This window comes from Manihot esculenta, chromosome 13 (assembly GCF_001659605.2).
Source record: "Manihot esculenta cultivar AM560-2 chromosome 13, M.esculenta_v8, whole genome shotgun sequence".
Lineage (NCBI taxonomy): Eukaryota > Viridiplantae > Streptophyta > Magnoliopsida > Malpighiales > Euphorbiaceae > Manihot > Manihot esculenta.
Genome location: NC_035173.2, coordinates 6005858 through 6077946, shown reverse-complemented (window position 1 = coordinate 6077946; position 72089 = coordinate 6005858). Strand labels below are relative to the sequence as shown.

The window sequence follows — 72089 nt, the reverse complement described above, 5'->3', positions numbered from 1 at the left end:
ATAAAAATTTATTATCATATAAAAATATAATATAAATAAAATTATTAAATTAATATAATATAAATACATTATTATAATATATTAATAATTAAAAAAAATAATAGCCTAGCACCAGACACGTGCCGGCCATTATTTGAAAAAAACATGTGAGGGACGGATTATCACAGTCAAACAACAAACCAGTAATTTTTTTTTTCAATTCAAATTAGTAATTTTTTTGTCCAATTCCAAATTGACAAAAATCCTAATATATGTATTGTGAAAAATTGAAAAAATGCCGCATTGTACCCCAAGTGATATAACTCTCAACATAATCAAAGTTTATTAATTTATATATGAACCACTATTTTGTCACATAAATTAATTATATTTTAGAGAAATTTTATATTTTACTTTTACTTTTTTAAAGTGTATTAATTTTTTGTGATGATTCATATTATAGAAAGTATTTAATATTAACGAAAAATAAAAATAATATAAACATAATGTTTTTAAAATATTTAAAAATTTAAATATTATAGACTTTATAAATTTATATGTAGTAATTATTTTATAAAAATTATTAAATTAATAAATAAATAACATATTTTAATGTATAAAGATAATAGTAGCTTTTTATAAATAATAGAATAAAATATTATTTTTAATTAATAATATTATTAATTTAATGTCATTTTTATTATATTAATTTATGTAAAAATATATTTATATTCAACACACCAATTTTTAGTAACTTAATATATTTTCTACGAAATGATTATCTTATAAAAAAAAGTAATACCACTCACAGTTTTAATCCGATAGTAAATATATTCGAAAGATTTCAGTTCTATTTTAGAAATATCTAATCTCAATTTTTTTTTAAAAAAAATATATATAAGTTTACATAAATTTAGTATAAAAATATTCAATTTCTGTAAAGTTTAATTTATTTTTATAACAAAATAAATTTACTTTATTTTACATAAATAACCATTAAAATTCCCTATAATTATTTATTTAGATTTTCAAAAATATATTAATGAAGTTATATTTTTATTTCATTTATTATACTGTTTAAATTAAATTAATTCAATTCAAATAATATTTTTCTATTAATTGTACTGTTTGTGATGGAAAATTTTTAATTTTTATTTTAAAAATTTTTATTTTAAAATGAATGGAAATCATACATAATTTTATTGGAATTAATTTAAAATTTTTCTCATAAAATTAATTATTTAAAATAAAATAAAATGTGTTTTTTTAATAATCACATAATTAAGTAATTAATTTTATTAAAAATTTAAAAAACTAAATAAATAATTTTCTGAAAAATAGTACTCGAAAATAACCAATAAAACATATCTCATTGTTCTATTAATTGGTCAAAGAATTAATGAAGAAAACAAAGTTTAAGAAGCGGCGAGTTAATCTAAAGTAGGGAAATGAAAGATACTGGCGATGAATTTAGCCGATAGGATTTTAGACACGATTTGATTTGGATGTTCCTTGAGCTTCTCTTCAGAGTATGAGGTAGGGAGCATGCACTCCCACCTCTCCGTGATTGCCGCTTAAATTTTATTTTTTATAATAATTTTATTTTTTTTAATTTTAATATTTTAATTTTTATAATTTTAATATTCATAATAATTTAGCATTTTAATTCAAATTAATTTTTTAATTTATATTGAATAATAATAAATTGAGTTAATGATAAAAAATTATTTTTTTAATTTTATAATAATTATATCATATATTTTTTATCATTTTAAAATTACTTTAACGGTAATTATCATTATTTATATTTATAAAAATTAATAAAATTATCCGTCACATTAATATTTATCAATATCTCATATTAATAAAATTTAAAATAAAAATAATAATAATTTAAAAATATAAAATATAATTAAAAAAATTTAAACATACGGAATTTTTTATTGATTATTTATTTTATTAATATTTTAAAAAAAATTAGAAATGAAAACTAAATTTATACTTGTAGATGAATTATATATTGTTTTGACAGTAGAAAATTAAATATTTAATCTATATATTATTTACGTTTTTAAATTTCATTTTAAATATTAATAAAATTTATAAAAACATGGTGGATTAATATTATTATATTAGTATTATACTTGAAAATTAAAAAAATTATTTTATTATTTTTAATATTTTCAAACTAAATTATATTAAATATTATTTTAAATTATTTTTTAATATTCCATTACTAATATGTTTAATAATATTATTTTCTTGATGATATTTTTAAAAATAATACTAAACAGTAAGTATATCAGATAAATTTTAAAAAAAATTAATTGATAATAATTTTAATCAAAATAAAATTAAGATAAATTATTATTATAAAATTATTGATAAATTTAAAAAATAATTAAATAATAATATAAATTATAATTTTTAAATATATTTAATATTTTATAAATTTTCAACTATATAAATAACCTTACGGTGTATTTGTTTCAATATTAAAAGTATAAAATTTAATTAGTAGAAAATAAAAATATAAAGTGAAATTATAATAAAATAAAGTCCATAATTTGTTTGACAATTAATTATAAATTTTGTTGACGTCGATACGATAAAATAGCATTGACGTGGCAAGATATGCCAATTTTATTAAAATGTCAGGATATAATTAAGACAATTTTAAAAGATTAAATTTTAATTGGTACAGAATGTAATTATAATAAAATTAAAATTATAAAATTTTAAAGAATCAAGTTTTAATTGATACAGAAAAATTATAGAGCGTAATTATAATAAAATCAAAACTATAGATTTTTTTCTTAACTCTAATAAATTTAAATTTTAGAAGAAATTATTTTATAAATAAAATAAAAAATAAAAAATTTTATTATTTATTATAAAATAAATAGATATTAAATTATATATTTAATTATATTTTAAAATTATACAGTAAATTACCATAATAATTTTTTAAAAAAATTATTTTTTTATTTATGTGGTATAATATAATTAATAGATTTCTCCCAATATTTTTAAAATTTAACATTTTAATCTCTAAAGTTTCATTTCATTCAAATTAGAGGTTCTTTCATAAAAAATGTCATGAAACAAATGACCGAAGCATTATTTTTAGAGTCTAATATTTTAATGTCTGAAATTTAATTCTATTAAATTCAAAGATCCTTCTATAAAAAATTAATCCATTTGTAATTCTATTGTAAGAATCAATAAATAGAAACTTTTCAAATTTAAGAAAAATTTAGATTTAAACTCAATTTTTATAAATAAAAAAATTTAATAATCAAATTTTAAAAATAGACATATACATTAAAAAAATATAATTTTGCCGCACAGTCTGCTGGCAAACATAGCTATAAGAATATGAAAAAACGTTGGGCCGTTGGAGTTTGGAAAACCATTATCATTTTGAATCATTGAAGTTTGGCTAGTGAATTTTATTTCAGTGATACATTTTATTTAAAATCAATCGGTGTTGGTTCAACATAGAAATGTTAACTGAAATTGATATCTCCCATCGATGATGGTCATACCTTCTGGTTGAATGTTTTAGTTCAATTTGTATTTTTTTTAATTTTTAATTTATTTTTTAAGAAAATTGAAAGAGTGACGAAGACTAAAAAGAACAAGAAGAAGGGATAACTACGAGATTCGGGCTATAGATTGTAAAGAGAGAAAATTGAATATGTGAAAGAAAATGAAGAATAAGCATGTGGGAGAAAGGGTATGGGGCAAGGATTGCTGAGAGAGCAAATGGAATAGATGAAAGAGAGAAATAAATTTTAGGGATTTGAGAATATATTTGAAATTAAATTTTATTTATTTTCTTTTTATTAGATTTGAATAATTGATTAACATAATATTTTAATTTAGATATAATAAATAGATTAAAGTTTCCAACTAAAAATAGGAGATATATCTATTAATTATGTTATATATTAAAAAATAATTTTATTTATTTTAAAAAAAATATTTTTAATAATTATTAAAATTGCTATATATGTATATTCATACTAGTTTTCATCATACGTGCAATCGCTGCATATGTGCACATTGTACACAAAGCTCTGACCACTAAGATACAGCGAGGAATATCATCGGACGGTGAAAAGCAGAGAAGCTCACCGGCATAAAATGAATTAAACTGTAGACGAAAAGAAAAGAGAAAGACCCTCCGCTAAATTTGGTTAAGACACACAGTCATCAGCCAAGCAAAACACACGCAGGGAGATCTGAGAAGCAAAGGAGGGAAAAAAGAAAAAGAAAAGGAAACCGTAATAAGCTATTTCACATTTCTATGAGTCCAGCACAAAACCACGAGTTTAAAGAATGGTGGAACAAACAGCGCCAGTTTCTAGACCAATCCGACGACGCTTTGCTCACCGTCGAGATCCGCAGCCCTTCCACTTCCGATACCACACTCGACAAAGGTCACACTCGAAGCGCCCGCCAGCTCTCCTGGCTTTGGCTTCTCAAATTCCAGCAACTCGCTAGCTCCCTCGCGTGGCTCACAAACGCACTCTTTTATCTCCTCCGCACCGCCAATCGTAGGATCTCTAGCTCCGACTCTCCTTCCGATACTCACTCCTCGCGCTTGTATAGAATCATTAGAGTGTTTTTGATTCTCGTCATTTTGTTGCTGTGCTTCGAGTTAGTTGCGTATTTTAAGGGATGGCATTTTAGCCCACCGACGGTGGAGTCTGCTGAGGCCGTGGTAGAGAGAGTGTATGCCACATGGTTGGAAATTAGAGCCAATTACTTGGCGCCGCCGCTGCAGAGCTTGACCAATGTGTGCATCGTTTTATTCTTCATACAGTCGGTGGACCGTTTGGTATTGGTGTTGGGGTGTTTTTGGATCAAGCTTAGAAAATTGAAGCCTGTAGCTGCGGAGTATGGAAATGTGGATGGGAAGAGTGTAGAGGATTATCCCATGGTGTTGGTGCAGATCCCTATGTGCAATGAGAGGGAGGTAAGCAGATGTAGGTTTCTAATCCCTTCATTTTTGGCTTAATTACAATTACTGGCTTTGTTTTTTAGTGCATTAAGGAGATTTTACAATTTGATCAAGTAGGGATTTAATTGGAACTTTTGTTTTGTGTCAATTAAGCTAACTGCTCAACCTATTGAACTGTTTACTTATCATGTCTTTTGTTGAAAATATTACTTAGAAATTTGCATTGTCCCCTGCCCTTGTGTACCGTTGCTCTTTGGATTAGTGTCGGCTAGTTGTGTACATTTAATGTAAATTAACAGAAGCATTGTCTTAGTACATGCCTGCTTTTGATCTAGTCCATTTTATACTCGTTTCTTAGCCTCTCTTGGTTGTTTCTCGGGGAAGTAGTGAATCTAGTGTGTCGTGATTTATGATAGTAATTGGAGTTAAGATCTTCAAATAGATTTGAGATAATGGGGAATAAATAAGATCATGGAATTTGATTAGCTATTTAAAGTTTAAAATTGTGGGAATTAGCTAGCTAGGCTTTTGTAATGAACTTCTACTGATTTTGATGTTAGTTCAAGTTGCTTCCTTTGCCCTTTTTTTTTTCTGTGGTGAGACCTTTTGTCCCACATATGAGTTGCTGAGACTTGAGTAACCTGATGACAATTTATGTTATTTAGGTCTATTTGTTTCACATACCGTATTTTTCTGGAAAGCATTTTTTAGCATTTGGGGTGCTTAAAAAATTGGTTAATACTAAATATTTTCCTGTTGAAATAAATAGTCATTTTCTTCAAATGGAAATGATATCTTTTGTGAAGAGAGAAAATTTGACAAACACATTAAGAGGAGAGGAAAAAACCTATAAGAGAGTCATATAAACACATCCATTTGTTTACCAACTATTCTTGGCTATGAATACAATTTTTCTTTCTTTTTTTTTTGTCTATTTTTACTCATATGCAAAAGTAAAAGAAAACATAAAGTTTTTGCACATTTAAATATTTTCCTTCTTATGTGTTGGAAGAAAAATTAAATTTTAATATATACCAAACTCTAGAAAATAATTTATAATTGATTTTCAGTGTTACCAAACAATAAGAATAAGCTATTTCTCAATAAAAGAAAAGATGATTGCTGAGAAAATATTTTACATTTTCAAGTTATATTCCTCCCACAAACGGAGCTTTAATATTGCTTTTCTTCTTAGCAGCTCCTTTCCAGCATCCTAATCTTGAACATGATATGATATCATTACAGTTCTACAAGCATTTTTGTGTATTTTGAATGTTAGAATGTATGTTATGGTGAGGCTCTGTGATGGGGGTTTTTTCATGTCCCTTGCATTGCTTTTAAATTTTGAAAGTAATTCTACATAAAGGATGGAATGGTTAGTAAATTAGCTTCACCATTGGAACATTGTTTTTCTGTTGCTTTTACATTATCATCTCACTTCTTGCAATTATTAACCCTCATTGGGTGCCATACAGGTTTACCAACAATCTATTGCAGCTGTTTGTATCCAGGACTGGCCAAAGGAGAGAATGCTTATACAGGTTTTAGATGATTCTGATGAGTTAGATGTTCAACTACTCATCAAGTCGGAAGTGCAGAAATGGCAACAAAGAGGTGTGCACATATTGTATAGACATCGTCTTATACGCACGGGCTACAAGGCAGGCAACCTCAAATCGGCAATGAGCTGTGATTATGTAAAAGGTTATGAATTTGTGGCAATCTTTGATGCAGATTTCCAGCCAGGACCTGATTTCTTGAAGAAAACTATTCCTTACTTCAAGGTATCATATCCATATCCACATGAAATTCTGTTTGTTTGAGCCTGTCTAGAATTGAAACTTGGATCCATGTATAGACTTGAAGGTATTATTTTGCATGAGTGCATACATATTGCGGCAAATAAGTAAGCTAATTGGTTTGTTGTGCACAAGATGGAGCATAGTTACCTAGATGGTGGTACACATCACAAGGGTGGAGCGTGGTATTGCTGTATGCCCCTGGTTATGTATTGGGTAATTTAGGTTTAGGCTTAGCCAGTTTTCTGTTTTAGGATGTGATAGGTCTTAGAATAATATCTTGGATTCATTGAGTGAAAATTGATGATTTTTTTTAGTGAAAATTGGTAAGTTAGATATTTTTTTCCCCATAATAATATCTTGGAAATCATACTGATGGTTTGGTGCCAGTTTATTTAGTTGTCTTTGAAATAGTTATGACCTTTTCTTACTAGTCTTTGAGCCGATAGCACAACATATAATCTAGAGAACACAAAATGTCACAGAGGACTTGAAATTTTAAAAAGCTTTTAGGGCCATAAGCTTCTAATCTCTTGATAATTAAATAGAAAGATTTCTTGTACATTTTAAAAAAAATTGTAAAAGTGCCTGTCACATATTCTGGAAGGAAGAAGAAAGAAATTGAAATGAACAGAGTGGAGAGAAAAGCTGTTGTTAGTTGAGTCTTTTGGAGGGAAAATGCATGGGTAGTTTGGATTGTTAGGAGATTCAGTTAGTAGCAGTTACACTAACTGTTGTATAAGTACCAGCTGGGAGAATTCTCCAGGCATTCTGAAAAATCAATACAAAGGTTCCTCCTCTGCAATTCTACTCCACTTTCTCATCTGATTCTATTCTCTTCTCATCCCTAATCTCTTCTTCATTCTATTCTCACCTCAGTCTCTCTTTCTCTCATCTCTCGATTCTTTCTCAGTTACTGTTTGACGGTGCCCACTAACAAACTTTAAATCTTCCAACCGGCAGTACTGCTTTTATTGCAGTGTCACCAACCAAACTCCCCAACTCCTTTTGTTTCAGTTCTTTGTATTCTTCTTCACTTCCTTTTATTTTTCAATGTTCTCAATTTTTTTTTCTTTGTTGTTTCTTCTTTTCCCTGTCTATCATGAAGACTAATATTCTTCATCCTTCTAAGGAGTAAGAACTTAATAAATGATCCCTATGAACAGCATTTACTGTTATTATATTAAAGAAAAGAGAAAACAGAGAAGAAAAAAAATAAAGAACAAATGAATAACTTCAGTTACAGTTCTACAAATTCTTAATTGTGTTTTCCTCATGTTTGCTGATTGTGTATTTCCTTAGAGAATGATCTGCTTTGATAAACAATTGTTACTACATGCATTCTGAAAAGAGATAATATGATTAATTATTCAAAGTATGGAAGATGGTATTTAGGTGGTTTACGGCCAGCAGATACACAATGTATCTAATCTGACCCTTTTGTATTTCAGTGTCAGTGACCTGCAATCACATGTATGCATGTTGCAAGTGCAGTTAATTGTGATATCATTTTTACAAAGGAAAATCCCTCCTTTTTGGCTTCATTGTTTTGCAACAAATTTATCAAGTGAAAGAAATGTGCCATTGAAAAATGTGAAGCAGCACAACATCATTAGCAGTATTTGCAAATAGATGAATGATAATGTTATGAAGCTTTGATTATTTATACGCCATTATTGTATACCACATTATTTTGGCCCCTCTACTTTCTTCTTAAATTTGATTTTGTGAGATAATATATAATTTGCAAGAGAATTTATGATAAGTTTGCTGGTGATTCATTTCTTTTCATAAGAGTGACAAAGATTCAAGTGCTTGTCTTGGACAGCTTACATTGCAAATTGAAGAAATGGGGTTGGTGAGAGATCCTTTTAGTGATTTCTTGTTTTGGTTTTGGGGAGGGGAGGGGGAGACAGAACTATCATTCACACAAAGTTGAGCGTGTCTCATGATTTTATTTATGAGAGAGTGATTTCTTGTTTCTGTGTAAGCCTATGATTGTATTTTGGATCCACTGTTTTTTTTCTTCCTTTTCTGATATCACATTATTCTTTTTTTCTTTTTCACTTCTGAAGGGGAATGATGACCTAGCATTGGTTCAAACAAGGTGGGCCTTTGTAAACAAGGATGAGAACTTGCTTACAAGACTGCAGAATGTAAACTTATCATTCCACTTTGAGGTTGAGCAACAAGTCAATGGTGTCTTTATAAACTTCTTTGGCTTTAATGGAACTGCTGGTGTATGGAGGACTAAAGCCCTTGAGGAATGTGGTGGATGGATGGAACGGACAACTGTTGAAGACATGGATATTGCCGTTCGTGCTCACCTTTGTGGATGGAAGTTTATATATCTGAATGATGTTAAGGTGTGTTCTGGCGTTCACCATTTGTATAGTTGCCAAGTATATTTGACAGGAAAAGTGGTACATACTAATTCAGTCTATTTTTTCAGTGCCTTTGTGAACTTCCAGAGTCCTACGAGGCATACAAAAAACAGCAGCATCGCTGGCATTCAGGTCCAATGCAGTTGTTCCGCTTGTGCTTCCTTGACATACTTCGCTCAAAGGTAATCAATGAAGTTTTACGCAGTTGCATAGTTTTATGAAATTTAATGATGGCAGTAGACAGTTTCCTTGATAAAGAAAAGTCTTTCCAAGAGGCCAAGCCCAATACCTAGTTCTTTTGACAATCATAAAGCATAAAAAAAAAATTTATCTGACCATTGGAAAAATTTATCTTCTGTTTCTGATGCTCAGATATATGGGGGAGAATTTGGGTCTATAACGAACAATTTACCACGATTATTTATTTATATCTTTTAGATTTTTAAGATTCAACCTGTGATTTAGCAAGCCATGAGAAGGTGGACCTTCTGAACATGGCTACATAACCTTAAATATTGCCTGTAAGAGTACCGAATCAAAACTATATTCTAGTGCCTGATTGGGCAATTAATTTACCACTGCTAATTGTGTCAGCTTTCTAGTGTGCATGACATTTGTTTTAGAACTTTTTCTTTTTCCTTAATTTTTCAGGTGAGCTTGGGCAAGAAAGCTAATTTGATATTTCTTTTCTTCCTATTACGGAAGCTTATCCTACCTTTTTATTCCTTTACTCTCTTCTGTATCATACTGCCACTTACCATGTTTCTGCCAGAAGCGCAGTTACCAGCCTGGGTTGTTTGTTATGTCCCTGGGATTATGTCTATCTTGAATATCCTTCCAGCACCACGATCATTCCCATTTATAGTCCCCTACCTTTTATTTGAAAACACCATGTCTGTAACCAAATTCAATGCCATGATATCAGGATTGTTTCGATTTGGAAGTTCTTATGAGTGGATAGTTACAAAGAAGTTGGGGAGATCATCAGAGGGGGACTTAATTGCCTTTGCTGAGAAAGAATCAGATCATCTAGTTGAAACTAGTAGTCTCTACAGGTCTTCGTCAGATACGGGTTTGAATGAGCTGAACAAGCTAGAAAACAAAAACACTGTGAAAAAGAGAAGGAATCGTTTGTACAGGAAGGAACTTGCGCTGGCATTAATACTGTTAACAGCCTCAGTGAGAAGCTTGTTGTCTGCTCATGGAATTCACTTTTACTTCCTGTTATTTCAAGGGATCAGTTTCCTAGTTGTTGGTCTTGATTTGATTGGGGAACAGGTTAGTTAAATACGAGATTCTAATATTCCAGTGTCCAGTTGAAAGTGATGTAGAAGTATTTGGCCTGCATGCAGCGTTCGCAAAAATTTGTAGATTAGAGCCCTCACCATAGGAACATGTTCATTTGGTTATATTGAGGCAAAATTTGATTCTTTCGTGCTATTTGTTCACTTATTGGGTGAAGGACCATTGTATCATTGTAATAGTGGTTAGAGTTCCAATTTGTCTGGGATGTCGGCGGCGAGAGAACTGTCCGAAATTGGTGCTGAACATTTGATTGATTTTGGTAGTAGCTCCGATTTATAGCTTAAAGAAAGTGTATACGTAACTGTCAAATGAGGCATGCACTATTAGATCATTAAATATGTCATTCTCATTCTTTAAGCTTTGCTCTTGCTATTCCTGTTTAGGTCTTGTTTGGACAGGGGTAATTCAGTTAGGGAACTTGAAATTTATAAGTGTAAAAATTATTTTTGTTCAGTTTACATTTCTTAACTTTTTGAGAAGTTGAGCGTTTTTCTTCCCGGAGCCTAGTTAAGTTCTTGGAAAGTCACTTTTCATGAATTAATACATATGAACCAAATAAGATTTTATAGGTAAATACAGTTTAGTGTCTAAATTTCAGGTGAAGTTAAATGTTCCATCACTTGTCAGTCTATGCATGCATGTGTTTGTTTAGAGCCACTGTAAGGAGAAACTACTTTATACATAGCTAGTTCATGTGGGATGCAATACAATGACCATAAATTGTTATATCATGTCATGTTAATTATTACTGCATTAGCTATTTGAGAGAGAAGGACTCGAGTTTGCCACATGGAAAATTCATTCATGAAAGTTTCAACACTAACGATGGGCACCTATGGCATGACTCCCACAATTGAATTGAATGAATACCTTTTATCATCCCTTCAATTGTAATTAATAATTTTATAAAAATTTAATTTAATTGATTTTTTATTCAAATTTTTTTAAATTTAAAAAACTTAATATCTTGCTCTAAAGTAAAATGAATCATATAAAAAATGAGTGTAAAGAATCATTCATTGTTTTAGGAGCATGTCAAATATGAGTTTCACTCCTTGCAAATGTGAAAAATTTGTAATCTTGTACCTGAAGGATCATTATTTAGTGTAATTATCACTTCAATAAAGTTAAGATTTGTGGGAGTAACATTACAAGTCATTGCACTTATTTGAAGAATACACATCTTCCACGTGATGAATCCTTTGCCCTTTCATTATAATATGTCAGATTTCATTTTTACCGCATATAATAAATTATATTTTCAAATTACCCCCAATAGTTGATTTGTTCTTTCATCTTTGCTTTTCATTTTTGACGTCTAGTGCCTTTCTCATGATCACTAAAATTAGCATGATTTTTAGCAATAACAAAATTTTAGGTATATTTGATTAAGCTGTTGGATTAATTGTTCGGCTTGCCCAGAGTTGGGCTTCTATCGTTCCCTGCTATCAATGAGTATTACTTTCGCAAAAACAACAGATAAAAAGCAAAACACCAGAGAGCAGAACATTTATACCCCTTAAACCAATTTTGAAACGTAGGCCAACTTTTAAAAAAGAAGCTGCAACTTAATTCTGATCCATAATATTGTACAACTTAATATTTCAAATAAAAACTAATTCTAAAATTGTATAACATAATTTAAATCAAAATTTAAACTTTCAAGATTTTAGAACTTTATAATAATAATATTGTCAAACTAAAATTGGTATGTTTAAAATTTTAAAAATCAAAACTTCACTCCTATAGATAACTTTATGGAAATTTTCACACACAACAGACCCACACATGCACGCGCACACACACATCTCCATACTTTTCTTACAATACCATTTATAGTCAATTTCAGTTAAATCAGTAACAGAATAGTCACGTACAATAGATAACTGTTCACAACTACTTTGAAGTGTCATTCAAAAGCAACACAAGGGGTTACAGTCTTCGTGTCATCAAGAAAATTGCGGAGTTTAATTGGACGGTGCACAAAAATTTAAAAAGGATTTTTTTTTAGTGATTATATATATTATATATGTAGGAAAGATGAAATCTAACTAGAATGGCTATTAACCTCATAAATCGTAGGAGCCACATTCCCAAGCACACTGAATGTTGGGAAGCCTTGCAATGCAACGAAATATTAGAAACTCCATAACAAAGAAATTATAGGAAGAAAAAGGAGAGGAGACAAGTTGACACTAACATCCCTCAAAACAAAATGTGTTTCATTTGGGCAGACTATGAAAAGCGTATCAAATCACATTCTAAAACATAAAAAGGAACCAAAACTGAAATAACCCAAAAAATAGAAAGCAAAAAACTTGACAAACTTGATGTTTATGCCGCACCGGCGCCCTTGCCCTTCTTCCTCTGGAGCTTCTTCATATAGAATTCCAACTCCTTACCCTCTAATATGTACCTATTCATAGGAACCATAGCAAATGAAAGTAAGACCCAGTTTAACGATAAAGAAAAATACAGATTGCAACTTTTCTATATAAGCTCACCCGTCAGCTCTGCCACATTGACCAGGACGGGATGAGATGCAAGCCAACAATCTACCACCACCAAACTGCTCTTCTATATGGGGATCAAGCTTCCGATCTTTTTGGCGTTTCTCAAGCTTCCTTTGGACATGGTTGCTCTTCTTAGTTTCCTCTACAGCAGCACCTTCTCCTTCCTGTCGTTAACCGAAAACAAATACATGAGACTTACCTTTAAGTCGTGTACAAGAGAAGCACGCAGGAAAAATTGGTTCTTCAAATTGAAAATACAAGAACTTATGTTTCATAACATCACAGAATCAATTGTGGCATGTGAAATTTCACAAGGCAAGATTATGTTCAAAATTTTTGTGCAACTATATCAAACAAAACACTCATCACAATTGAGGATTTAGAGATAGACACATAGGACAGCAATGGGAAAGCTCAAGTATTGAAATTAAATTCCAACTTGTTTCACTCAGATCAAATGGGAAAACACAATGATATAGCAGACATAAATTTTAAACCTTAGCATTAATTTATTTAGAAACTATTCAGCTTAACCAAAATCCCAGAAAAACAATTACTACTATTCTCAACATTACAGTAATTTTTTTATAATAATAACTCTCTTAAATTTTTACACAGTTTAAAAAATCTATGATTTCACTTCTTATCAGTAGTATTTGACACAAGAAGCTAACGGAACTAAAGCATAAAACTACACAGAAACTGTATTCATGTTTAGAGAGATTTTTATGAGGGAAGTTTTGGATTTCCAATTTCTAGATGAGGATGAAATTGACCAAACAAAAGATTTTACTTACTGCAGCTTTCACTTCCCCTTCCTTACACCTATAATTTAGGGTGTAAGAATCTGAGGCCATTTAAGTGTACAGATATTAAACCTTCCCCTTAATTACACAAACAATGTTATATAGCCTTACCCTTACCTCACTTACCTGCTCCTTACCCACCTTTCAACCCCATCCAAAGAGACAATAAGAGATTTGAACTGTCAAATGGACTAACAATTGCTTTTAAATCTAATAGTTGATTCAAAATTTTCATGAGTGCCAGCTATCAAAGTCTCATGTAACCATGAATTTCTGCTCAAAGCTCATCTAAGCAACAACCAATAACAGATTTGTCCAAGCATGTTAACAAAAATATCTTTCATGAACCAATGTTGTTAAAGGCAATAAGAGGTGGAGAGGCAAGGCAAGGCACCACCCCCTCGCCTCGCCTGACAAAGGCGAGGCGCTTGCACAAAGGTGACGCCTCAGTCCACAAAGGCGCCAGCCGAGAGGCGCCAGAGGCAATGCCTCATTGAAGCAAGCCTTTTATTTCAAAAAAATATGTTTTTAAATAACAAAAGAGAAATTCTAGTCTCTCTCCATCTCTTTCAAACAGCATATAACACTTCTCCAGCAACTAAAATGCAAATTTCTTACTCTTTTTGCTCCAAATACCATCAACCAGGTATGTCTCTCCTCCTTTCTCCCTTTCTCTCTTCTTCTTTCTCCTCTCTTCTACCTACTGTACCTGCATAGCAGCATATCTTCCTTTTTTTTTTATTTTTCTCTCCTCTTCTCTCTTTGCTGGACATGGCACAGCAGCAAATCCTCTTTTCCTTTTCCTTTTTTTTTTTGAAAAAAAAATTCTCTCTTGCAAATAATATATACATTTCATTTAAACATGTAATTTTTCCTTTAAATATGGGTGTTTATTAAAGTGTTTATATGTATATTTAAAATATATAACAAAATTTTAGCTTTGTCGCCTTTTTAAAAAGGCATCACCTCGCCTAAGGCGATAGGGGACTCTGTCGTCTTAGTGTTGCCTCTCGCATTGATAACATTGTCATGAACACTACTCCACAAAGAAAATGGGACACTAGAATCCAAAGAAATTTATATGTTAGTGCATGACACAAGTTAAAAGTTTTTCTCAAACTAAAATCACCTCAGAAGTTTCCTTCTTAGCAACAGTCTTCTTCTTCCTGCCAATGTCAACACCATAGTGCTGAAGATACCATTGCTTAAATGGAGCAGCATCCACTTGAACAATTGCACTCTTCACCAAAGTTTGTGTTCTTACAAGCTCATTGTTTGAAGCATTGTAAACCACATCAAGAATACGAGTCTTGCGTGTGACAGCCTCACTACCCCATGAATAATTTCCTGTGTCCAATCTCAGGGCTCTCCATTTAACATTGCCTCCTCTAACTCGAATCCTCCTTACTGTCTTGTTGCTTGAGAGCTTGGTATTCGCAGGTTGGCGACCAAGCTCATACCTTAACACATCAGACCAGAAAAAAAAAAGAGTCCAATCAATTCTAACTAATTTACAAACCACATCTCATCACATCACACATACTATAATAACAGAATAATTGGGCAACTGAATAATCAAACAAGCAACCTAGTCAAAGCATATAATATTTCATTGATCCATAAATTTCAGTTACATTCTTCAAGTATATTTCACCTAAGATGATGGGCCAAAGATAACTTCAACTTCTTAATCAACTGACTCAAAATCAGTACAGCGGAATCACAACTTTTAATTAAGGCAATTAATTTCAGCAGAATATTATATAACTATTACATGATAACAAGGAAGTACACAGCTGAAGACAGCAAGAACAATAACAACAATAACAAGGCAGCTTTGACCACAAAACAGTTGGAGTCAACTGCGAGGATACTTTACCGCCATTCAGCTATATTAAAAACCAAAATTCAGATTTTTCTAATTGAAAAATCAAATTGAAATGATGAGACAGCTTCAAATGCTAACAAGATAAGTCAAGAAACAAAATACAATATTTCATGAAAAAGTACCATTCCAGCTTTATATAGCTGAAAGTCACCAGGCAATGATACCCACATCTATTTCTCTATGACGCAGGAAAATTTTTGCTACCCTAATAATCATAAAAGATGAGATCCATATGATTCTTCAGTCATTTTACACTAGACACTCAGACACCAAAACATTTATAGACTGCACACAAAAACCTAAAACTAGCATTTGCAACGTAATTCTTAAATCCACAAACGAAGAGAGGAAAGAAAGAAACATACTTTCTCTTCTTCCTCCAAGCCTTCTTCTTGCCACCAGTGGCGCGCCTCTTGTGCATGGAATCTCTGGAGATACCTGAGCAAAACCACATAAATCCATTTCAAACATGAGGTGAAAACGAAATCAAACTCTAGGCCGTGGAGATTGGAAGCGAATGGTTACCCATCTTGACTGAGCGGCTGAAGAGCTACACTTCCCCCTCACTTCCGGCTCACATGAACCCTAGCTCAATCTCTTATTTATACCGATATATAGTACGTCACTAATTTACCCTTCGTGAAGTATCACAAAAACAAAAAAAAAAAGTATGAATATTTAATGTAAGGTAAACCGCTAAATTTCCTTTGGAACTATATAATAGAATTAAAAATATTAATTTTTATTTTTATTTAAATTTATTCTTAAAATAGTATTAAATAATAAAAAATAAATTAAAATTTATATTACTCACGTTTTTAAAATACTGATAAATAATGGTTTATTTAATTATTTAACATTCGTTTGAAATAAAAAAATTTATAAAAATTTAATTTAATTAATTTGAAATAAATAGATTTAATTTTTTTAATTTAAAAAATTTTTATTTTAAAAAAATAAAATTTTGTCTAACTTTACAATAATTATTTTAATTTTTTTTCTACAAAATGAATTATATCAATGGTTAATTCAAAGATAAATTTAAATTAAAATATGATTTTTTTTTATTTTTACTATTGCATAATTTTGAGCAAATTTAACCATTTACTATTTCTGGTAACCAAAAATTTAATCAAAACCTACTTATTACACTTAATTCATCTATTTATTACCAATAGTTTTTTTTAAGGCAGCACGTTCTAGTATTTAGAATTTAATATTTTTAATATATAGTTTTATTACTTTTTTTATATAATATAATATTATTATAATATATTAATAATAAATTATATAAGTAATGAAATTAAAAAAATTTTAAAAAATAAAGCTTAATTTATTTAAGAATAATAGACTAAATAAATTAATAAATATTTGGAGACATTCCTGATGCTAGGCTTTGCTTTTTTTTTTTTAAATTTCGCTTATATATATATTTTTTTAAAATTATAAGACGTTGTTTTTTATCTAGGCAAGTAAATCTGCGCTAAAAGCTCAAATGGACTCCGATTACAAGACCACATAGCAAGCCCAAGAGCCTGAAAAAATCAGAACCCAATCCCAAAAATCCTCCAAAAGCAAACCCACCGCTCCATCCTCGCATTCAATTAGAGGAAGAGAAAAAATTAGTAACCTCCAATAACTATGCATGCCAAGACAAATAACCTAGAGAAACAACAAAAGCCTAATTCCAGAAGCCAAACTCAAAAGAGCGCTATGACCATGCGCTAGCAATCCATAGAATCCAAAAAATTTAAAGTTAAACGACTCCATGCAAGTCTGCCTAAGGAGATCACGAACATCATCAAGAGCAGTGGAGGAGGGAAGGGGGCCAGATAGGTCATAGATCTCCTGAAATTTTATAACATTTTTAGGGATAATTGGGTAATTTCACATCAAAACCTATAAAATAAAACTCACCACTCCCGAATATTTTCCATCAAGTTTCCCTTACAGTTGTCTTTCTCGCACCCTCTCATTTCATTCTCTTCCGTTATTCTCCGATTCCTCCAATCTACAAAATTTCTTTTTTAATTATCATAATTTATTTCTTTTATCTCCTACTTACAACAACAAATCTAATTAAGAACCCAGATTAGTTAGAATTATTTATGTAAATTTTAAAAATTTTAAATAAATAAAAAATAATAATTACTATTGAATCTCTAAATTTTAAAAATTTATTAATTCATCTTTATTTTAAAATTAATAAACTAAAAATACTTATATTTTATAAAATTAAAGTCTTTATTCCTTTAATTAAAAAATAAACACACTTTTAATATTTATATCATTTAATCTCAATATATATATATATATTATTTAATTTTTATAAATTTAAAAGAGTTTTTTTTTTAAATAGGAATTGGAAAGTGGAGAAATAGAATCTGAAATTTCTCAAATTTACTCAGATGCAATTACTATCAAACTAAACTTGTGAGTGTAATAGATAATGAGTTTTTAAATATAAAAATATCTAAAATATAAATAAAATAAAATAATATATTTATAATAGTAGGTTTGATGACTACCGAGCTTTATATATACGAATTATAGCTAAACTTATATTGGAAATGTCAGACCTTAACGCTATTAAGAACCAATACATAGATATGCTCCACGATACAAGGTCCAGGACTCGCTCGGACGAATCGGATAAGGATCGGGCCCACATGTGGGAGGTCTAACTCAATTGACTTTATGGACCCGCGGGGTAATAGACTCGGAACATCTAGAATCGTGTCCACATGGCGCCGAATGAAATTAAATGGCCGCTTGACAATAGAAAAGGACACACTATGTTTGCCATACAGTCCAGCGTGACAATGACGAGAGGTACTAGCGCAGTACGGCGGTTATACGTCACTAGAAGATAAAAGGAAAAAAATGATAAAAGAAGTAGGAGAGAAGCAAACCAGACTAAACTTACCAAAATACACTTTGAGCCTACCTCTTACTGGATCTCAGGACATCAATTGGCGCTGTCTGTAGAAATAAAGGAGATCTTTTTCATCACCGGAGTTCTCATCCTCATTTCACCCACTGAGATCCGCATGGCCAATCACAACGAAAACCATACTAAAACCACCCCAAACAACCTGAGTTTGACTCATGAAGGACCACAGTTCTCATTTTCTAGTCCGACCGCTCCAATAAGCCAGCCACACACGTTCTTTAACCCCTCGCCGAGCTCAATAGGGACTATATCCAAAACTACCTTATCTGATCAAGAGTTGCAGAATATGGCTCTCCAACTACAGAACACCGCTCATTAGCTAGGCCAAATGATGCAACAAAGTGGGCTCAACACCCCATTGAGTGTACCACCCATCGTTGAAGGGTTCATCGTTAGTGAACTTCAACCCACACTAAACTATCAAACCCCTCAACAGAACAGTAGGAGAACAAATGACGGGAATGGAGAGGCCAGTCGAAGGAACGAGCCGATAGCCAGAACAAGAGGCAGAGTAATGAGAGAGCTCATCGAGAATGATGGGATTGTGAGTTATTTCTCTGAATCAGCGAAAAAGCCAGAGAGTGAAGAGTTAGAAAGAAACTACCGCTTGGAGAAAAGGCCCAGGAAGGAGGACGTAGATGTAGATCAGAAGTTGGAAAGGCTGAAAGAACAACTACTGATGAAGTTGGAGGCACGAGACAACAGCAGTATCCTGTTACCAACCTCATTACCATTTGTGAGACAGGTTCAATAAGAGACTATTCCCAAAAATTTCATGAGCGGCTTATGACGGGACGAAAAATCCTAGGGAACACGTTTTGAACTATAAGACATTCATGGAACTGCAGACTCACTCAGATGCCTTGATGTGCAAGGTTTTTTCCATCACCTTAACAAGTCTAGCCCGGGCGTGGTTTAACAGTTTGGAGGTAAGAAGTACCAACCCCGAACATCCTCTCGCACAGTATTTTTGTAATACCCGGCTAGACTCCGGTATCAGAATTCCTACCATCCGGTGGAATCTCGGGTGTCGGAGATCTCTAGAAGGGTAAAACCATGTTTTTATAAAATGTTTTAATGTGTTTCATGATTTTAAGTAAAAAGAAATTGAGTTTTTAATGAAAATAGCCTTGGAGGAAGATGCAGGTTCGGCCGCCGAACATGCATGTGTTTCGGGTGTGTCTTAGGCCCCCGAAGGCATGAGTGAGGGGAAACCAGGTTCGGCCGCCGAACATGGCATGCATGCGGAGGCACGTTCGGCTCCCGAATGTGGCCTGGCCAGCCACCTATAAAGGGGTCCCTCAGCCGAGATGGACGAGCTTTCCTCCCCATTTTTGGCCAAGGTGAGCTCTCCGCCATCCCTCACCGATTTCGAGTTTCTTCCTTCAGATCTTTCACGATTTTCACAAGTTTTCTCTTTGTTTTGAAGATTTTCGAGTATAAAGCAAGTTTTGGAGCTTTGAGGTTCAAGAAACTCAATCCCTCCCATCTCCGAGCTAGGGTTATTTTCCTCCCGATCTTCAAGAGGTAAGGGCCGATCTTGAGCTCACTATATGTTTTAAACAAGTTTTAAGTTGATCTATGGGGTAGAAATGCATGTTTAGGTTTTGGTTGGTTTTATGGGTTATGTTAAGTTTTTTAGCAATGTATGATGTTTGTGGTTGCTTGATGTGTTGTAGCTGGGGTTTAAGATAGTTTGAAGCCCCTAGGAGCTTGTATGCTTGAGTATGCATGTTGTAGATCAGGTTTATGCATGTTTGAAAGGTTTGGGAGGCGTTTGTGCATATTGGAGTTGAGTTTCTGCCACTTTGGAGAAACTCAGGTTCGGCCGCCGAACCCGCTTGTGGAGGCAGCTTTCGGCTGCCGAAGCCTGCCCCCGAAAGAGGACTTTCGTCTCTGGAGGGCAGTTTCGGCCGTCGAAAGTGCCGCCGAACATGCATGAGTTTCGTCTCTGTCTGGGAGTTTCGGCCGCCGAAGGTGCCGCCGAACCTGCCTGACTTTCGGCCGCCGAACTTGCCGCCGAAAGTGCCCTGTTCAGCTTTCCTATGCACGTTTTGCATGATTGTTTTGAGGTGTTTTTGGGGGTTTTTGGGGGATGTTTTTAGAGTCATGTTCTAGTATGTTTGGTCCCTCACTTGAGTCCACCTGTGTAGGTTCGGACCCGAGAAACCGAGGACCCCAGCAGTGAGTCAGCTGCTTCAGTCTTTGACAGAGCTAGCTGAGGTGAGTAGAATAAACTCTTATGTTTAAATAAATGAAAGTTTTAACATGAATCATGCACCACAAATGCCATGTTATATCCTAGGTTGCTTGCATTAGAATTCACGAACATGTTGCATTGCATAATATGTTGTTGATGTGGATGAATATTGAATGATCCTTTAGCCGCACTACGTTATGATATGATGTGGAAAGACCAGATGTGGCCTGCACTACTCCCCTGGCACTATGTAAGAGAAAGACCGGAAGTGGCCTGCACTACGCCCCCGGCATGATTGGATATGTTATGATATGTTATGTATAAGAGAAAGACCAGATGTGGCCTGCACTACGCCCCTGGCACTATTGGATTCAGTATCATTTCATGAAAGCATGAAAAATAAATTGAATGTTATATCATTTTGCTCACTGGGCTCTTGTAGCTCACCCCTTTCCCCTTATCCCCCAGGTTTGCAGGTACAGGGTAGACCAGGAGGTCGGCAGGAGTAAAGTCTGATTTCATGTAATAGTTAGAAGTTATGGACATGATGAAATTGTAATGTAATGTCTTTTGTAGTCATGATATGTAATAATGATAATGAGGATTAGAGGTTGTGCTTGACCCTATGTATATGGTTATCCCTTTGATACATGGTCTATAGAATGTTTTTGTGATGTTTATGTTCAACCAAGCTTAATGGTCTATAGAATGTTTTTGTGATGTTTATGTTCAACCAAGCTTAATGTATGCATGTTGGGTTACCCCCATTGGAGCATTTGATGAGAGCTCCTGTGTGTGGGTTATGTTATGTTATGTATATATTTAGGTTGAGCTTGGTTTATGGAAAGAAAAAGTTTACAGGTTTTTGAGTATGTATGATCATGTATGGGTTTTGATAGATTCTCAGGTTATATGTCAGGCTTGCTACGGGTCCCGGCGGCCTTAAGCCGATCTGGATCCTAACGCCAGTAGCGGTCCGGTTTTCGGGTCGTTACAGAGTGGTATCAGAGCCCTAGGTTCATATGGTCGGACCTAAAGTGTCGGGCTCATAGAAGTTATAGAAGGTCAAGCACAATAGGAAAGATCATGTCCACTAGGATAGGATGAGGAGTCCTGTCTTGTATAATGATGTGAAATGCCATGATAATGTGCATGTGCATTAATGTTATGATTGTTATGTGATGTATATGATGCGGGTTCATGTGTTGACACATGAACCATTTGATGCTAATGTTTGTGTGATTTGTGCTGTTTTTCAGAAAAACAGGATGAGAGGAACTCGTCGATCTGCACGATTGACTGGAGTGCCACCTGAGGATGAGGGCACGAGCGCCCGTCCTCCTGCATTGCCTAGGGCAATGTCTAGTAGGTCTAGCAGAGAAAGAGCAGTAAGAGACCCTAGAAGGTCTCTGGATCTGGGTAGAAGCAGATCAGTGAGGGGAACAGTTCAGGGAGGAATGTCAGAGGACATATGGGATGATATGGATGTAGAGCAGAGGAGGGATGGCAGTCTGGGAGTCAGCATGTCAGAAGAGGGAATGGGAGAGTCCCAAGGAGGCACTCAGGCCTCGGGATTTGTTCAGCCACCCCACTACCCACACTTCTCACAAAATCCCGGGTATTCGATGGGAGGTACATCGGATTTCCCTAGCTTTACCCCTTATCCCACACACATGCCATACCCACCCTACTACCCACCATACCCACAGTACCCAATGTATCCACCCCCACCCTACTATCCAAATCCAGCTAACCCTACCTCAGAAAATGTTGCACCTCCTCCACCATCAGCAGAACCCACAGTTCCAGCAACCCATATACCTAAGCCTAGCTCATCTGGTGGGAGCAAGGTCAAGATGACCGACTACATGAAGCTGGGTGCTCCCCAGTTTGAAACCGGTGATGACCCGTTTGTGTACCTTGAGAGGGTCAAAATAATTACAGATGAGATAAGAGCTGATGACAGCAGAGCCATTCAGATGGCTGGGTTCACACTTAAATGCAAAAAGGCCCGTGAGTGGTTTAAGAACTATGTGAGCCCGAGGTTGGACAGCCTATCATGGGAGGAGTTTGCAAATGAATTTGCAGGATGGGCTTTTCCTGACAGTTCAAGAGAATTGAAGATGATTGAGTTTGAACAGTTAAGGCAGACAGAGGAAATGAGTGTAGATGAGTACACCGACAGATTCTTGGAGCTGTTGCCATTTGCAGGGCAAACTCTTGACACAGACCCAAAGAAGTCAAGGAGGTATATCATGAAACTTCACTCCAGGTATTCCTCATTGATCCAGTCCGCAGATAGGGAGAGCTTCCATGCCATAGTGGATATGGCTAGGAGGATGGAGGCTAGTGCTATCATCGAGGGGAAAGTCAAGCAGTCAGTGGCACAGCCTTCTGGTTCTAAGACCCCAGGCTCTTCTTCAATGAGTGCAGCAGCTTCAGGTAGTAAAAAGTGGGACAGAGGCCCCAGGAAGTCTAAGAAGAACAAGTTCTGGAACAAGGTTAAGTCCAGTCTGGGATTTGGAGGTGGCTCAAGCTCTGGTGCGGATAATGCAGTTTGTGCAAGGTGTGGTAAGCCACACAAGGGAGTATGTCGGTTTGGGACAACAGCCTGTTACAAATGTGGTCAGGAGGGGCATATGTCTCGAGAATGTCCAAGAGCAGTCCCGATGGCACAGTCCCAGCAGACAGCTTCTGGTAGTGTAGCGCAGCCAGCAGCTCCAGCCACGACTCAGGCTAGTGGCAGAGGTAGAGGGAGAGGGGCAGCCTCTTCGTCAGCGGGTTTCAGAGGTGAAGGTCCATCAGCTCCAGCACGGATCTTCACAATGACACAGCAGGAGGCAGATGCATCTAACACCGTGGTGGCAGGTAACTTAGTCATCGGTTGTTCAGATGTGTATGCCTTGATGGACCCTGGTGCATCTCATTCTTTTATTGCACCGAGAGCCGTTGAGAGGTTGGGGTTGATGATCTCTGGGTTAGAGTGTCCTCTCTGGGTCAGTGGACCCAAGTGTGATCCATCAGTGGCAGAGTCAGTCTGCCAGTATAGTCCTGTGTTTATTGAGGGAAGATGCTTGTCTGCCGACTTGGTGGTTCTAGATTTGACAGATTTTGACGTCATTCTAGGGATGGACTGGTTATCTACCCATGGTGCTACCTTGGACTGCAGGGACAAGGTAGTCAGGTTCAAAGGTCAGGATGGGTCAGAGGTCGTCTTCAGGGGAGACAGGAGGGGTACACCTAGAGGTCTGATATCAGCTCTTCAGGCTCGTAGGTTGCTTAGGAGGGGATGTCAGGGGTATTTGGCTCATGTGAGAGAGCTTAGCAGTCAGGTTAGAGAGCCCGCCTCAGTGCCAGTTGTCAGAGAGTTTTCAGATGTCTTTCCAGACGAGCTGCCAGATTTACCACCTGCTAGGGAGATAGAGTTCGAGATAGAACTGATGCCTGGATCCTGACCGATCTATATTCCTCCCTACAGGATGGCACCAGCAGAATTGAAAGAGTTGAAAGAGCAGTTACAGGAGCTGGTAGACAAGGGCTTCATCCGACCGAGTCCCTCACCCTGGGGTGCTCCAGTTTTGTTTGTGAGAAAGAAGGATGGATCCCTCAGACTTTGTATCGACTACAGGCAGTTGAACAAAGTCACTACCAAGAATAGGTACCCTTTGCCAAGGATCGATGATCTATTCGACCAGCTAGCAGAAGCGGGTTGTTTCTCCAAAATAGATCTGAGGTCCGGGTACCATCAGCTGAGGATAAGAGAGGAAGATGTGCCAAAGACGGCTTTCGTGCTGTTTGATGAAAAAGACTAGGTTGCATCCTTACTGAGTGTCTATCAGACCCACCGGAGGTGGATAGGACGATCCTCTCATTAGGTAGGAGAGCCCTAACCTATAGATGGTGGTGTTGGCATGGTCGTTAGAAAAGTAATGAAAAAGAGAGGAAGGGGTAATAAAGGGCACCAGACCTATAATATCGAGAATTCTAGCGGAAGTCATAAGAAGAGTGGAATGTACCTCATATTAAAAAGGCAGGAATTACAGAGAAAAGAGAGGGCAAGATAGCAGAAGCAGCTCAAATAGCAAAACAGTAAGTGAAATTAAAAACGTAAGTTTAAAAAGAGTAAAGGCGAAAATGAGACATTTTGACAAGAGTATTCCTGGAGCCGCACAGTAATAATTAGAGTTTCAAAATTTACCATCTCATTAATTATAGAGTGGAACGTACCTCAAATTAAAAAGGCAAGAATTATAGAGAAAAGAGAAAGCAAAATAGCAGAAACAGTGCAAGAAACAAAATAATAAATAAAATTAAAAACATAATTTTAAAAAGGAAAAAGGTAAAAAGGAGACATTTTAACAATAGCATTCCTAAAACCGCATAGTAATAATTAGAGTTTTAAAATTTATCGTTAATTAATTATGAAATAATTAATGAATAAGGAAAAAATACTTGATGACTACCGAACTTTATATACCCAAATTATAGCCAAGCCCATATTAGAAGGGTCAAGCCTTAATGCTAACAAGACCCAACACATATATATACTTCAAATACAAAATTCAAAACTCGCTCGAAACAAGACTTAGAGCCCTCTTGTGAGATGTCTAATGTAATTGACTTGATGATCCATAAAATAACAGATTCCGGAATATCTAAAACTGTGTCCACTTACTATCGGATGAAATTAAAAAAAACGATTCATCCATACGGCACTACGTGACAATAACAAGAAAAGTTACTAATTCAAGAAAAAAAAAAAAAAAAACTAAGCTAACTAAAATTCACCGGGATTTTAAACATCAAAGTTAAACTTCTAAAATTACACAAACAAAAAATATCTTAAAAAACCTATATTTTATCAATGTAATTACTCTGCTTGAACTTGAAAAATTGTCTTATTTTTACTTTTAACAATAAATAAATTAGAAGTCTTGTTAACAAGATAAAATTAAACTCCCTAAATTAAATATCTAAATCCACTACAGATCCAAGTTCACTGTTACTGTGCCTCCAAATTGGACATAGTGGAACAGTGCTGTTAAATGCTCGATCATCCATCCATTACAACCATATTTATTCTTGACTTCCAAAGACATGATTAGCTCCATCAACATAATATTTAACTACGAAGTTCAAGGAGTATGTTTGGGCCAAATTTCTTATGTTGGTAACCATTCACCCAATTCTTTGTTAGAAGAATCCACTACAATTTTCTAACGTCAAAATCCCAAAGCACTGCTCCACATTATAGGATTTTGCTTGTTCTTGTTCCCATTGATCATCCACATTCCTCCCTTCTCACGCCTTGCTGTCTATGCTCATTGGCTCTGCCTCCTTAGCTTCAGATTTCTGTTGACGAAGAATAGAATCACAAAAAACAAAGTAAACAATCGTATGATAGGATTCATCCCAGACGAGATCTTGCAGCAGGCTGCAAGCTCATGGCCAATTTTACCTGACCCAATGATTTCCTATTTCCATGCAAACAAAATATGTATACTTACATTAGAGTCTAGAGGGCCCAGCTTATTCATCTTGGCAAACATGTTGCCATAAAACTTGGCTTCTTTCTTGTTATACTCCCTCATCTTTTCCTTTAAAGTTTTATACTCCAGCTTGACATCCCTGGTTTTAACATGCGTAAAAAAGTTCAAAAGTTCAAAAATATAATACACCTTCAACCAAATCCAGAATTCAATGGTTTGTATCAAACGCTGTGTGTTTCCAACCAAGAAAATAAGTGTTAACCAAGACTACATCAGAAATGTCTTACTTGTTGTCAGGGTCAATTTCAAGGGCCTTTTTAATGTCAAACTCGGCCAGATCTAAATCTGCCAACTGGATATATGCCTGAGCTCTCCTATAATGCGCCTTTACATTTCTACTCTCCATCTCTAACGCCTAAAAGAAATCAACAACATAATTTATCCTTCAGCTATGCCACAGAGACACTCAATAACAAGGTTCAAAAAGTAATTCTAACCTTGGTGCACAGCTTTTCTGCTTCTTTGTAATCTTTCAATTTCAACTTACAAGCAGAGCATTATTTAGGTTACAAGCAACCTTTAATGCTTTTGCCTGCTTTTTTTCTTCCTCACTAAAAGAGGAATCATATTCTATGTATTTGACCGCCTGTTAAAATAGGCCAAAAAGAAAAATCAATTAATGAACTGTGAAAAACTAAATCTGCGTATTATTAAAAATTTTACGTGCAAAAATTACCTTCTCATATCTCTTAGATGCCCTAGCATATTTGCCAGCTTTGAACAAAACATTACTTTCTTCCTTCCTTTTACCAGCACCTTCAATGTTCTCCTGGGAGTTCATGTCCCATGATTCCTTTTCTTTCACAAAGGACACTAGCTCAACCTCATAGTACACTGTCGAGTTGAGAGGAACGGCAGCTAACTCTTGCTGTGATCCAGATGACCCAAATGCATACTCTGGCGTGATTGTTACTAGTGCCACCTCACCCTTCTTCATTGTTGTCACAGCTCTATCAAGCCCATCAATTACTTGCTCTGTCAAGATAAAAATAGGGAAAAAAAAAAAACCTCAACATCAGCAAGAAATTCAACAACTGACAATAGAAAAAAGGGAAACAGAACTAGAAATAGCATCTTTTACCCTCATCTGTTTTGAACTCGAACAGTTCATCCTCAATATCATGGCCCTTCTTCAGAAACATTGTTCCATCTTGCAACTTCCCTATCAATTTTACTGCACAATGCAAAATAGTAGAATCCATCAGATACCACCAACTGTGTAAAGAAAAATAAAAATTTTCATTTAAAAGATTCAACACTAACATTTGACAACAGATCCGTCATTTGGACGGTCATAGCCCTCGCTCTCCTTAAGGATTTTCTTCACAACCTTCTTGTCATCGGTCACCTCTGACACAGTTTTCCATGAAACCAACTCCAGAGTTATTTGGAGTATTGCATTGGGAAGAACACCACCTTCATTGGCAGATGCTGGCTTACCCTTCTCCCCAAACCCATCTGAATGAAACAAACAAACAATATAATGAGAAGAATGAATGTACAATGTTGGTTCAATACTGAAAAGGGGAAAAAAGTTACATTGTGGCTTAACTGTTAGAAGAACCTTCTCCCCTTTCTTCATTGTCTTGACAGCTCTTGACAGTGCAGGGCAAAAATGACCTACATATAGACGAGAAGTATTGCAGAAATGTTAAAAAAAGTCTTACACTGTAATTAGACAATTCATGTAATACTAACCCTCCTTCACAGTGAACTCTACTTCATCAGATTTGACAATTGTTCCATCCTCAAGCCGAGCTTCATATTTAACTGCATTGGTAAAAGCAAGAAACTTTAGTTATATGCTAATTTCATTAAGTTATGACAGTCATGCCAAAAAAAAAATGCAAAATTTGGGAACTAAAGTACCTGACACCTCATCAAGGCCCTTAGGGTTCTCCCATTTTTCTCCTTCAACAAGAATCTTCTTAAATATCCCGCCATCCTTGCAGATATCCTTCACACTAGTCCAAGACAACAATTCAACATCAAACTGAAGTGTAGCATTGGGGGGAATAGTAGGTGGTGACCCAGAAGCACCATAAGCCAGATCAGGAGGAATGGTGAAAATAGCATTTTCACCTTTCTTCATTGTTTTGATACCTTGGTCCCATCCCTTAATCACTTGACCTGCAGTAGGAGGAGAAAGAAAATATAGTTCACCCTGATGAGAAATAATGGTTAACTGCCCAATGCAGCATGAAGGAAAAAACCGAGAGAGAGAAGATATTATTATCAAGAAAAGAAGGCAATATCTGTTTCACATGACCACCTTTAAAGATGAAAACGGAAAGTGAAAATGATAAACAAGATTGGTACCTACATCTCACATCTCCCTTTATTTGAGAAACCAACGGAAGATAATGATAAACAAAATTGGTTCCTCCACACTGAATCTTACAGAATCTTACAACAAAATTACTAACAAAAGGACTAAAATCTTCACAATGAATCAACTCAACGAAAACATTGGCCCTGTTCCAGGTACTTTAGTGGGTATTAATTCAAGGACGAGAGTTCTAATGATTTGTGGACTAGTGAGTATTTTCCCTTCTTGAACATAAGTTGTACCAGAAGAGGAAAAAATACATGAACCAATAGAAAGAATACGTTCAAAAATGGTATACTGATTCGAAATGTAAAATGCATTTTATCATGAAATGCCATTCCAAGGTGTAGACCAAATTTCCCATCCCTAGAGCTTGCATTAATTTACAATCACTTGGCTTCCATACAACAGAAGAAAATGTCTACCACTGAGCACTGACAGTAAGCAAGAAGGATAGTCAACACTATGATCATAAGCTGTAATGCAATTAAAAAAAACTGTCCACTCAGAACACATACAGTAACTATTAATAAGAATAGAATTGTAATAATTACAGAGCTAAGGCATATAAACATCAGTTTCGCTATGACCCGAGCGCTGAATCTTCTCAAAAAATATTAAATTCCCTCACCTTGACCAAGCGTAAACTTGAATGGCGTCCCTCTATCCCGACTGGAATCGAACTGAGTTCCATCAAGCAACGTTCCCGTGTAATGACTGAAACATACCGAATTCTCCTTATAATCCAGAAAAAATCAACAAATTAATCAGCTAAAATGAAAATGTAGCAAGTTACAGTAACCTTCAACTTCATCGCCATTTTCAGGAGTGTCCCAACCTTCACCTTCCTTGAGAAGCTTCTTCTTCAATCCTTGCTTCCCGATCTCCTCTTCACCCACCTTCAAAATGGGATTGTCGTCGGGAATATCCATGTCTTCGTTCATCATATCATCTCCAACTGGAAGATCGAAATCCTCTTCCATGTGGAGGCTGGTGAAACAATCGAGAACGATCTAAGAAAATTGAAAATGGAGATAGAGATTTTGAAGAATCACGAAGGAGACAGCAGGGGGTTCTGGTTTGAGGTACAGACGTAAAGACAGTCTGTATAGTGTGGGCACCGGTAGTGAGAGAGGAAGATTTTGGGTTCTAGAGAGTTCCACCGGCCGCCAGGGTTGAGGGTTTAGTCTTGTTGAAGGGTCAGGATTACTTGCAAAGACACGTGTGCGGACGAGATTATTAAATGAAAATTCATAACCTTCGAAATATATAAATTTTCTAGTGAACACATTACACAATATTTCATTTTCTTTTCCCAATTCTGCTAATTATTTTATTTCATAATGAAGGTGCGTCTATTCGTTTAAATTTTTAAATGTTATATTCTATACGGATTTATGTAATCTTATAAAATAAAAAAATATATCAAATTTATTTTTCTAAAATATAAAAAATATAAATATATATATATATATAAATATGGCACAACAAAAGCTTTAATAATTGCCACGCAACAAGCGGAGGGAAATTCTAGTTTGGATATATTCTTAACATTGACGGCCCATTTTCATTAATATTAAATGATAAAGGGTAAATTAAATTTAAATTTATGTATTTTTAAAATTCAAAAATTTAATTGATATCATGAAATTGAAAATTCATCCATTTAACTTTTTATTAGTTATTTTATAAATAATTAAAATATCTTTGAATATATAATATTTTTTAATTATTTAACTATATCAAACTTTAACACTTATATCTATTAATTTTTCAAAAATAAATAGTTTAATGTCTAGGCAAGTATGACTCTTGGATGTGGATCGGTAATCCTCGGGTTATTACACCGTTAAAAGTGGTTATTACATGTTAATATCTCAGCATCTTACTCCATCAAATGTTACCCTTTTATCATTGTCAGTTTGGAAAAAGAAAACTAAGATTTCAAGTAAGGTGAGGAATCTGGTATGGTGTTCGTGCCTTTCTTGCTCATCTTAACTTAATTACATATGGAGGTGATGTTTTTCTATTGTGCCCGATTTGTAATTGATATTGCTTGAATTAAAATTATGATATGATCGGACTGAAAGTGCGTTGTAATCGGCTAAACTTGTAAAATAGAGAAAGTGCGGTAGTTGATGCTTAACAGCTTAAGACAACCACTTCGATACTCAAGTTAGTAAACTGAAAAATAAGGCGGGAGTAAGGAATTGCTGAAAATTCAGAGTATTGTGTGAGAAAATAGCGTATATTTATTTCTGTGATCGTTCTCTTTTTATATTGTAAGAAGGTGAAGATAAATATAACATTTTTTAATAATCCGACGATGATATGGCCGACTTATGGGTAAGAGATCTTCACCGGCTAATTGACTGAAAATCCCCTGATCGCAGATGCAAAGGGGACCTGTTGGATTGTAATTGTTAAACGATAACTTTCTTATGGAGACTCGCCTTGACATTTAAGAGGGCGAGCCTGTCCGTGCTTATTGACCTTCCTAGGCATTCTCTAGTCCTGTCCGTGCTTCGGGCCTTATTCAGTCTTGACGAGCTTCGGAGCATTTTCTCGCTTTGTCGAGCTTCCAGGCATTTTCTTGCCTTGTTGGGCATTCTCTAACCCTACTTCTGAGCATTTTCTCAGCCCTGACGAACTTTTTAGCTTTTTATATCCCTGACGGGCTTATGGACATTTTTCTAATCTGACGAACTTTTTTGGCTTTTTACAGCTCTGACAGGCTTCCAGGCATTTTTCTAACTCTTATGAGTTCCTCGGCCTTATCTAGCTTTGACGAGCCTCTAGGCTTTTTGGCATCAAATGCCTTGATGAATTTTCGAGCATTTTTCTAACCCTTGTGAGCTCCTAGACCTTATACAGCCTTAACAGGCTTCCTTGCCTTTTACAGCCTTGACGTGCTTATGGCACTAATTGCCTTTGTGAGCTTTCGGGTATTTTTTTAGCATCAAATGCCTTAGAATCTTCAAGTAGGTCGATCTGGCGTATAATTGCCTTCAAACCTGGCATTAAATACCTTATAAACTTCTCGTGATGCGAGACTAACACCATGTACATCGACCTGGCCTATACCTGCCTTGAGACTTGACATCAACTATCTTATCATGCGAGACCCATGCCTAGTTGGTCTTCTGGTCTTTTATGAATTTGTTTTCGCAGACCAACGTCCGGATGGCCTGACAATTGCCTTATGGCCTTTTATTAATTTGTTTCCGCAGTCCCATGCCCGATGGCCTGACAATTGCCTTGTGGCCTTTTATGAATTTGTTTCCATGCTTTCATTCCAACGATTATAATTCTGCTATCAAAGAAGTTTTAAGAATGCATTTTAGTTTTATAAAATTTCCATAAACCACAAATATTTTCTTAGGATAAAATAAAAGACTTGGTTGTCTAATTTGACCAATTTCAAAGAGTTGGATCCGGGAGCTGAACATCTATGACATTCCTTATTGTCTCCCCTATTAACACTCAATCCTCTTGTAATTATATGAATAGCACCCATAGGTTCACTGTCAGAGGTGGTCTCAAAAATTATTACCTCGAGCTTAGGCCTTCTATCTTTTTTTCTTTTTCTGATGAACTTTCGAAGTGCGTCGTTCCTTACTGACCTTTCGATCTCGTCTTTCAATTGCCAACACTCCTTCGTTACATGTTAATGATCTATATGAAAATGACAGTATCTGGTCCTGTCTCGTTTTCTAGCTTTCTTAGGATTTGAGAGGCCTCCTGATCTTCTTGTCGTTTTTTCTAAACTACATAAGAATGTGTGTTCGTGAGTCATTTAATAGGGCATAACTCTTGTAACGACCTGGGAACCGGACCGCTATCAGCGCTAGGATTCAGGTCGACTTAAGGTCGCCAGGACCCATAGCAAGCCTGCTATACTGTCTGTGTACCTGTAAAATCCCATACATGATCATACATTTTCTGCAAAAGTATAAAACTTTACTCTGAACCACGGCTCTACCTGTGCATGCACTATCTCTGTGCACAGACCCCTTACTAGAGCCCTCATCAAATGCTCTAGCTGGGTCCACACTATATAAGTTAGCCTGGTTTTTCCATTCTCATTCAATAAAACATGTACATAAACAGACCATGTATACAAAAAGGGATTTACAAACATAAGGGTCAAGCACAATACTATACAATACTCTGTACATTATTTACAATATGACATGTCCACTCTAGGCCACACTAGGCGCTTACACAACTCTTACTCTTTCTGTACTCTGCTGAACGCCCCCTGACCTGTGAATCTGCAAGACTGGGGTTAAGGGAGTGGGGTGAGCTATACTAGCCCAGTGAGTAGAACAGTAAAACATGTTAATTAAATATGCTCAAATGAAATGCATCATATCACAGACAATTCACAGCAAGGATGAATGTGTCACCAATAGTCCCGACATCCTATCCTCGTGCCAGGGCGTAGAATGGGCACCTGGACTTCCTGTCTTACCTGATAACTCGTGCCAGGGCGTAGAATGGGCACCTGGACTTCCTCATAACTAGTGTCAGGGCGTAGAATGGGCACCTGGTCTTTCTCAGAGACTAATGGATCACTCACATTCCATCCACATCAACAACATAAAATGCAATACAACATCTTCGTGAATTCTAATGCAATCAACCTATTGCATAATCATGGTGCATGAAACATGCTAAAAAGTATTTGCTTACTCATATTTAAAAGATTCAGTTTAGTTCCACTCACCTCTGGTTGACTCTGAACTGACTCTGGAAACTCTGAAGCAGTGCTCACTGCTGATCTCTTTGGTGCCTCTGGTCCGTTCCTACACAGGTGGACTCAAATGAGGGAGCAAACTAACTCAAGAACATTTCTAAAATACTCCCCAAAAACCCCCTAAAATATCCTAAAACAATCAAGAAAAACATACAAAGGAAGGCTGGACAGGACACTTTCGGCGGCAGGTTTGGCGGCCGAAAGTCCCTTCCAGAGCCGAAACTCAAGCACTTTCGGCGGCACTTCGGCTGCCGAAAGTCCTCTCCAGAGACGAAACTCATGCATGTTCGGCGGCACTTTCGGCGGCCGAACCTCCCCTCCAGAGCTGAAAGTCCAAACTTTCGGGGGCAAGCTTGGACAAGCTTAGGCAGCCGAAACCACCTCCTTAGCATGTTCGGCGGCCGAACCCTCTTTCGGCGGCCGAAACTGGGTTCTCTAGTAAGGCAAAACCCTGCTCAACTTCATGCAACCAAACATGCAAGCCTCAACTCTACAACACACATATACTCAAGCATAAGCACAAAGGGGTCCAAAACTACCTCAAAACCCCAACAAACATCACAACTAAACACATAAGCATGCTTTGACCAGAAATCAACCAAAAACTCAACTTACCCTAATCATGCATCTCTACCCATAAAACCTTCATAAAACATCAAAGAAGCTAAGGATCTACACTTACCTCTTGAAGATCTAGAGGATATGTGATCCTAACGTGGAGATATGGAGCAACTCTCTCTCAAACTCTCCAAACTTCAAAATCTTGGTTTTTAGCTCAAAACCTTCAAAACAACATACAAACTCATCAAAACTTTGAAAGATTTGTAAACGTCATGAAGATCACCCAAGGAAGAGCATGGTCTCACCTAGGTCTGTGAAAATGAAAAAAACTTATCCATTTCACCGACCTAGGGCCTTTTATAGGTGGCTGGCCAAACCACCTTCGGCGGCCGAACCTTGCATTTCTTCCTTGGCTCTTTTTTTCCAAAAAACTTATTTCCTTTATACTTAAAACATAAAAACATACTACAATGCTTTAGAAAAACATAAAGCTTACCCTTCTAGAGGATTCCGACATCCTGGATTCTACCGGAAAGTAGACTTTCAATGCCGGACTCTAGCCGGGTGTTACAACTCTTATACTTACTTTGATCATCCCTTCCTTGGGAGACTGGGTAACCTTCGTGTTCTTTTTTGTATCCTTGTTTTTTTGGCTCGTTCTTTTGTCCTCTTCCTGCCCTTCCTGGTGCTTTGGAGCATCCTATACTAGCTTTCTACCGTCTTCTTTTGGCGCATTATCTGATGACTTATCTTCCTTGAACTTGTCATTCCCTTTGGACCGCATCTGGATTGCCCTTATCCCAGGCCTTGAGATGTCAAGGTGACTTCCTTCCTTCCACTGGGAGCCATGAGCAATGCCACTTCCCGAGCTTTGTGCTCGAAATTAACCTGCAACCTTCTAACATGCTGGAGCATCTACTCAATGTTCAGATTGTTGAGATCTATTTCATTGACCATTAAGGGAGCATTTTGTCCACTGCCATGGATGGAAGAAATAGTGGCATCCTCATTGGTAATACCCTTAGCAGCAGCCTGCAAGATTTCGACCATGTCAGGAGGGAAAGGTGAGATTTCTTTTTAAGAGAAATAGGATAAGAGATCATTTTTTAATCCAAATGAATAGAGAGAATTCAATGAATTTTCCCGGTAACGGAACTAATGATGTTGGAACTAAGATTACGACGTGGCTGGACTGGAGTTGTGTTGTGATTAGCTAGACCTGTAAGATAGAGAAAGTGAGGTGGTTGGCGCCGACAGCAGTCACTCCAATGCACGCTCAAGTCAGTAAACTGAAAAATAAGGCGGGAGTAAGGAATTGCTGAGAATTCAAAGTATTGGTATGAGAGAATAGTGTACCTTTACCCCATTGTTTCCTTTTTATACTGTAAAAAGGTGGAGATAAATATAGTATTTTCTGATAATCCGGTAATGATGTGGCCGGTTTGTGGGTAAAGGATCTTCACCGGTTAATAGACCGAAAATCCCGTGATCGCAGGCGTAAAAAAGACCTGTTGGATTGTAACCGTTAAATAATAACTTCCTTATAGAGACTGGCTTTGACATTTGAGAATGCGAGTCTGTCTGACTTGAAATCGATCTACCCTAAGGCTAGGTCTTTTCTCTTGGTTCCGAGTATGATGGTCATCTGAATCTTAATTAGGAGTTAGTCGTCTGAGTTTTCCTTTCTACGGGCAAAATCACTTATCAGCTTATCAAACCTTGTCATGTGATCCCATTTTATGGTAACAACTCACGACTTATTTTAAGAAATTCTTATATAGCATCAGTAAAATAATATGGAGGAGGCTGTTCATGTTTTTCTTCATCGTCCGTTTGCACCGCAATACTGGATGTAACTTGACCATTTTAATTGGAGCAATTTTTCTACTTTTTTGGCATCACAGGTCTTCGCCTACCAACTCACCTTTGCTCTCATGCATTGATAAACTTACATGGTTGGGATAATGCTCATCGTGGGGAATGATTGCAACCTCCTTCGGTGCATGATAATGTTGTGGTAAAATGTCCCCCTCCTCCATTACTCATTAAATGTAATATAGATGCCTTCGTCGTTGCTGGAGTTTCTGAGTGTGGTTTGGGTTGGTTAATTAGGGATAATGTAGGAACTTTCTTGGGAGATAATATGCAATTTTGTACGGGTATCTATCATGTTACTGTTGCTAAGGCTATGACAATTAAGGAAGCATTGAGTTGGCTTAAGATGGTCGTTATGGTTCCGTTTTACTGATATCTTATGCTCTTCATATTGTTCAGCTTATTAACGCTCCTATTATAGATTGTTCTTATGTTGGTAGTATAGTAGAAGGTATCAAAGCTTTGTTACACGAGATTCAAGTTGTATCTATCTCTTATGTTAGGAAGTGTACGAATCAAAATGCTCGTACTCTTGTTAGAGCCTCTGTTTCTATGTGGCTCATATGATTGTAGTATTGGCTCATATGATTGTAGTATTGTTCTCCATTATTTCTAGTTGAAGTTCTCTTGTTTAATAGTGTTAATATATAAAATTATTTTTTAAAAAAAAAACCTATATTCAAATTTTATCAAATTAAAATGAATATTTTACAAAGAGCCGTTTAATTTTAGAGTCAAAATAATTTAAGTATATCAATTATTGTGAATAAATATGAAAATAATAAAAAAATAAAAAATTAAAATTAAACTTATTTGTTTTCGTATTAAATTCGTATCGATTGACCTATTCATATCATATCATGGATTTAACTTGTGAATTGGCTCATTATACAAAAATCGTATCGATCTATTGATTTATTCATATCATATTATAGATTTAACTTGTGAATTGGCTCACTATACGAAAATCGTATCGATCTATTAACCTATTCATGACTTGTATCATATTATGGGTTTAAAGCTCACTAATTCAATTTAACACGTTTATGACACGTTTTATTATTTATATCACTTTGCTAACTTATAATTATATTATTAAAAAATATATAATTTAATATAAATATTTATTTTTCTTATAGTTAGCTTCTATTTTATTTATTAAAATTTATTTAATTTATAATAAAGTAAATATTATATTGTCTTCTAAATTTTTTGTTAAAATATTAATTTGCTAAATATGAAATCTCACTTTCTTTAATGCTAACTTTTTATATTTTAATATATTTATTAAATTATGAATGTTAAAATAAATACATAAATTTCATATAATATATCATTTTATAAATATTAAAAATATATTTATTAAATTATGAATCTTTAATCGTATTCGTACCGAATTCGTATTGTCAACAACACGATCCACCAGTTCAAATTGCCACTCCTACGAAATATAATGCTAAAACATTGAGTTTTAGAAATAGAGCAGCATATTTATTAATTTTAACATAAAGTAATTTTTCCAAATGATAATTCATTCATTTTTATTTTGGTTTGATTAAGTTGATTAGAAGGCAAGAGTAGTTGAAGGATAATGAGATTATAATAACTACTTCCATAGGTTCCAGTCCATTAAAAAAAGGCACTGGCAGATGCTGTCTAAAGCTAAAAACTTCATATTCGGCTGGTTCCAGCATCTTCACCTCTTCTTTAAAGAAGGTAAACCAGGTAAAATGGCTAAACGCCATCTATTCAGTTCTAAACTTCATGACAAAATCTGATCAACCAACTAAAACCTAGTTCACATCGCCAAAAAAGCAGTTATTTTAAATAAAATATTGAACAATTTTTTACTGACCGGGAAAAATATAACAAATAAAAAGAAACAGCTGCTCTGGCTAGTGACTATAGCTCACTATCATTTGCTTCCCCTCCGCTTGATGGTTTTCCATTCACTGCGACAAGCTCTGTGTCAAATATTAGTGTTGCTCCACCTGCAAATGTCAAAGAACCATGTATCACTTCATATGGGAATGTGCCTCAGATGTATCAGACAGGATTGTTTTTTAAAAGACAAGCAATGTAAGCAAACAAATGGAACTAACAGTTTCCAAATGCAGTTTAAGATTTATGATACTAAAATAACATACAACATAATTTAACATCTATAAGCAATAATAGTGTAGAATTAGACAAGTTTCCTCCAACTACTACTACAAATAGAAGCGAAAACATCACAAATCAATGATTTAATGAGTACAAAATCCAAGATCTAAAATTCGGCATTTTAAGAGAGTAGCAAGTTAATGGGTACTTTGTCCGTTTGTCCGATATGATGGTTACAAAAAGCAGAAACAAATACATCTAGTCTTCATATATGCAGGCTACACTATCATACTTATCGAGGAGATTATCAAGCAGACTTGTGTAATCCTCATTTTTAATAAAGAATTTTAAAGATACCTCTGAAACACTAACTAGATTGCCTAAGAAGTAAGAATAGACAAAGTTACGGTAAAATGTATTACTAGGAATCACAGGTGGGGATCCCGGATCCCCATAACCAAGTTTTGCAGGTATTTTCAACTTTCGCTTCTCGCCTACACACATTCCTAAAAGTCCTTGGTCCCAACCTGCAAGAAGAAAATATCTCAAGTGTCAATAGTCTTTTGACAGCACCATTTCGAAGAGACCATAATTAGGTAATGGGCTGTTACCAGAAATCTGGTTAGAATATCCTTATACATAGATAAAGAAATCAAGAGCAAATGAAAGCAGCGAAAAGTTGTTAGTATTTCAGAAACCTTTGATAACTTCACCACTTCCAAGTTCAAATTCAAATGGATTGCCCCTCTCAAAGCTGGAATCAAAAACAGTTCCATCTGTGAGTTTTCCCTGTAAATGCATAACAAAATATGATATAAACCAAAAAATCGATATGAAACTTGTTTATACCAAGAACAAGGACTAAGGACAGAGTATAAGATGTAAACATGAATAATAAGGGAAAATGAAGCACAGAGAACAAATTTGCACTTAAGTGTACAGTTAAACCAAATAGTCTTCAATCTTAGCTGACAATGCATAATGTTCCAGGCTAATTGTCAGAGACCAAAACAGCCATTTGCACATTGCAGATACAATGAAGAATATATTGACTGTACTGTGAATCAGCAAGGCCTATTATTTCTAATACTGCAAATGCTCTCTTTAAAAATGACATCAGAATACTTTAATAACATTCCAGCTATTTGCATGTTTGCGTTAAGAAAAAAAGCATAAATGAATGTATTTCGCCAATTGCCAAAGCCCTTTAACCTAAAATGAATTTCAGTTGCAAAGAATATAGTGATCAAACTTTGGTATTGAATAGTTAAATTCCAGAAATTTTACAAACAATATAGACATGCCAGGCTAAGTGGCCAAATTTAATCCTATGGTGTGCTGCTCCTATATAAATTCAAGATATAGTTTTTACAGAGTAATTCATCATTTTTTCAGAAGGGAAACTTACTATGACGTGCCTAGCATATTGCCATTATTTATTAGTTTTTCCTATATTTGTACAATTACATTAACATATCCCACACTTTTGATTTGTATACTATTTAGTCCTTCCATCCAAATCCTCAAATATTTGCTATTGGGCTATCGCAAAAAGACCAAATTTTCCTCTGTCAAAATATCAAAGGTATTGCAATCTCCTCCTTTTACCTTTGCTTGCATTTTGTCTCTCTCTCTCAAGTCACATCTCTCTCCTCACTCATCTTCTCCTCCTCTCTTGAGATCCTCCTCTTCCTCTCAATGCTTCTCTTTTCTATGTTCCACCAAACTTCTGCTCAACACACTGACTCACCCACATTGATGGAGACAGCATACCCATCCCTCTCCTGAACCCACCTCACCCTCTCCCTCTGTCAAACCCACCCCAGCGGAAAAGCTTGAATCAGTAGATGAAAGTACTGCAATATCCTAGCTTCTACAGAGGCCAGAAAACTCAAAAAATTTGAACAGTCTGGAGTAACTGTGTCTCCACTAGAGCAATTTCCCATAAGATCATTAGATAAAGAAAGCATAAAATATCAAATTGAATAGGCCAATTGACTGAAAAAGGCCCATCGTTTACATCATTTTGCATTTTAATCCAAATGTTTAAATTTTGAATGAATTGTCCCAATGTTTACATTTGGGTGTAATTTTGGCTAATTTTTAAAAATTAAAATGCGAGTCCAAATGGCATGCCAAATGTAATATTTTATTATCTTTTAAATATAAATTAGTTTCACATATAAAAATAATATTAACTCATACTTAACTATAATTAACTGATGTATTTAATTCTTAAAAATAATAATAATCTAACTGGTATATGTAGTCCATAGCTTCAATAGTAGATAGATTTTATTTTGCAGCAACATTTATGAACATTTTATAACATATATATATTTTTAATTATTTTATATATATTGTTATTTTGAATTAAATAACATATCTGCTACAAAATATTCATAATTATTGTTGTAAACAAAATTTATCACAGTTGAAACTACAGACTGTATATTTAACAATTGAATTGCTTATCTTTAATTTTGATTGTGAAAATTGATAAAATATTATACTCTAATGCAAACGTTGAGCCAATTTATCCAAAATTTAAACGTTTGGATTAAAATGCAAAATGATGTCAACATTGGGCCTTTTTCAGCCAATTGGCCAATTGAATATTAAAAAGCGCACTTGCAATGTCAAGAAATGAGCTTCATTTACATTGTGAACAAGAGAAGGAGAGGAGAAACCAAAGGCTCTTTCATTTCACTTCTTAAAGTAACTGAATGATGAAGCAAAAGGTGGTCAAGTGAAAAGCCATGCACTTGAAATCAACTATTAGACAACAAGCAAAACTTTTCCTTGATCTGTCGGCCAAAAGCACCATAGTTGAAGGTTATCCTAAAAGAAAAGAAAAAAGGTGTTCCTTATCTAGCATTAGAATTGATTGGTAGGAGCAGATGGGAAATATGTCAAAATTGGGATTGACAAAGAAATGAAAAGAACAAGAGAAAATGGAGGGGGTTTGGAGTGTACCGAGAGAACTTCGGTGTGAGCATGTTGAGGAGGAGGCATAGTAGGCTAAAACTGTGAGATATAAATGGAGAAAGAGAAAGTTAGCATGAATGATAAGAAATGGAAAGCTAGTTGGGGAGAATGACAAGAGAGCGAGATAGAGGAATATATACAGGGGAGAATAGAGGGAAAGAGAGAGATGGGGATGACATGAGAAGGCACCTAAGGTACCTTCCTCAAGATTGACTAATTGCACAGAATTGGAAATTTGGACGGCACGAGTAAAGGGTAGACAATATCAAAGTTAAGAGACACGGTTAATGTAATTTAAAAAATATATGGATCAACTAATAAATAAAGGTAATACTTAGGAATAACAGAGACATACATTGCAAAAATTAAAGATACAAGTACCCAAATCCAAACAAAGCAGCAATTTACACTTACCCGATAGTGTACTTTGATTCTATCTCCCTTATGGGCCTGGATTTCACAAGATTCAGGCTTATGCTGCATGGGAAAGACAGAGAGTAGAAATGTGTAAGCAACAAAAATAACTATCATGAAATGCAGCAAATATACTGGAGTTAATTTTATGAACCAAGGAAATAAAATAGAAAACTGAAGTCTAATCCAAAACCTAATGATCGCCTAGAGTCCACAACAAACAAAACAAACACCCAAATCCTAACTAAATGCGTAGTTATAGTAGCAAGACAATTAGGCAATTAAGCATCCACCATAAATCCATAGAATCATTGCATTGAAAAAATTAAAATTGTGAAAATGACTCATAGGATTCAGGATCTTCTGTTGAAAACTTGAAAAAAAGGGGTCGCAAACTAAAAAAAAGGGCCAAATCACCGCATCATTAACCAAACACAAAAACTTAAAAAAATGAGAGGCAATTCTCAATTGAGCTCCTGGAAAAGAGAACGAAAGTGGAAAGGAAAGATAGACCCAAAAATTTAAAGAAAGAAATACATCAGCTAATTACCTTTACGCCGATCTGCAACTCAGATACATCGCCTGATTTCTTCGCCGAAGCTGACAAAATAGATGAATCGAACCCGTTAAGGAAAAGAAAAAAGAAATGGATGAAAATGAATAGATTTCTTGGAATGATGAGAAGTAATGAGAATTAGTAGACAATTACCCAAGGCAAACAGAACCAGCAGGTGGAAAATCAAGGCCGCTCTCGAAGCGCAGCTGACATTCATCTTTGCAAAGATTCGGGATCAAGTCTAGTGTGTGAGAGAGAGAGATGGAAGGACTAAAGTAGGACAGTTACAGGGCAGAATTAGAAATCGTTATAGTGCCTGAATCCATGGCCTAAGCCTACGCCGCTTTCATGGACCGAGCCATATTTTATTAAATATGTTTTAATATTTGGAAATAAGACCAATTAGGTATTTGTACTTTTCATTATGCTGAAATAAATTCAATTTTATTTATGGGACATTCAAAAATTTTTATTTTCTTAATTAATTTTTTAATTGATAAAATAAATTTATTTTTTGATAAAATAAGTCATTTTTCTCAAGAATTTTATTAAGCACCTACATATAAATTTATAAATATATTTATTTTTAAATTAAAAATAAAAATAAAAATTAAATTATCATGTTGACAAATATTTTTTTATAAAAATATTTTCTAAATAAAAATTATTTTGTAAAAATAAATACAGTTTTAATATAATATTTTTTTAATAATAAAATATTATTTTTTATTTCATACTTTTTATCCATTTTATTTTTTTATTTATATTAAAAATATTTTTTAATTATACTATTTTTAAGATATTAAAATTTATTAAATATTAAAAGATATTTTAAATATTCATTTAAAAATAATTATTAATAAGAATTATTTTAAAAATAATAAAATTAAATAATGTTATAATAATTTATTTATATATTACTATAATATAAAATAAATAAATAATAATTTAAAATAATTAAAAAAGGATATATAAAAATCATAGTACACTTCATACCCATAATAGAGTATTTATGATTGAAAAAGTAAATTCACTATTAAACAGAAAGAAATAAACTGTTTCTCTCGCTACTTCTATTGTTTAAATTGACTCTAACTTATTTGTAATTATGATTAAATTTTACCTTTTTTTTAAGTAATATTAAAATCTCAAAATATACTTATTTAACTTTTTTTAATAAAAAAATAAAAAAAAAGCAAATTATGGATAATAACATTTTTTTTAATAATATGGAGATTATATTATAATTATAATTAAAATATTTTAATTAAATTTTAAAATATTAAAAATAAAATTTTAAAAATAAAAAATTTATTAAAAAATTCAACTAACCAAATTAAATTAAACCAAATCAAATCAATTTAATTCAAATTAATTTTTTTTCAAAATTAATTATTTTCAATTTATTAAATCCGATCCAAACCTAGTGTCTATAAAAATCAATATACCTAAAATCAGTTAATATTATTAATATATTAAAATTAATTTTAAATTAAATAAATTAATTTTAAATCTGATTATTATAATTTAAATAATATTATGATTTTTTTAATTTTACATATTTTAATTAATAATCTAAAAGAATATACTTTATTAATAATTTTTATTTTTAAAAATAATATTCCTAAAAATTAAATACTAATTTTTAAATAAAAATATATAAAAAACTTAAAAATATTATTACAATATATATTTTATATTAAATTAATTATTTATGCAAAACGAGATCAAATAATATATAAACAATATATAAAACTCAAAACCAGGCACTCATCAGGATTATAAATTTTTCAAATTCAAACATGTCCCATCAAATCCATATTAATAAGATTCAGCCAAATCCTGTGGCATGGGTTTTAACTCTTTTCTCTCTCTCAGTTTTTCCTCTTTCTCCTTCTAGAGAAGAACGAGTTAATAGATTTGTCACATCACATTCTTGCTTCTATATGTCTTTCCATCAAGAAGAGGAAAGAAATTGGGTAAACAGTATAAGCTGGGAACAAGCTTTCTTAAGGGCAGATAACCTAAAATTGTGTGATAATAACTCCTTCAAACAAGGATTTTATGATGTGCACATGGACAACCACTCTGAAGCAGAGTTTATGAAATGCTACTGCTGAAATCCGCTTTCTTTACCATTGCAGATGAGAAAATCTTTATAGTACTGATGATAGAATTGTAATGACTACAACCATTATCCATCATACAAAGAATATGGAATAAGCACAAATATTGGTAATAGTCTGCAAAAATACATAATAACTAAAGAACGTAGATCTGTCAGCATCTGGACATCATTGAAATTTCTGTAATGCTAATATCAGCCTGTCCGGTGATTGGTTCGGTTAATGCTCGTAACACATCTCCTCGATCTTTATGAAAACATAGATCATAGGTGATGACTGAGAAATTAAAATGCAGATGTAGATCAATATTTCCTCTCGCCCTTTCAAATGGTATCCATGGACCACGATCATTTCAGCACAAACTTTGCCCTCAACCAAAACTTTTTAACCCAATTAAATCTTCCTGAAACATCACTGACAATAAGAATCTGATACCTAAACCTTCCTGAAATATCATTAATTGCAAGTACTCATGCTCCAAGATATATGATTGCTAGGTCAGATAAACCAGAGCAGGTCCCAGATCATCATCCACTCAAATATTTCAGATTATCCTAAGGACACAAAGAAACACCCTGGTCCTAGAATGATAAGCCCGATCACAATGTTACCATCCACATCCACAAGCAGTTTACATGCATCTTCAACTTGACGTTAGGCGAGTGGTGTAACTAAACCATAAAAGTTTGATAGCCTGATACAATAGCCAAGCAGCCACCCCATTTTACACTAGTGACAGCTCCATCTCCATGTAGCACCACGTTACAACACTGCCAGCCCCCATGTCAGAACAGTACCATTAACAACAACTGCGATTGTGGCACATTCAGAGTACAGTCTGAGTCTAGCATTCATATTGCCTGGATAGTTCAGCTGAATCTATACATTTAGCCTCTGATTTAACAGCATCTTAGCACATTGCTTTCTGTTACAGTTTTACGAAAATAGAGTTACCAAAAATTTGAATATAATCACCTAAGTGAGCATGAAATCTACTCTTGATTGAGAAAATGCAACGAATTCAATAAAGTTTTGTAAGTCTTCTGGCTCATCAATCTATCCTTCTTTCTGCATTCCTCAAGTAGCTCAAAAGCTTCATCACTCTTCCCTTCCCTACACAACCCTTCCAAAAGAGTCTTGTATGTCAACAAATCCGGTGTTTTTGACTGCCCCAACATATAAAAAACCACTTCAGTTGCTTCCTCAAACCTCCCTTCTATTGCAAGACTACAAATCAAAATCATGAAAGTACTCCCACTGGGCACCAATAGTTTACCCTTCATTTCTTTATAAAACCCTAAACCCTGCCCTACTCTCCCCTTCTCACACAACCCCTTCACTATATAACTATACGAATATGCATTTGGGTAGCATCCATACAAACCCATTTCGCGAAAAACTCTAATAGCCTCATCAACCTCTCGGCATGTTGCATAAGCCTTAATGATCATATTCAAAACAAAAGTGTCTGGTATCACACCAGACGCCTTCATTTGCTTTGTCAGAGACTTAACAGCATGTAAATAGACATAGCAAACATTTAACTTGTTAAATCTTCTAAGCAGCGAATTCAACAACAACGTATAGGTTTCAAGCGTGGGCTTACAATCATCCGACTTCAACATTTTTTTATACACATCAAAAGCACGGTTAAACAGGAACTTACGATTGCAACAGAAACGAATCATGGAATTGTATAGAGGAACACTCACATCACAAGCGCCGGCTAGTACCTCTTCCACTAGAGTTTCTGCGTGGCGGTATCGCCTACCATCGATGAGGGTTTTGATCATTGTGAGATAGGTGACATGGTTGTGCTTGTAATTTCGCTGCTGCGCAGTCCAGCGGAAGATGTCGAGCGCAAGATCAGGATCTGATTGGGCACGAAGGGCGGCATCGACATCAGTAGGGGTGAACCCGGGTTTGAGATTTTCCGTCCATGTTTCAAATTGGGTCTCGAGCGGTGTTCGGGTTCGTGTTCTTCGGATTGGAGGGATTTGAAGCTCACTGTCTTCTGTCGGCGGCGATTGAGTGTTATTGGCAGAGGGTAAGGAGGACAAAGGGCGGAGAAAGACTGAAGAATTCGTCATTCGAGGATGAGAAGCGAGAGGTGAGAACGCATAAAATGAAAGTTTGTGCCTTTTGGATATAGAGGTGCACAGTTGCCGTAAGCTTAGAAACATCATCAGAGAAATTGGTCGGAGAAAGACAGGTAGAACACGGAGCAAATATATGAATCGGGGAAGTTACAGTCCCAGTCTCCAATCAGAAGAGCAGAGGAGAGCCGGAAAATGGTATAATTTCAGCAAGATATAAGGAAATCTTGATGGGTTGATGACTGGGCCAATCCATGGGCTAGACCAGTTTATTTCCACTGGGGTTGGGCCTAGCAATGTAGCTTGTTCAGATTTGAATTGGATAATATATTTTCAGTTTGCAAAGCAAACCAGATTGGATCGCTGCTTGGCATTTTTGGAGCAGCTATGCTCCCCGGCTTGTCGGCTGCCAAAACTACATTTACATCTAAACAAAATAACATCCATGGTAGATCGGATATGCATAATAATTTCCCTACATGAAAACTATCCTCGTCTCAAGTTCGAAGAATAACTTGGGAACATTATTGTTAGCGCCTCTTTCTGAATCATGAAGAATTGGACAATTGAGGAGCTGCAGACAGAGGAAATTTAGGAGAACAGTATGTTGAAGTTACCCTAGAACCCATAAAGAAGATGCTAGCAAACATAGGAAGAGGAAGAGAAAAGACAATCAAAGCTCTGAAGAAAATAAACCAGTTGCATCGAAATAAAGCAGCTCTGTCTGTGCGCTGAACCTTCAAAATCTTTATCTACTTGTTTCTTTAATTTTGTTTTATAGTTTGATAATTTCTACCTTGTAAAGATGTCTCTTCACCACAAAATGGTCCATAGAGACATGCGAACAAACATGGGCAACTTCTTAAATCTTCACTGCTGCCAACTTTTGGCCAATGGAGCTGCTTATTGTAGGCTGTTAATGAAATGTTCTTCTCTCTAGAAGCCCAATCCAATTTTAAACCCAGTTTAAAGGAGTTAATAGGGTATTGATTTAGATCAATATTTAAATATATTAAATTCGGATCTTAATAATTCACATCATATTAATCTCCTAATAATAGAATTATAATCACAATACTATTTATATTAAAATATTATTTTTATCTCATAATATTTTATATCTTAACTTATCTAAAATTTTTTATTCTATCTTATATAAGATTTCACATTTTATACTAGATATAACTCTATTTAATACACTATATAAAAAACTCAAAACCTCCATAATCAAGTATATTATTCTCTCGATAGTTAATTCAATTATGAGATTATCAAATCCATCTACCTGGTATTTTCTCTTATTTTGTAAATCTATATCCGAAGAAATATGATACAAGCATTGCGTTTGAAATCGATACAAAAGTTATCTTCTTTATATATATATATATATATATATATATATATATATATATTTAAAGTAGACTAACAAACATGTAGAAATATGGACTTCTGCGACAAAATAATTCTGTCGCTAAAAAGTTTGTTCCATCACAAAAACGTCCACGGTAAATTTGTATTTCTCACACTATTTTTAAACTTAAGCTTCCGCGACAGAAAATTTCCGTCCTCAAGGGTTTTATTCCGTCGCAAAAATGTTTTACAATAAATTTGCATATTTCTCATATTATTGACTTCTGCGACGAAAAATTTCGTCGCTAGAAGGTTTTGTCTGTATGAAAAATCTTTTACAACAAATTTATATCTCTCATGCTTTTTTAGAAATCTAAACTTATGAAATGAAAATTTTTCATCATTAACGGATATTGTTTCATCGCAAAAAGTTTTCACAACTAATTTGTACCAATTTAACACCTCATTAGATGTGCACTTCTATGACAAAAGAACACAAAAAAATTATACAATAAATTTATGCCGATTTTAATCATATCCATCACAAAATTTTTACAATTGAAATTTGGTCACTAAATCAAAGCGATGGACTTTGTGATAGTAAATATCAATTGCTAAACCAACAAAAAATCTATCGCTAATGACATGCATAAATATTTTAATGCAATATTATTTTTTAGTATCAAAGTGTCTCTTCAACTCTCATTGAGCATGAAAGTCTATCATTATTAGTTATTAATTAAGTTTCTTTTCAAAAAAAAAAAAGAAAAATTACCGATTATTTTATTGGCAAGTTGTCAACGTTGAAACACATCAATTAAGTAATTCTATGTGCCTGAAAATTAGTAGTAAGTAATAATTACTTTTTCTTTTTATATTTGTTTACTTAAACTCTGTATTAACTTAAGATCACGTGACATTATGGGTCATCTCATACAAATTAAATTTTTATAAATGTTATATCATAATTCCTAATAAGTACTAAGGAATTTTACAAGAATATTTTGTCCAGAAATTAATTTTACACATGAGTTTCAAAAGGTTATGTCACCTATAAAAGAGGAACAACTAAGTAATGGTACATTCTACAAATTAAAAGTTTTATGCCCACTTTATTTTCCACCCATTTCAGTGGATTTTAAATTCAAAGCAACCCATTACTAGAATCTCGCAAGGTAGAAAGTTCATCAAAAGAAGAAGAATCTCATAAGGTGATAAGTTCGTAAAGAGAAAAAAATCCCACAGGGCGACCATAAGTTCATCAAGGGAAGAGAATCTCACAAGGCGATAAGGTCATCGAGAGAAGAAGAATCTCACAAGTGAAAAGTTCGTCAAGAGAAGAAGAAAAATCCCACAAGACAACAAGTTCATCAAGGGAAGAAGAATTCTACAAGGTAACAAGTTCATCAAGGAAAGAAAAATCCCATAAGGCAATAAGTTCACTAAGGGAAGAAGAATAATCCTACAAGGCGATAAGCTCATCAATGAATCCCACAAGGCGATAAGTTCATCAATGAATCCCACAAGACAATAAGTTTATCAAAAGAAAAAGAATCTCACAAGCAACAAGTTCGTCAATGGGAAAAGAATCTCACAATGCGACAAGTTCATCAAGAAAAAATTAATGCAAATCATTATCAGAGTCCCACGAGGCGACGGAAGGCAACAAATTTCTTAAAGGAAACCATCTAGTATCGAATCTAAAAATTTGAAAATTAAAGGGTGGACTACTGATGTAGATTAATATTAAAATATATTAAATTCGGATTTCAATAATCCAATTCACGGCAAACTCCTAATAAAATAGTAGAATTCTAATCACAACAATGTATTATGCATATCAGAATATGATCCTTATTCTATAGGATTCTATATAATATCTTATCTAGAATTCTTTATCCTATCTTATGTAGGATTCCACATTCTAAGCTAAATACAACTCTATTTAATACGCTATATAAGTAGCTCACAATCTCCATAATATTTTCTCAATAATTAATTCAATTATACTGACTTAAATATTAGAGAAGTTGCCAAATTAATCTACCCTATATTTTTTTTTATTTTACATGTCATGTTCATACTCGAAAAAATAGGGTGCAAACAATATTAGTTATAAAAAGGTCACAATTTCTTTTAGTAATCTAGATGGGATAAGAAGTAGTGAAAGAGATTGCATTTAGTTCATATTACAAATCTAAGCTCAAACTTAAAATCTTAGTGATCAATTTAGAGATTTCTTTGTAGTGATTGACCATGTTGTTGCCTTGGGAGGAAAGGAATTCTAGGTGATGTAGTCTAGAAATAAGTTGTCTATATGACAATGAGTGATAATAATTAGGTGAAATAGATGGTGTCTAGTGACAGTCGATCTAACACTTAAATTAATAAAAAATTTAATTTAAAAAAAAGAGAATTAATATAAAGAGTTTGACAAGTATTACAGAGATATGCCAAGTTTTTATTATATAATACAAAGAGATGATTGTTGTTGTAAATCTAGAAACTAATGAATATTATCATATTAATATAAGGTTTATTAATTATCAGCAGCTAACCATATATCAAATCACTAATTATAAGTTTAACACCCGAGTAATACATCCGACTGTCATATGTCCAAACGTTACACTACTATGCCTAAGTGTCATATTGTGTGCCCGAGTGTCAAACCTGATCCAGACGATGTATATCTAAGTTTCAACAGCTTAATTTTGAATGAAATGTGGCTCACTTTAATGATACGTGGTGCTGAGTCATAACACCATGAATTAAAGGCATAAATGGTAGAAGCTGTGTTATCCAGCAAAAAGCACACGAATTCATGTTGCAAAAATTTTTGTAAATACTAACAAGAAAGAGGTGCAGTAGGGACATCCATAACCACTGGCGGAGCTGCTGGCCCTCTAAAAATTTTCGAATTCTTTAGCAAGTATTTAGATAATTTTATTTTAAAATATGAAAAATTATCATTAAATTCCTGTAGATTTAAAAAATTTATTAATTAGTTATTATTTTAAAATTAACCAATTAAAATATTTTATACTTTGTAAATTTAAATTTTTTATTCCTTTTATCAAATAAATTTTTGGATTTTAATATTTATACTATTTAATTTATGTATTTTTAGCTATATTATAATATTTAATTCATCCCGTTTTCCATTATTTTTGAATCTAAAATATTTTCTTTCTCATCTTCAAGATTTCAATGTTCCAAACAGTAAAATTTTTCCCATATTAAATATATGTATTTTTAGCTTATATTATCATATAAAATTTAATTATTAAACTTATTTTGTTAATTCCGTATCAAATATATTTTAAAAGTGATAATTTTTTTATTTATTTTATTTAGTTGAGAGTTAATTTATATGATTAAAATTATACATTAAATTATCTAAATTTAAATATTAAATTTTATTTTTTTTAACAATAAAATTATTTTATGAGTAATATTTAATTATTTAATAGATTTTATAGACTATTTAAATTATAAAATTAAATCTAGAAAATATAAATTTAATAGATAATATGTTAAATATTTAAATTTTAATCAATGAATAATGGATAAAAATCATTATAATTTTATTATATTATTATTAACTTTTATACAAATATTCTTCTGAATATATAATTATTTCATGTATTTTATTTTTTTATTATTTATTTAAATCAAATTCCTACTCAAATTTCTGTATTCGTTATTGTTCATAGCACATCAAATAAGACATTATTGAGAGTTAGTCTTTTAGTGAGTGAAAAGAAACACAGAAACATCAGATTAAAACAAACAAACAAAAAAATCAATTGTAGTATTCCTGCAATTTCTCTAGCAGAAACTACAATTTACATTGCTTAATGGAGAGGGCAATTGTCTCCACGTGTTTACTTCCCTTTTGGAAACATGTCCTTGCTTTGCTTTACTTTCTTACGTCTGAAAGTAAACACTGGTATCTTTCCAATTGAACTTTTCCTTACTATTATTTCTTAAACATAAATGTAAGAATATTAAAACAAATAGCAAACCCGAGAACACGCAGGTTGTCTATTTTCTCTCTGCAAAATTCCAAAATACGTTCCTTCAGAACAAGGGTCAGGATTTAGTATTCCAACTATGAATTTAATTCTATCGTTTGTTTTGTAGACATTTAAACAGATTCTATAGATGACCAACATTTTTGAGTTGGCAAAGCATTCGGACTTAATCCTGGCAGGACCAGAATCGACTATTATCCCTACGGAGATAACTTCTTTCTTTCATATGCTTTTTTCTTTCCGTATATACTTTCCCATCTTCCAAACAAAAGAAAAAAGGAAAAACTTTGTTAATCTCGCAATATTATAAATACTATTTTTACATAAATTAAATTATAAATTTTAAAATAAAAAATTAATAAAATTACTTAATTTTTTTATATTTTTTTAAAAATAAAATATATTATAATAAGCCAACAAGACGACACAAATTAAAAACTTTACTAATTTTTTATACTTTTTGATAACCGCCGGGTCTCTTCCCCTCCCATGTCAGGCCAGAGCCCATGATAGTGTAGGTCGGCCAGAGCTCATGATAGTGTAGGTCGGCCCAGAATCCAGAGCGCCTCAAGGAAGGCTTGCCCGCAGCAATGGACCGGATTTGAAGACATCAGCCGACCTGGGCCACTTTCGAGCCCAAAACCTGCTGTGTTGAAATCAGCCCCGTGATGGGACCCAAGGATGGGCAACAGGTCCGGTCTTTTCGCAGACCTTCTTGCACGCGCTCTGAGAGAAATTAAATGGCCGCCTGACATGAGTAAGGGGAACTGACACCACTGTACGTACGGAACTGAAAGACAGAGACAGACGTCCCTACAGTAGAAAGGTCGTTAGACACTATTGGCAAGAAAAAGAAAAAGAATAAAAGGAGAGGGACACCTTGCTCTCAACCCAAACTTACTCAACTATTATAAACCCTATTAGGTTAATGAATTTTCAATCCTTTTTATAAATCTTTTTACCAAATTAGATTAGTCGTGCCAATGGTTATTTTAATATATTAACTTTATAATTAAAATAAAATAGGTTGTTATGTGATATGAACTATTCTTATTATGCTGGTGAAAACTTCTCCTCGAAGAGTTTAAATTTCAAATCCCTTAGAATTTTTATTTAATATATAGTAATTGTGGAACGAAATTGAGAAACGACAAGAATTTATAAATCAAATACCTAAAAAATATCGACATAAGAGTAGAAAAGAACTCACACACTAAAATAATTGTTTGATTCAAGCCATGGATCTATGGATAATACCAGTACTTAGGATTTTGATAAATTCACCAATAAAGCAAATCATAGAAAACCGACTCGAATATTGTAATTTTTAACTGTAATTGTTTTGCATTTGTATATGAACAAACATCATTTGCATGTAGAGCCTGAAGCTCTGGAGGCGGGGCCAGAAGCCAGATACAACGTGAACTATCTGAAAGATACAATGTGGCAAGAAAATCAGCAACCACATTTGCAGCGCCAGGAATCCGAACTGAACATCTTGGAGTTGTGCACGGTTAATTTATAGTAGCAAGCAAAGCATGCAAGTCCCCCATGCACACGTTCCTCAGCCATTAATAAGATTCTTTAAACGATTTTCTTCTTCTCTCTCGAAAGGAAAACGATGTTCATATTATATGCCGTGTTGTAATATTTTAATATTAAAGACTTTAATGAATCTCATCTTCAGAAAAAAAACAAAAAAAACAAAAAAATCCATTTCCTTTGAATACAAATATAAATGAACTAGATTAAAAATAAAGTATGAGATCATATAAATATTAAGTTTTTAGTCATAATTACACATGAAGGATGTGCGAAAATACTTTATTTTTTTTATGTACAAATAACTCTAGATTGGTATTAGTGCTTGATTGACCAGAGGAGTCATTAATTTCACCATTCCATGATTCCATGCAACAGCTGTGTCAACTATGGCTTCTCACACACTACACAGGCAGTACTACGTGGGACAGAGCATTAGCAATCCAACGGCTAAATTGCAAATATAGACAAATACCTTTTCTTAGCCACCTCACCAGCTCAGCCCCATTCCCCTGTCTCTTTCCTTTCACTCTCCTCCTTATTCCTCCCTATAAATTCAACTAAAGTTCATCTCCCCAAAAAGCCTCCCACCCATTCAGCCTTCTTTATCTCTATAATCTCTTCTCTCTCTCTCGTCTCATCGACTCTCTGTGTGTATCACTCTTATCTTTCTTCCTTTCTTTATCTTTTCACAAAGGTAAAGGCTATAAAAAAAGACCCTAACGTAAGAAAAGTGATATATTCCCTTATTCCTATATTACAGCGCCAAGTCTCACTCTCACCCTCCAAAACTTAAAAACCAGACTTTGATGTAGAGTCGGTCTCTGACTCTCTGCTCTTCTTCAGCTGCCCTCCCCTCCCTGCTTCCAAAATCATAACCATTAGAGTAATAAGCTAGAGGAAGAGAGCAATGACAGTGATGGATTTTGTTCCTCTCTTCATTTTTGCTCTCGTTGTTTCCGTTTGCAGTGAGTTTACATATTATTTCGTGAATTTCTGATATGGGTTTTCTGCATTTTGTCCTCTTTTTTCTCTGATACACGTTGTTTGGTTCCTTGCAGGTGCTGAGATCTCGAGCAAGGTTGGAATAAATTGGGGTGGGCTGGGAAATAACCTTCCATCACCGACGAGGTCAGTGGAGCTTATCAAATCAATCGGAGCCAAACAAATCAAAATCTACAATGCGGATCCTGACATCCTTAATGCCCTCAAGAATACCGACTTCGTTGTCTCTATCATGGTACCCAACGAAATCATTGCCAACATCTCCAAAAGCCAATATCTCTCCGATCGATGGGTGCAGACCAATGTTGTGCCTTTCTACCCTGAGGTAAAAATCCGATATCTCCTTGTTGGTAACGAAATCCTCACTAACCCTGATCTGGGGACATGGTACAATCTTGTGCCGGCCATGCGTCGAATCAAGAGTTCCTTGAAAACCCACAAAATCCATAAGGTTAAAGTTGGGACTCCATCGGCAATGAATGTCCTGGAATCGTCTTTCCCACCTTCAAGTGGAACTTTCCGATCAGATATTTCGGCTCCGATAATGAAACCCATGTTGCAGTTTTTGAACCGGACTAAATCGTTCTTCTTCGTCGACGTCTACCCTTATTTCGCCTGGGCCGATAACTCGAAAGACATCAATCTCGATTACGCTCTTCTCGAGTCCACCAATGTGACATACACCGACCCGGTCACCAACCTCACTTACACCAATCTCTTTGACCAAATGCTGGATGCTATCGTCTTCGCCATGAAACGGCTCGGGTACCCGGATATCCGGATTTTCATCGCGGAAACGGGTTGGCCCAATAACGGCGATCTCGACCAAATCGGAGCCAATATTTACAATGCTGCCACTTACAACCGCAACATAGTAAAAAAGCTCACCACCAAACCCGCCATTGGCACTCCAGCCAGGCCCGGCTCTGTGATTCCTTCTTTCATCTTCGCATTATATAATGAGAATCAGAAACCGGGTCCTGGCACGGAGCGGCATTTCGGGTTGCTATACCCTAACGGTTCACAAGTATACGAGATCGACCTCAGTGGAAAGACACCGGAATCAGAGTATACAAAGCCGTTACCGGCACCGACAAACAATGAACCATATAAAGGAAAGATATGGTGCGTGGCGGGTAAAGGAGCAAACAAGACTGCGCTGGGGGATGCGTTATCGTATGCATGCTCGCAGGGGAACAAAACTTGCGAGCAGATCAAACCGGGAAAATCGTGTTTCAAACCGGATTCATTGGTTTGGCACGCGAGCTACTCGTTTAGTTCGTATTGGGCCCAGTTTAAGAAGCTGGGCGGGACCTGTTATTTCAACGGGCTAGCGACGCAGACAGCTAAAGACCCAAGTAAAGCTCTTTTTTTATTTTTTTTTTTTTTTTTTATTTTATTAAATTTTGATTTGAGAATTTAATTAAGTTATTTATTTATTTAATTAATGTGATTTGATGTAGGTTTTGGGCACTGCAAATTTCCAAGTGTGAGTCTATTGTGAGGCAGCATCTCCAAGGCAAGGGATTTAGGGTTGCCGATTTTGCTATGGGCTGAGATTTATTTAATAAAGTTTAGTCTATTCTTTTAGGCATGTGGTTTTTTTTTTATATATATAATTTTTAGGAAGAAAGAAATGTCAGTTCAACCATTATTACAAAATGGATTCTTAAATCTCTAGGCCTTTTTTCCATTGAAAGTATTATTTGATTATTGTATGCTGCTTTATTGGCTATTCTGCAAAGGATAGAAGATTGCAACGGCTAGTTATTCAGTTTATTTATGAACTCAACGGCTAATTTTTTTGGTATTCTTTTTTGTTGTAGTGGTCCTCCATTGGAACCGACAACCATTTTTTTCTTTAGTTTGGACAAGTTGTGGGTGATTTTTATTCCCAGTTGTTAGAATCTGATTGTGATTATGAATAAAAAAAATGGAGGCATATGGGGATTCGCAATAGAAATCATAAATTAGAGAAGATAAGTCAAAAGTTATGATTTTAATAATTCATGTTTGGAAAATTTAAGATGCAAAATGACGATTTAAGTAGTTGCTTTTATTCTTGGCTTAATCTGTTTATATTTGTCCCCATTTGAGAGAAGGATCTTATTCTCCAACGATTCTACAAAAGGCCAAAATAAATAAATAAATAAATTGGAGGTCTAAATGTTATCTTATTAGTTAGGACTTAGGGTTGGTGGAAATTTGTATGCATTAGATGCAAAAACAAGGACTTGGGCTAATGAAAACTATGGTACAAAATACTAGGATTGCCTCTGCCTTGTCACTAATCATGATTATACATAAATTCAACACTGCCTGAGCTTAAAATGGAGACCTTGAGTGAGAAAACACATATATTGAATGTGTTGAACAATTTACCGTAAACAGGAATAAGCATGGCAATTCTTTTTCTTCATTTCATAAGTGGATTGGTGAAAAGTGTTGGTCTGGTGCATAATTGGTAAGTTGAGAACCTGGGATATTTTAGAATTTGACGTTTAACAACCTCATCACATGCCTTTTTTTCTAAAAAAAAGCATTTGCAATAAATATACATTTGAAGCTTACCATCCTGCAACTACTCATTAATTTTTGTCTTGCAAAATTGGTGTATGGTAGTGAAATGCACAATCAACAACTTAATCATTTCTCTTTTGTGTTTTGGACAGAAGAGAAAATGGGGCTGTAGGGTTCACATGTTAACAAATAAATTTATGAATAACTTCAATGCTTAATTCATGAAAAAAGATAACGGAGTTTATATATGGTGAGTGAATCTTATCATTCCTGATTTAGTTGTAGTTGTGGATGAGTCCTTATATATTATTGTCAAAGAAGATTACAACGTCACGTGGATTTTCTATGGCAGCCGCAGTTACAAGGATTAGCTTGTAACCCTTAATTTGATTAATCACTCTTATTTGACCTAATTATTTTAGTCTCAATAATCCTCTCTATATTAATCAACCAATAAAAAAATAAGATAATTAAGAGAAAAAGTAAATAATAAGATAAATTTTAGAATATTATAAAAGTAATTATTGTATTTAATAGAAATAAAATTAAAAAACAACTAATACTCTTAATTTTCTTAAAATAATAAATAACTTTTAAATAAATTAATTTTAAAAAAATAACAGTAAAAAATGGACGGATGTAGTATTTATAATTCATTTTAGGATAATTAAAATTAAACTTTAGAGTGCTTAAAAGATTTTATTATTATTATTATTAATGAAAGAAAACAAAAGGCAAGTTGCTCTATTTTGGCTATAAATATTCAAAGTGTCAAAGCCCTCGTCTGATCAAGATGGCTAAGGCTTTTCCTAAGCATTGTTCCGCCGGATCAGGATCGAGTCTCCTAGTCTTTATTCTCGGTGGTTGCCCTATAATAAAGAGTCTTGTAAATTTAACATGATATTACCATTTATCGAAAATGGTGTTGAAAGTGTACTTCAAATTTTGTAGTATTTCCACCGCAATCTTATTGTGCTGAATTAATTTTTTGAGAATGCATATATATTAAATGTATATGCACTCATCAATGACAATATTAAAGTTAGAGAAGATGATATATAAATTTAACATAGTTCGTGATTTTATTATAATATTTATATTCATAAATAAAATAAATATAAAATTATATTATAATAAAAAAATATGATACAATTTTTTAAAATTCTTAAATATTAAGAATAGCATATTTCTTGACACATGCTATGAAAAATAATTATTTATACTCTTCTTGGCTTTAACCTGGATGTTTTACTACCACTGCAAACTTCACAAAAATATTCTTTTAAATCACAGTGCGAAATTTTGTATCAAGTTACAGTTCAATTCATGAAAATATAAAATTAAAATTCAAGCCGCATAATTAACATATATCAATTTCTATATAAAATTAATGATTGAAAAGTAATTTCTTATATGAATATGTACTTTTCTTAATGATTATACAAATGTTAGAATTTGATAAGTTTAATCACGAAAATCTTTCTTATTTATATTAAGATTTTATTTATTTTACAGAAAATGTTTTTTTTTAAAATATTTTTTATATTTTTAACATTTGAAATATTCAAAAAATTTAATTAATAGAAATTATTTTTTTAATTAAAAAAATAAATTATTTTTCTGAGATTTATAATAAGATTTTTATATATAAATTTATTAATATATTTTATTTTTTAAATTAAAATTAAATAATAAAAATAAATTATTTTATTAAAAAATATTTTTCATGAAAAATAATTTTTAAAAAAATATTTTATATGGAAAATATTTTCTAAATATAAATTATTTTTTAATTTATTTACTGAGAATTTATTAATTTAAATTTAAATATGAAATTAGTTAAAGTATCACTTTATTTATTGATGGAATGAATCATCAATCATTATAATCAATATCCTTTTCTTTTAAGAACATTCAATCTCCGGTTAATTACTTTTCATTTGTTTAAATTAATTATATAAACCAAATTCATTTTACATTCATATGTCATATTAAATAAATTATAAAATACTGTAACAGACAACGAATCACAAATAGAGAGAAGAATTAATTGTTTTCTCATTGCTAAAAGAGGCTTTATATATAATGAGTTGACAGCTCTCTTATTGAACAAGAAAAAAAGAAAATAAAAGAAATTGAGCTACAATTACAGCCTATTAGCTATTCTAACCAACATGATACATATATTTAGAGTATTACAAGTTAACTACCCTTTTTTCTTTTTTTCTATAACACCCCCGCAAGCTGGAGAGTGAATGTCTATCACTCCCAACTTGGATAACAAGCCCTGGAAGGGAACTATACCAAGCGCTTTGGTATGCAGATCAGCAAGTTGGTCAGAAAATTGGACGGGTAAAAGCTTGATAATACCTTGTTGAATTTTGTCCCTAACAACATGACAATCCATTTCTATATGTTTTGTGCGATCATGGAATGTTAGATTAGTTGCTATGTGAAGAGCGGATTGATTGTCACAATAAATTACTGTTGGTTGGCAAAGAGTAGTGACATGAAAATCCTGTAACAGATAAGGAATCCATTGAAGTTCACAGGTGGTAGCAGCAAGTGCTCTATACTGTGCCTCAGAAGAAGAACAAGAAACAACACTTTGTTTCTTAGATTTCCAACTAATTAGGGACTTTCCAAGAAAGAAATTATAGCCAGTGATAGATCTTCTAGTATCCTCACATCCTTCCCAATCTGAATCATTAAAAGTTGTAAGTTTGAGAGCAGAAATAGAAGGAAAGAATAATCCCTATCTAGGAGAAGCTTTAATATATCTCAATATCCTTCGAAGAGCCTGTTGATGATCAGTGGTTGGGATGAAATGAACTGACTTAACTGATGGGTAGCATAGCATAAATCTGGTTTGGTGGTAGTTAGAAATATTAGTTTGCCAACAAGTTTTCGATAAGAGGAAGCATTTGCCAATGGATCACCTTTGTCTTTTGATAATTTCAAAGCTAGATCCATGGGGCTCTTAGCAGGTTTGCTTGTAAGAAATCCAGTTTCTGAAATAAGTTCTAGTGCATATTTTCTTTGATAAAAGGATATGTCAGCCTTAGTCCTAGCAACTTCAAGTCCCAAGAAGAATTTAAGAATGCCTAAGTCTTTAATCTTGAAAGTAAAATCTAAAAAAGCTTTATCGAGTCAATTTCAACTAAATCATTTCCAGCAAGAATTAAGTCATTAACATAGACCAAAATGACTGTAAATGATTCTGAATTCCTTTTAACAAACAAAGAGTAATCAACTTTGGATTGGCAATAACCACAGGTAGTAAGGGCTTGAGACAATTTGAAGAAACACTACCTACTAGCCTGTTTAAGTCCATATAAAGATTTTTGTAACTTGCAGACTTTATTTGGACTATCAGCTTTAAAATCAGGTGGAAGAACCATGTAAATCTCATCATTTAAATCTCTATGTAAAAATGCATTGTTGACATCTAACTGCTGTAAATGCCATTGATGAATAGAAGCCAAAGCCAATAAGATCCTTACTATGGTCATTTTAGCTACTGGACTAAAAGTGTCAAAATAGTCTATGCCCTCAGTTTGTGTGTAGCCTTTAGCTACTAATCTAGCCTTGTACCTTTCAATGCCACCATCTGCCTTTTGTTTAATTTTGTAGTCCCATTTACAGCCAATGGGACTCTTATTTATAGGCAAATCTACCAACAACCATGTTTGATTTTGCTGCAAGGCAGAAATCTCAACAGCTATAGCTTTTCTCCACTCCTCATATTTAACAGCTTCTATATAATTTTTGGGTTCAGTAGTACTAGAAATGCTTAGAGTAAAGTGCAAGTGTGATGGTGACAAAGAATCATATGAAATGACAGAAGATAAAGGATAAAGGACATTAGGAGCTTGAGACATATTGAAGTTTGAAGATGTTAAATTGCAATGATAATCTTGTAAATAAGTAGGTAATTTGTTTATCCTTTAAGAGACTCTTGTGAGAGGAATTGAAGATTCACTATGAGGGTCAGGAACTAACTGAGACTCAGTAGTAGAAGAAGACTCAGTGGTAAAAAGAGACTCAGGAATATCAACAAAACTAGGCAATTGAAGAGAATCAGAATAGTCAAGATCAGAATGCTCATGGTGGATAATAACCTCATTGATGTATAAGTCTGAGTATGGAAATACATGTTCTTGAAAAGTAACATTTCTGGATAAGAATATATGTCTGGTCTTCAAATCCATCACAACAAAACCTTAAGTGCCATCCTTATAACCAAAAGACACACATTTCTTGGCTCTTGGATCAAATTTGGTCCTCCCTGATATAAGAGTAGATGCATAGCACAGAGAGTCAAAGACTTTCTGTTGCAAGTAATCTGGATTTTTCAAAAATAAAGTCTCAAAAGGTGAATTATCTTGTAAGATGGGAGTTGGAATTTTGTTGATAAAGAAAACTAAATGAAGAACACAATAGGACCAAAAGGATTTAGGGAGATGGGATTGAAACAAAAGAGCTCTTGCCACATTAAGGATGTGTTGGTGCTTTCTTTCCACTATTACGTTCTGTTGAGGGGTTTCTACATATGTTGTTTAATGTATAATTTCCTTACTATGGTAGAATTCAGGCATGTTAAATTCAGGACCATTATCACTTCTTATCTTTTTCAAACTTGTTTCAAACTGAACCTCCACCATTTGAATGAAATTCTGCAATAATTTTTTTACTTCGAACTTATTTTGCATCAAATATATCCATGTATATCTATTGTAGTCATCCACCAAAGTAAGAAAATACTTATCTCCATTTATTGAAACTGCAGAAACTGGGTCCCAAATGTCCACATGTACAATGTCAAAATGTCTAGTGGTTTGGGATTGGCTAACAGAAAAATGTATTCTCTTTTGTTTAGCTAAATGACATATATCACAGGAATCTGATATATGATCCACAAGTACAGATGGACATTTGGAATGCAAAACTTTGAGTCTAGAAGTAGATGGATGACCAAATCTGTAATGCCAAACACTAAAGGGGTGAGAACCAATGTTGCCGGCAACTTGAGAAACCTGGTTAATACTCTTTTGATGCAGCACATATAGGCCTTCCTCAACCTTAACTGTACCAATCATCCTCCAGAGTTTCATTGCCTGAGTGAAACAATAATTGTTGCCAAACACCAAGCAGCAATTAAGAGCAGCAGTAAATTTAGTGACTGAGATTAGATTGAAAGTAAAGGAAAGAATATAAAGGACATTTGTGAGGCAAAGATCATAAATGAGGCTAATTGTGCTTGAAAAATGTGACATTAGCTGCTCACCATTTGGTAACTTGACATGAATATGGTGAATTCTTTTGTAAGAAGAGAAAAGAGACAGAGCAAAACAAATATGATCTGTTGCCCCTGTGTCTAAAAGCAAAAAATGAGACTTGGAAAAACATGATAGTGATATTGAATTAATTGTGGGAATTGAAACTGAAGTATTACTAGTACTGACTTGGTTAGTGGTGTGTGAAACTGCTAAATCTGAAGGTTGAATTAAAGCTAATAACAGTTGAATTTGCTCTTGAGTAAAAGGAGCACATGATCCACTAGAATTTACAGTTGCTGGCATCTGATACGATTGTACACTCTCATATGTTTTAGTAGCATCATGCATTGCAATCTGATTGATAAATGAGTTTCTAAACTTAAAACCAGGAGGGAATATGTGTTTCTTATAGCATGTATCCATAGTATGCCTCTGCTTTCCACAGTAGGTGCACACCTTTGCATTGCCAGAAGGATTTCTGTAGAAAGCATTTATGTTCTGTGACTGATTAAAACTAATTGCTCTTTGAGAGTTTCCTTCAAGATTTGATGCCTTTGCACTAACAAATACCTTCACATTTTCACCAAGATCAAATTGTGTCTCTTGCTGTACAACTAGTGAAAAAACTTTATTTATGGAAGGCAAAGGATCTATAAGCATAATTTGATATCTAACATGAGTGAATCTATCATTCAGTCCTTTAAGGAAGCGAATTGCATAGTCATTTTTCTAATATGTAGTAAATTTTGCCACAGCACCACAAGTACAAGGATCAGTGTATGTGCAAACAGATATAGGTCTGAAATTCATTAACTCATCATATAATATTTTGAGTTCTATAAAATATTCAGTGACAGTACGATTATCTTATTTGAAGGCATATATTTCTTGCTGCAGATCTGAAATTCTGAAAATGTCTCCCTGTGAAAACCTTTCTTGAAGATCTTTCCAGATCTCAGCTGCTGAATCAATCCATATGATACTCTGTGCGATGGAAGGAGATAAGGATCTTGTAATCCAAGATGAAATTGTTGTGTTGCATCTTTGCCAAGCAACGCGCATTGGATTCGTAATCAGCGGTGCTGATAGAGTTCCATCAACAAATCTGTATTTATTTTTGGATAATAATGCCATTTTCATGGCACAAGCCCAATGATGATAGTTTTTCTCATTAAGAACAGTGGACACGAGTACAAGTGACAGATTCTCATTGGGATAAAGGTAGTATGGATTGGATTGATTCTGCAAGTAGTTATTGATTTGATTCACGGCAACAATAGGTTGATTCGCCATTGAAAAAAAGGAAGGAGAAGAAAAATTATTGAGAAGACGGAAAACAGTTATGGAAGCGGAAGTGCTTTGATACCATAACAGAAAAAGAATCGCGAATAGAGGAAAAAATTAATTGCTTTCTCAATGCTAGAGGAGGCTTTATATACAAAGAGTTGACGGCTTACTTATTGAGCGAAAAAAAAAAAAAAGAAATTGAGCTAGAGTTACGATCTATTAACTATTCTAATTAATAGGATAAATACATTTGGAGTATTACAAGTTAACTACCTTTTCCTTTTCTTATGTAACACACCAGACAGTTCATTATAAGTAGGAAATATATAATGCATCAAAAATATCTTTATGATAATTATAATTTATTTTATTTTATTTAAAATTTTTAATTTGATTGAGTAATTATATTGACTTTCTATATAAAATTCAAATTTATTGAATATTATTTTCACATTTACATTATATTTAATTAAACTTTTCTATAATTTAAAATATAATTTCTAAAAAGTAATTAATATAACAAAATTCATACTAAAAAAAGGTTGTTTTTTTAGTACCGACTATTTGGATTCGTTGCAAATAATAAAATTCTAAGCCGCCAACACTGTTCAATATATATTAGTTCATCGCTAAAGTATTAGCGACAAGCAATCCATCGCTAATAATTTTTAGCAATTCACATAAAATTTTATAAATTAAATCAGTATAAAATTTATTTTTCAATATTACAATGGATAAATATAAAATAAAAATAATATTATATAATATTTGCTATAGGTATTATTATAATAATCAAATAAAATTTTAAAAACTAATTATAATTTACCATTAATTTTCAACTTTATTTTAGGCTGATGACAAATTATAACAGTGATAACTTTCAAGATTCGATCAGCATACATTAAATAAATATTAATTAAATAATAGGTATATTTTCACAATATAATTTATTAATTTTTAAAAAAAAGCTAGTTAAATTTTATCATATAATTTTTTATTGTAATTTAAATTTTATATGTAAGATTTTTTTGAATAATAATATTTTACACAACAATGGAAACAACTAGAATAAAATTTATATAATAAGAAATTTTATATCAACAAAATAAAAATATATTAAGTTTATATAATAATAATAAATAAATAAATAAATTATTATCAAAATAGAAAAAAAATAATTAAGTTTAAATGAACTAAATACATTATTTATATAAAAAAATACTTATGAAACTTATTTTTTGAAAATGTATATTTTTATTTTAATCACTCTAACACATATATATAATTAATACTAAATAAAAAGTAATTAATCGTTAATTCTATTAAATAATAAGTATTCATAGATTTAGTATAAAATAAATACATCTGACTAAATTTGAGAGATTTTATATTTTATTCTTTTAATTTTTATTTTAAAAAATTTTATTAAAAAATAAAATATTAATTAATCAATATAAATTGGTTGTTTATAATTAAAATAAAATTTTAATATTAAGCTATATTTAATCAAAATATAAAACATTTAAATTATTTTTTATCATGCAAATATATTTAAGGCTCATTGAGCAAGAGTAAAAAAAATATAAAAAATATTAAAAAATAGAAAAACAGATGAGCCCTCAACTCAAAAAATTGCGGCCCACAATCAAAAGTTTACGGCGCACTAAAAGCCGTAAATTAAATTAAATTAAATTAAATTATTTTAATATAAATTAAATTCAGAAAATATTTTTTTATAATTTTCTCAAATTTAATAATGTTTTTGCTATGGTTCAACATGTATTTGTGCTTATCCAATGCAATTTATTTAAAAAAGAAAAAAAAGAAAAGAAAAGACATTCTTAGCTTATCAGTTGTCTTATCACCAACAAAATAACAAAACTGTCAGCTTTTGGATGTTACCGTGAATCATCTTACCATAAAATATATAAAAAAATTACGGAACTAAAATTTTTTAATTTTAAAAATATACCTAACAATTTTAAAATCTATTTATCAATTTCTTAATTATTTTAACTATTAATTATTATAAAAAATTTAATATAATTAATAAATTTTTTATAAAAATATAAATCAGCTACTGATATTTTTAAATCATATAAATTAAATAATAAAATATTTATACACTAAAAATAATAAAAAAATTAATCAATATTTTTTAAAATTTTAATAATATTTTAATATATTTCAAAATAAAATAGTTACCTTAAATAGTAAAATTTTCAATTTAAAAATAAATAGAAAAGGGAAAAAATTGGCAGGCTTCCAGTGTCATGGAAAGGTAAACCTCTTCTCAGCTTTGTCAGTGTAGACAACCAAGTTTCACCTAAATGGGCAGCGGTTTAATTATTATTATTTTTTACGACCGTTATCTTTTAACTTTAATTTATTTTATAAATTTATATTTATTTACCTCATAATTTTTATTTATTTTTTAAATTGTTATTTGATTTTTATATATTTAATATATAAATAATCTATTATAATTTTATTTTATTTTTAAAATTTCTCATTAATTATCTAAATATTTTTATTATTTAATAAAATTTAATATTTTTTTTAAAAAATATAATTAAAAAGTTAATAAAAATATTTATTTATTTATTTATATATAGAAAAAATTCCTTCCGTTTAATGGAATAAAAATACAAAGTACTAAATTATTAAATTTTAAAAATAAATGGATATATCTATTAATTTCAACATGAATTGGGGATCAAAAAGTAATTTAGGAAAAGGTAGGCACAGATATTTTCTTCAACAAAAGCGACAATATAAAAATCAAACTAAAACGATGGCTTATCTCATTATCCGCTAAAAGCTAAGACAATAATAACACGGCAGTGGCGTCTTCTTATCATTACTCCTCCTATCTCCGTCCTTATTCATCCCACTTGGCAACTACTCTACATCCGGACACACCCAGTTCCCATTTCCTGCCACTCTCCTTCTGACACCTGTCCCCTCTCTCTGCCCTTTTTCTCTTAACCCTTATCCATAACCACTTTCTCATATTTATCACATCCACAGCCCACTTCATTCGGAAGCCATTATTAAAGATTAACTCTCTCTTTACTCTTTGGGGGATCTCGATCTCTGTTAATGGACTATAGCTTCTCTACTCGCGCAATTAATTCTCTCCATTTTTCACCATCTGCGGTAAAATCGCGTTTTTTACCCTCGATTTTCACTCCCTCTTTCACCCTCGAGTTCGCCGGTCGGAGTCTGTCTAGTACCGGTGCTTTTTTTCGACGGGAAGTACGACTGCCGCTGGTTCTGGTTGCTAGAGCAGGGTCTAGCCACTGCGAGCCCAGCAGTAGTAGCTTGAACACGCCTCTTGAGCCGCGTTCTGCTGCTGGGAAGTTTTTGATTAGTGTGTTTCAGAATCAGAGACAGTTGTTTCATGTTGCGGTTGCTGATGAGTTGAAGCGTTTGGCTGATGATAGAGATGCTGCTGTTTCTCGCATGTTTCTTAGCTCCGCCTCCGATGAAGCCCTGCTTCACAGGTTTGTGTGTCTATCTATATAGTTCCGATAATTTTAGATTAATTCGATTTTGAAGACGACGGTGTTAAACTTTTTGTGCGTTAAAGAAATGGTCTACAACAAGAAATGTTTGAGGATAAGCCTTGTTTATTGTAACAGAATATGCAGCAACTACTCTGGGTTCTCTAGCAATTGGGATGGGAAACAAAGAAAGGGGATTCTATTGATTATTGATTGCCTTACTTGAACGCAAGGCCTGAGAATTTATCACCAGAAAGTGCAACCGTTCTAGAAGAGTTGATCGGAAAATTTTAAGCCCTCTGAACTTATTAGTTGTTAGGCGCAGATGAAGGCCAACTGTCTGTTAAATTAAATGTTTGAAAAGGAAATTCACATTTATGTGATAAATACAAAGATTGAGGCTGAATTCATGAAGCCGTTTTCGTGAATACTCGAGAAAAAGAAAAAAAAATCCTTTTTGTGCAAACATCTTCAAAACTGATTACTCCTCCTAATGCGAGTCAGACCATATGTTGAATCACATTGGTCAGATACTTTGTTGAGAACCTCACCTTCATCTATGATTTAACCATTGCAATTTAGCTTGTCGTTTCTAGGCTCTGAAAAGCCGTGGAAAATTTATGGCTCAAGAGAAGGAGAATTTACAAATGACATGGGTAATGACATCTTATAGCACCAGATCTAGATGTGTTCAGTATCAATATCTTCAAGTTTGCAATGCAATAGTATTCTTTATAGCCGTAGATTTCTACTGTATTGAAGTATAGATTTGGTGGTTCTAGATTTGCTGCTGCTGCTGATTTTTTTGACATTGTTGAGTGGGTGGCCGAGATGATTGGATCTCATAGTTTGAGAACTGAACTGTGAATTTAACCTTTCTCTGATAGATATTTAATTCATGGGCACTTCTCAATATATATTATGTATCAAATTTGCAAAATTTAAATAATAGTTTGTGTCTGCCTAATGAGCAGCAGTTGAAAATGAAGGCAACTCTAACATGGAAAGCAACTTGCAACCAACGATAGCAATAGCTTTAGTGCATACTATCTGTCCAGCACTTCTTGTTGTGTTGAACATGGAATAGATGAGAGTTATTTGGGAACTTCTGTATATGGATGATGTTTTGTTATAAATACTTTCAAGTTAGTGATATTCTGTATTTGGCAACTCATAGGCGCTGTGCCAGTCACCTACTTGCCTCGGGTGCGCCTTTTATAGATGTGTTTTAACTAATTAATAATATTTCTGAAATGCCAGGAGAATTGCTCAACTGAAAGAACACGAGTGCCAAATTGCTGTTGAAGATATTATGTACATGTTAATAATTTTCAAATTCTCTGAGATCAGAGTTCCTTTGGTTCCAAAACTATCTAGGTGCATTTATAATAGCAGACTAGAGATATGGCCCTCAAAGGACTGGGAACTAGAGTCTGTCTATAGCTTTGAGGTTTTGGAGATGATAAGGGAACATGTCTTTACGGTAATTGGCTTGAGAGCAAATTCTAGTGTCACAGACAGTTGGGCAACAACTGAGATCCAACTACTACAGCTTGGTCATGTGTATGCAGCCTCCGTCTTATATGGTTACTTCTTGAAGTCTGCCTCCCTGAGGCATAATCTGGAATGGTGTCTAGCTGTGCCCCACCATGATGTTCATGTTTGTTGTAGGACTATGCTTCAGTTTCCAGACTCATTTCCCCGTGGTCTATCAAATCTCGTTCTTGGTCACATAACCAACACGCAGTCCATTTCATCAGGTCAAGGGTCAAGCAAGCAGGAGTTGAAACGCGAAAAATTGAAGGGCTATGTGATGGGTTTTGATGCCGAGACATTGCAGAGATGTGCCAAACTGAAATCTACAGAGGCTTTGAATTTGATTGAGAAGCATAGCTGTGCACTTTTTGGGGATTACAAGAATGGTTTGGAGGAGAATGATGAGGTTGTTTTGACTTCTTTTTCAAGCCTGAGGAGATTAGTTTTGGAAGCAGTTGCTTTTGGTTCTTTCCTTTGGGACACAGAAGAATATGTGAACTCTGTATTTAAGCTAAGTGAGAACTGAGAACTATTAACAGAGAGAGAAGTTGTCATGTAAGTACCGACAATCTGAGTTTCCCTCTTCTTGTACATTTGAGTTTGATTTCTCCATTTGCCTCTGAGAACTCATCAGCTTATTGTATAGTGTATATTTGTACCGTAAATAATGTACAGTCCACAAACTGTCGTGTGTACTACTATGGAATTTTGATGTTAGATTTCAACTGGTGAATCATAGTCAAAAGACATGCTCCATTATCTGCATATTACAAAATTTACATGTTGTATTGGACGAGTTATTTCCTGTATTCGACCAAATTCCTAAGATATTTGGGATCCTGATCTGGACAACTAGACCAGTAACTTATCCTCTGAAGCAATCGCAGCACAACAATGAGTGCCTTGCTTGACTCTATTTTGCTCAGGGCGAAATTTTCACCTGGTGAATGGTGATGATTCATTCCCATGTCTTCCTTTAAGGAAGATAAATCCGCTAAGCACATTGTTGTGGTGCTTTAGTATATGACTTGTTTCCTCTTATAATTTTTATTACACAAGGGATATTGAATAGTGCTAACTGGGAATGAATCATCAACGATTCAGGGATTTTGTTTTTGCTCATTTAGTTTTCATGGTTGGGGTGAAAAGGCTATGCTTTATAATAAACAAACTGCCTATTAAATTTAAATTCATTGATAGATCTCAACTTTCTGATAATCCACAGCCAGCCTGTGGTGCCCCTTTTTTGTGTTCAAAAATCAAAATAGAAAATTCCTCTGACGACTTAGTAGCCCTGGGTTAAAAGTCCAGGTCCTGCAAGAAACTTCCTGTGGCCAGGGTTTTTTCTTTCTTTTTTTTTTTTTACAGCAAGACCTGAGCATGATACCAGCACATTTCTAGAGGGATTAATAGAAATTCAGCATTTAAATTTACATAGATCAGCTGGAATTTAGGATCCAAAAATCAGAATTTGCTTATTCTTAATTGACTTCCAGTCATAATTAACAATATAAATAAATCAACTTCTTAATAATAGCTAGTTTCTTAGCTCATGAGTTTGAGTCTTCCCTGAACTTTAGTGTATTAAATTATGTTGTCAGTGTCTAACCAAATTTTTTTAACTAAGTATTAGTTAGAATAACATAATTAAAAAGCTAGATGTTGGCTTCCATTATAATTTCCAAGAACAAGAAATGACTAAAGACAACAACTACCCCCACCTCACATTACACGTAAAACAGATCATCTGAGAGAAATTCAACGGTTTCAACTATATAAACTAATCATAAAATCATCACACCCTTGGAAAATTTCCCAAGTTCTCTTCTCTTCTCTCTCTCAGATTCAAGAAAAATGGTGGTTTTGCTTTTCAAGATGATTTTCTTTGCTGTAAACGCAATATCAAATCTGGTTTCTCGCCTGATCTTCACAGTCACAGCTTACGTCCTTGTGTTGATCATCCAAGCTTTCAAGGTACCAGGTGAAGCTGCACATGGTGCGCTTCAACAGATTGCAGAGGCTATCAAGGGATGCTTTGAGTATTTGTTGGAGATGATAATGGAGGCAATCAGTAGTTTAATATCCAGTTGTTTTGATCTTCTTACAGAAGTTGTTACAGGTTCTGCTGCTGTTACAGGATCGGCTGTTGGAGGTTTAGTTGAGAAAGCAAGAAATTCTTTTGATGGGTTGTTGAAAGATTTGCCTGAGCTTGCTAATGATTTCTATGAGATGGTTTCAACTCTGATCAGTGATTTGTGGAATAATTACAAGGAAGCTGTGGGTTATGTCACTGAAAATGCTTAATTCATCATGTAGTTCTTGTCCAGTGTTTTTTCTCCCTTCTTTTTTCTTTTTTTTATTATGATAAGTCAATGTATTTTGCAAAGAGATATTTTTATTAACTAGAATACACAAAGAAATTCTCTTAATTTTTAATTGTGAATATTATTGAATAACTAGATGAAGAGATTTAATTGGAGACTTCAATCATTTCTACATTTTCATTACTATTAAAACTTTCATCCTGAAAGTAGATCAACGTATTGAGAGGTCTCGAGTGTTGAAGGATTAACAACAGAAAGGTGAGAAAACCAAAGAAGAAGAAGAAGAAATTATGCAGACAATTCCGCGTTGATGACTGTGCAGTATCGGCGAACGCGGACAAGAGAAGACAACAGGTCTTGGTTTTGACAAACTCACTGGTATTGTGTTTTTTTTAACTGCAATTTTTCGAATATGCAGCATGTTTGAAAGTGTGAAAATTAGAAGAAACATAACTTCAAAAAGATAATAAAGGGTCGTTATTTTTTGCTTGTTTGAAAAGGTAAGAGGAAAAAAAAAAATTAACATATGTATATTATATATCCGAAAAGAAAGTGGAAAAAAAAAACTATGAAAAATATCATCTTATTAGAAAAATGTAGACAGAGATATTTTTTAATACTAAAATTAAATACATATTTTTTTATTTATGTCCATTTTAAAATATATAAAATTAAAAAATTTAATTTATATTTTATTTTGTTGAGGTAAATATTTCATTTGATTTATTAATTTTAGGAGAGTGGGTCATTTTAAATTGTATTAATATTTGTGACTAGTTTGCTTTTAATAAAATTATCTTTAACTAGCTATCATAGACTTATTAAATCCTTATACAATATTTTTACTCTTTATAAGCGTTGTTGTGTCTGCAAGTGGTATGAATATTATTGTTATGATTGTATAATTACTGTTTTGCCTTTATAATAAAATAAGTAATTTAATCTTTATGCCCTGTTTTCTTCAAGAGTGTAAGTCTTGATTGTGAATTTGTGATGATATGATATCTTAAAGGGTTTTAGCTTTGATCTATTTTGGGTATCTCCATGAAGTGTTGGTTAGGGAATACACTTTAATAATGACCATAATTTCTAAGCAGATTCTTCCGTTGTCGTGTTATGTTTTGTTGTAGGCAGTGAAGAGTATCTGACGTCAGTGCACCATTGGTCTTACGATTATTTTTTTTTATATTAAATTGATTTATTAAGAGAAAATATTATTAATAAATATTTATTTTATTTATAAAATTTAAATTTTGATTTCGTTTAAGAGAAAATAGTGTTGAATAATTTATTTTTGACCTTCATTTATTTTTTTTATCTTAAAATTTGATAAGAAGACATTTCAAACTACTCAAGCGAAATAAGAACCTGACTCAAAAGAGAAAAGAAGACCGGACTAATTAAATTAAAAACTAAGAAACTCGATTGTGGTTTTAGCAATTCAAACTCATTTCAACGGTGGTCAATTTCAACATGTTGGAGATATATAAAGAGACACAGTTTTGAAATTTTAACACTGCTTGTATTACTATTGTTGTATATATATATATA

At 33.5% G+C, this 72089-nt stretch overlaps 6 protein-coding genes and 1 pseudogene across 6 annotated transcripts; 3 read left to right on the top strand and 4 right to left on the bottom strand.

Moving 5' to 3' along the window:
- The first annotated feature begins 4036 nt into the window (after positions 1-4036).
- On the top strand, positions 4037-10889 carry LOC110630566 (probable xyloglucan glycosyltransferase 6). Its single transcript, XM_021778104.2, has 5 exons — positions 4037-4963; positions 6424-6732; positions 8823-9113; positions 9200-9313; positions 9783-10889. Exons 1-5 carry the CDS (start codon positions 4292-4294, stop codon positions 10416-10418), a joined length of 2022 nt encoding a protein of 673 aa, XP_021633796.1. The 5' UTR covers positions 4037-4291; the 3' UTR covers positions 10419-10889.
- A 1748-nt stretch (positions 10890-12637) lies between these two features.
- Positions 12638-16314, bottom strand: LOC110630304 (40S ribosomal protein S8). The gene is made up of 5 exons (XM_021777733.2): positions 16169-16314; positions 16009-16081; positions 14885-15215; positions 12941-13113; positions 12638-12852 (listed from the first exon to the last, which is right to left on the bottom strand). The coding sequence occupies exons 1-5, from the start codon at positions 16170-16172 to the stop codon at positions 12771-12773; spliced, it is 663 nt and encodes a 220-aa protein (XP_021633425.1). The 5' UTR covers positions 16173-16314; the 3' UTR covers positions 12638-12770.
- Positions 16315-25634: 9320 nt separating this feature from the next.
- Positions 25635-29821, bottom strand: LOC122721549 (annotated as a pseudogene).
- A 7626-nt stretch (positions 29822-37447) lies between these two features.
- On the bottom strand, positions 37448-42269 carry LOC110629357 (peptidyl-prolyl cis-trans isomerase FKBP15-1). The gene is made up of 6 exons (XM_021776284.2): positions 42084-42269; positions 41925-41974; positions 41375-41437; positions 38671-38761; positions 38395-38499; positions 37448-37860 (listed from the first exon to the last, which is right to left on the bottom strand). The coding sequence occupies exons 1-6, from the start codon at positions 42145-42147 to the stop codon at positions 37772-37774; spliced, it is 462 nt and encodes a 153-aa protein (XP_021631976.1). The 5' UTR covers positions 42148-42269; the 3' UTR covers positions 37448-37771.
- A 1760-nt stretch (positions 42270-44029) lies between these two features.
- On the bottom strand, positions 44030-46367 carry LOC110630425 (pentatricopeptide repeat-containing protein At3g25210, mitochondrial). The gene has a single exon (XM_021777928.2). It carries the CDS (start codon positions 46240-46242, stop codon positions 45049-45051), a length of 1194 nt encoding a protein of 397 aa, XP_021633620.1. The 5' UTR covers positions 46243-46367; the 3' UTR covers positions 44030-45048.
- A 7279-nt stretch (positions 46368-53646) lies between these two features.
- On the top strand, positions 53647-55896 carry LOC110630482 (probable glucan endo-1,3-beta-glucosidase A6). The gene is made up of 3 exons (XM_021778000.2): positions 53647-54049; positions 54143-55444; positions 55550-55896. The coding sequence occupies exons 1-3, from the start codon at positions 53992-53994 to the stop codon at positions 55588-55590; spliced, it is 1401 nt and encodes a 466-aa protein (XP_021633692.1). The 5' UTR covers positions 53647-53991; the 3' UTR covers positions 55591-55896.
- A 10293-nt stretch (positions 55897-66189) lies between these two features.
- On the top strand, positions 66190-68979 carry LOC110629794 (UV-B-induced protein At3g17800, chloroplastic). The gene is made up of 2 exons (XM_021776911.2): positions 66190-66678; positions 67939-68979. Exons 1-2 carry the CDS (start codon positions 66275-66277, stop codon positions 68738-68740), a joined length of 1206 nt encoding a protein of 401 aa, XP_021632603.1. The 5' UTR covers positions 66190-66274; the 3' UTR covers positions 68741-68979.
- Positions 68980-72089: the final 3110 nt, after the last annotated feature.

What these genes read in the sequence shown, in the direction of transcription:
- LOC110630566 (XM_021778104.2), top strand. Translation starts at nt 4,292, where the DNA reads ATGAGTCCAGCACAAAACCACGAGTTTAAAGAATGGTGGAACAAACAG. An exon ending in CTATGTGCAATGAGAGGGAG is followed by an intron (nt 4,964 to 6,423) that starts GTAAGCAGATGT and finishes GGTGCCATACAG; the next exon opens with GTTTACCAACAATCTATTGC. An exon ending in TATATCTGAATGATGTTAAG is followed by an intron (nt 9,114 to 9,199) that starts GTGTGTTCTGGC and finishes CTATTTTTTCAG; the next exon opens with TGCCTTTGTGAACTTCCAGA.
- LOC110630304 (XM_021777733.2), bottom strand. An exon ending in GCTTGGAGGAAGAAGAGAAA is followed by an intron (nt 15,216 to 16,008) that starts GTATGTTTCTTT and finishes TGATGTGTTAAG; the next exon opens with GTATGAGCTTGGTCGCCAAC. An exon ending in CAATGTGGCAGAGCTGACGG is followed by an intron (nt 12,853 to 12,940) that starts GTGAGCTTATAT and finishes TCCTATGAATAG; the next exon opens with GTACATATTAGAGGGTAAGG.
- LOC110629357 (XM_021776284.2), bottom strand. Translation starts at nt 42,147, where the DNA reads ATGAATGTCAGCTGCGCTTCGAGAGCGGCCTTGATTTTCCACCTGCTG. An exon ending in GAATCAAAGTACACTATCGG is followed by an intron (nt 38,762 to 41,374) that starts GTAAGTGTAAAT and finishes ATGCATTTACAG; the next exon opens with GGAAAACTCACAGATGGAAC. An exon ending in AAGTGGTGAAGTTATCAAAG is followed by an intron (nt 38,500 to 38,670) that starts GTTTCTGAAATA and finishes TTCTTCTTGCAG; the next exon opens with GTTGGGACCAAGGACTTTTA.
- LOC110630425 (XM_021777928.2), bottom strand. Translation starts at nt 46,242, where the DNA reads ATGATGTTTCTAAGCTTACGGCAACTGTGCACCTCTATATCCAAAAGG.
- LOC110630482 (XM_021778000.2), top strand. Translation starts at nt 53,992, where the DNA reads ATGACAGTGATGGATTTTGTTCCTCTCTTCATTTTTGCTCTCGTTGTT. An exon ending in TCTCGTTGTTTCCGTTTGCA is followed by an intron (nt 54,050 to 54,142) that starts GTGAGTTTACAT and finishes GGTTCCTTGCAG; the next exon opens with GTGCTGAGATCTCGAGCAAG. An exon ending in GCAGACAGCTAAAGACCCAA is followed by an intron (nt 55,445 to 55,549) that starts GTAAAGCTCTTT and finishes GATTTGATGTAG; the next exon opens with GTTTTGGGCACTGCAAATTT.
- LOC110629794 (XM_021776911.2), top strand. Translation starts at nt 66,275, where the DNA reads ATGGACTATAGCTTCTCTACTCGCGCAATTAATTCTCTCCATTTTTCA. An exon ending in GATGAAGCCCTGCTTCACAG is followed by an intron (nt 66,679 to 67,938) that starts GTTTGTGTGTCT and finishes CTGAAATGCCAG; the next exon opens with GAGAATTGCTCAACTGAAAG.